A 72,089-nucleotide genomic window follows, 5' to 3' on the forward strand; every position below is an offset into this window, starting at 1 on the left:
GGTGTTGCCTCCTTCAGCGCGGCCTGGAGCCTGACACCAGGCTGTGGATGGTCCTGTCAAATCTGATACAACAAGGAGCTGGTTACAGAACGGTGTCGCCTCCTTCAGCACGGCCTGGAGCCTGACACCAGGCTGTGGATGGTCCTGTCCAATCTGATATAACAAGGTGCTGGTTACAGAACGGTGTCGCCTCCTTCAGCACGGCCTGGTGCCTGACACCAGGCTGTGGATGGTCCTGTCAAATCTGATATAACAAGGAGCTGGTTACAGAACGGTGTCGCCTCCTTCAGCACGGCCTGTAGCCTGACACCAGGCTGTGAATGGTCCTGTCAAATCTGATATAACAAGGAGCTGGTTACAGAACGGTGTCACCTCCGTCAGCACGGCCTGGAGCCTGACACCAGGCTGTGGATGGTCCTGTCAAATCTGACATAACAAGGAGCTGGTTACAGAACGATGTCGCCTCCTTCAGCACGGCCTGGAGCCTGACACGAGGCTGTGGATGGTCCTGTCATATCTGATACAACAAGGTGCTGGTTACAGAACGGTATCACCTCCTTCAGCACGGCCTGGAGCCTGACACCAGGCTGTGGATGGTCCTGACAAATCTGACATAACAAGGAGCTGGTTACAGAACGATGTCGCCTCCTTCAGCACGGCCTGGAGCCTGACACCTGGCTGTGGATGGTCCTGTCAAATCTGATATAACAAGGAGCTGGTTACAGAACGGTGTCGCCTCCTTCAGCACGGCCTGGAGCCTGACACCAGGCTGTGGATGGTCCTGACAAATCTGATACAACAAGGTGCTGGTTACAGAACGGTGTCGCCTCCTTCAGCACGGCCTGGAGCCTGACACCAGGCTGTGGATGGTCCTGTCAAATCTGATATAACAAGGAGCTGGTTACAGAACGGTGTCACCTCCGTCAGCACGGCCTGGAGCCTGACACCAGGCTGTGGATGGTCCTGTCAAATCTGACATAACAAGGAGCTGGTTACAGAACGATGTCGCCTCCTTCAGCACGGCCTGGAGCCTGACACGAGGCTGTGGATGGTCCTGTCATATCTGATACAACAAGGTGCTGGTTACAGAACGGTATCACCTCCTTCAGCACGGCCTGGAGCCTGACACCAGGCTGTGGATGGTCCTGACAAATCTGACATAACAAGGAGCTGGTTACAGAACGATGTCGCCTCCTTCAGCACGGCCTGGAGCCTGACACCTGGCTGTGGATGGTCCTGTCAAATCTGATATAACAAGGAGCTGGTTACAGAACGGTGTCGCCTCCTTCAGCACGGCCTGGAGCCTGACACCAGGCTGTGGATGGTCCTGACAAATCTGATACAACAAGGAGCTGGTTACAGAACGGTGTCGCCTCCTTCAGCACGGCCTGGAGCCTGACACCAGGCTGTGGATGGTCCTGACAAATCTGATACAACAAGGAGCTGGTAACAGAACGGTGTCGCCTCCTTCAGCACGGCCTGGAGCCTGACACCAGGCTGTGGATGGTCCTGTCAAATCTGATATAACAAGGAGCTGGTTACAGAACGGTGTCGCCTCCTTCAGCACGGCCTGGAGCCTGACACCAGGCTGTGGATGGTCCTGTCAAATCTGATACAACAAGGAGCTGGTTGCAGAACGGTGTCGCCTCCTTCAGCACGGCCGGGAGCCTGACACCAGGCTGTGGATGGTCCTGTCAAATCTGATATAACAAGGAGCTGGTTACAGAACGGTGTCGCCTCCTTCAGCACGGCCTTGAGCCTGACACCATGCTGTGGATGGTCCTGTCAAATCTGATATAACAAGGAGCTGGTTACAGAACGGTGTTGCCTCCTTCAGTACGGCCTGGAGCCTGACACCAGGCTGTGGATGGTCCTGTCAAATCTGATATAACAAGGTGCTGGTTACAGAACGGTGTCGCCTCCTTCAGCACGGCCTGGAGCCTGACACCAGGCTGTGGATGGTCCTGACAAATCTGATACAACAAGGAGCTGGTAACAGAACGGTGTCGCCTCCTTCAGCACGGCCTGGAGCCTGACACCAGGCTGTGGATGGTCCTGTCAAATCTGATATAACAAGGAGCTGGTTACAGAACGGTGTCGCCTCCTTCAGCACGGCCTGGAGCCTGACACCAGGCTGTGGATGGTCCTGTCAAATCTGATATAACAAGGACCTGGTTACAGAACGGTGTCGCCTCCTTCAGCACAGCCTGGAGCCTGACACCAGGCTGTGGATGGTCCTGTCAAATCTGATACAACAAGGAGCTGGTTGCAGAACGGTGTCGCCTCCTTCAGCACGGCCGGGAGCCTGACACCAGGCTGTGAATGGTCCTGTCAAATCTGACATAACAAGGAGCTGGTTACAGAACGATGTCACCTCCTTCAGCACGGCCTGGAGCCTGACACCAGGCTGTGGATGGTCCTGTCAATTCTGACATAACAAGGAGCTGGTTACAGAACGATGTCGCCTCCTTCAGCACGGCCTGGAGCCTAACACCTGGCTGTGGATGGTCCTGTCAAATCTGATATAACAAGGAGCTGGTTACAGAACGGTGTCGCCTCCTTCAGCACGGCCTGGAGCCTGACACCAGGCTGTGGATGGTCCTGACAAATCTGATAAAAGGTGCTGGTTACACAACGGTGTCGCCTCCTTCAGCACGGCCTGGAGCCTGACACCAGGCTGTGGATGGTCCTGTCAAATCTGATATAACAAGGTGCTGGTTACAGAACGATGTCACCTCCTTCAGCACGGCCTGGAGCCTGACACCAGGCTGTGGATGGTCCTGTCAAATCTGATATAACAAGGTGCTGGTTACAGAACGGTGTCGCCTCCTTCAGCACGGCCTGGAGCCTGACACCAGGCTGTGGATGGTCCTGTCAAATCTGATATAACAAGGTGCTGGTTACAGAACGGTGTCGCCTCCTTCAGCAAGGCCTGGAGCCTGACACCAGGCTGTGGATGGTCCTGTCAAATCTGATATAACAAGGTGCTGGTTACAGAACGGTGTCACCTCCTTCAGCACGGCCTGGAGCATGACACCAGGCTGTGGATGGTCCTGTCAAATCTGATACAACAAGGAGCTGGTTGCAGAACGGTGTCGCCTCCTTCAGCACGGCCTTGAGCCTGACACCAGGCTGTGGATGGTCCTGTCAAATCTTATATAACACGGTGCTGGTTACAGAACGGTATCGCCTCCTTCAGCACGGCCTGGAGCCTGACACCAGGCTGTGGATGGTCCTGTCAAACCTGCTACAACAAGGAGCTGGTTACACAACGGTGTCGCCGCCTTCAGCACGGCCTGGAGCCTGACACCAGGCTGTGGATGGTCCTGACAAATCTGATACAACAAGGAGCTGGTAACAGAACGGTGTCGCCTCCTTCAGCACGGCCTGGAGCCTGACACCAGGCTGTGGATGGTCCTGTCAAATCTGATATAACAAGGAGCTGGTTACAGAACGGTGTCGCCTCCTTCAGCACGGCCTGGAGCCTGACACCAGGCTGTGGATGGTCCTGTCAAATCTGATACAACAAGGAGCTGGTTGCAGAACGGTGTCGCCTCCTTCAGCACGGCCGGGAGCCTGACACCAGGCTGTGGATGGTCCTGTCAAATCTGATATAACAAGGAGCTGGTTACAGAACGGTGTCGCCTCCTTCATCACGGCCTTGAGCCTGACACCATGCTGTGGATGGTCCTGTCAAATCTGATATAACAAGGAGCTGGTTACAGAACGGTGTTGCCTCCTTCAGTACGGCCTGGAGCCTGACACCAGGCTGTGGATGGTCCTGTCAAATCTGATATAACAAGGTGCTGGTTACAGAACGGTGTCGCCTCCTTCAGCACGGCCTGGAGCCTGACACCAGGCTGTGGATGGTCCTGACAAATCTGATACAACAAGGAGCTGGTAACAGAACGGTGTCGCCTCCTTCAGCACGGCCTGGAGCCTGACACGAGGCTGTGGATGGTCCTGTCAAATCTGATATAACAAGGAGCTGGTTACAGAACGGTGTCGCCTCCTTCAGCACGGCCTGGAGCCTGACACCAGGCTGTGGATGGTCCTTTCAAATCTGATATAACAAGGACCTGGTTACAGAACGGTGTCGCCTCCTTCAGCACAGCCTGGAGCCTGACACCAGGCTGTGGATGGTCCTGTCAAATCTGATACAACAAGGAGCTGGTTGCAGAACGGTGTCGCCTCCTTCAGCACGGCCGGGAGCCTGACACCAGGCTGTGGATGGTCCTGTCAAATCTGATATAACAAGGAGCTGGTTACAGAACGGTGTCGCATCCTTCAGCACGGCCTGGAGCCTGACACCAGGCTGTGGATGGTCCTGTCAAATCTGATATAACAAGGAGCTGGTTACAGAACGGTGTCGCCTCCTTCAGCACGGCCTGGAGCCTGACACCAGGCTGTGGATGGTCCTGTCAAATCTGATATAACAAGGACCTGGTTACAGAACGGTGTCGCCTACTTCAGCACGGCCTGGAGCCTGACACCAGTCTGTGGATGGTCCTGTCAAATCTGATATAACATGGAGCAGGTTACAGAACGGTGTCGCCTCCTTCAGCACGGCCTGGAGCCTGACACCAGGCTGTGGATGGTCCTGTCAAATCTGATATAACACGGTGCTGGTTACAGAACGGTATCGCCTCCTTCAGCACGGCCTGGAGCCTGACACCAGGCTGTGGATGGTCCTGTCAAACCTGCTACAACAAGGAGCTGGTTACACAACGGTGTCGCCGCCTTCAGCACGGCCTGGAGCCTGACACCAGGCTGTGGATGGTCCTGACAAATCTGATACAACAAGGAGCTGGTAACAGAACGGTGTCGCCTCCTTCAGCACGGCCTGGAGCCTGACACCAGGCTGTGGATGGTCCTGTCAAATCTGATATAACAAGGAGCTGGTTACAGAACGGTGTCGCCTCCTTCAGCACGGCCTGGAGCCTGACACCAGGCTGTGGATGGTCCTGTCAAATCTGATACAACAAGGAGCTGGTTGCAGAACGGTGTCGCCTCCTTCAGCACGGCCGGGAGCCTGACACCAGGCTGTGGATGGTCCTGTCAAATCTGATATAACAAGGAGCTGGTTACAGAACGGTGTCGCCTCCTTCATCACGGCCTTGAGCCTGACACCATGCTGTGGATGGTCCTGTCAAATCTGATATAACAAGGAGCTGGTTACAGAACGGTGTTGCCTCCTTCAGTACGGCCTGGAGCCTGACACCAGGCTGTGGATGGTCCTGTCAAATCTGATATAACAAGGTGCTGGTTACAGAACGGTGTCGCCTCCTTCAGCACGGCCTGGAGCCTGACACCAGGCTGTGGATGGTCCTGACAAATCTGATACAACAAGGAGCTGGTAACAGAACGGTGTCGCCTCCTTCAGCACGGCCTGGAGCCTGACACGAGGCTGTGGATGGTCCTGTCAAATCTGATATAACAAGGAGCTGGTTACAGAACGGTGTCGCCTCCTTCAGCACGGCCTGGAGCCTGACACCAGGCTGTGGATGGTCCTTTCAAATCTGATATAACAAGGACCTGGTTACAGAACGGTGTCGCCTCCTTCAGCACAGCCTGGAGCCTGACACCAGGCTGTGGATGGTCCTGTCAAATCTGATACAACAAGGAGCTGGTTGCAGAACGGTGTCGCCTCCTTCAGCACTGCCGGGAGCCTGACACCAGGCTGTGGATGGTCCTGTCAAATCTGATATAACAAGGAGCTGGTTACAGAACGGTGTCGCATCCTTCAGCACGGCCTGGAGCCTGACACCAGGCTGTGGATGGTCCTGTCAAATCTGATATAACAAGGAGCTGGTTACAGAACGGTGTCGCCTCCTTCAGCACGGCCTGGAGCCTGACACCAGGCTGTGGATGGTCCTGTCAAATCTGATATAACAAGGACCTGGTTACAGAACGGTGTCGCCTACTTCAGCACGGCCTGGAGCCTGACACCAGTCTGTGGATGGTCCTGTCAAATCTGATATAACATGGAGCAGGTTACAGAACGGTGTCGCCTCCTTCAGCACGGCCTGGAGCCTGACACCAGGCTGTGGATGGTCCTGTCAAATCTGATATAACAAGGAGCTGGTTACAGAACGGTGTCGCCTCCTTCAGCACGGCCTGGAGCCTGACACCAGGCTGTGGATGGTCCTGTCAAATCTGACATAACAAGGAGCTGGTTACAGAACGATGTCGCCTCCTTCAGCACGGCCTGGAGCCTGACACCAGGCTGTGGATGGTCCTGTCAATTCTGACATAACAAGGAGCTGGTTACAGAACGATGTCGCCTCCTTCAGCACGGCCTGGAGCCTAACACCTGGCTGTGGATGGTCCTGTCAAATCTGAAATAACAAGGAGCTGGTTACAGAACGGTGTCGCCTCCTTCAGCACGGCCTGGAGCCTGACACCAGGCTGTGGATGGTCCTGACAAATCTGATACAACAAGGTGATGGTTACAGAACGGTGTTGCCTCCTTCAGCACGGCCTGGAGCCTGACACCAGGCTGTGGATGGTCCTGACAAATCTGATAAAAGGTGCTGGTTACACAACGGTGTCGCCTCCTTCAGCACGGCCTGGAGCCTGACACCAGGCTGTGGATGGTCCTGTCAAATCTGATATAACAAGGTGCTGGTTACAGAACGGTGTCGCCTCCTTCAGCACGGCCTGGAGCCTGACACCAGGCTGTGGATGGTCCTGTCAAATCTGATATAACAAGGTGCTGGTTACAGAACGGTGTCGCCTCCTTCAGCAAGGCCTGGAGCCTGACACCAGGCTGTGGATGGTCCTGTCAAATCTGATATAACAAGGTGCTGGTTACAGAACGGTGTCACCTCCTTCAGCACGGCCTGGAGCATGACACCAGGCTGTGGATGGTCCTGTCAAATCTGATACAACAAGGAGCTGGTTGCAGAACGGTGTCGCCTCCTTCAGCACGGCCTTGAGCCTGACACCAGGCTGTGGATGGTCCTGTCAAATCTTATATAACACGGTGCTGGTTACAGAACGGTATCGCCTCCTTCAGCACGGCCTGGAGCCTGACACCAGGCTGTGGATGGTCCTGTCAAACCTGCTACAACAAGGAGCTGGTTACACAACGGTGTCGCCGCCTTCAGCACGGCCTGGAGCCTGACACCAGGCTGTGGATGGTCCTGTCAAATCTGGTATAACAAGGAGCTGGTTACAGAACGGTGTCGCCTCCTTCAGCACGGCCTGGAGCCTGACACCTGGCTGTGGATGGTCCTGTCAAATCTGATATAACAAGGAGCAGGTTACAGAACGGTGTCACCTCCTTCAGCACGGCCTGGAGCCTGACACCAGGCTGTGGATAGTCCTGTCAAATCTGATATAACACGGAGCTGGTTACAGAACGGTGTCGCCTCCTTCAGCACGGCCTGGAGCCTGACACCAGGCTGTGGATGGTCCTGTCAAATCTGATATCAGAAGGAGCAGGTTACAGAACGGTGTCGCCTCCTTCAGCACGGCCTGGAGCCTGACACCAGGCTGTGGATGGTCCTGTCAAATCTGATATAACAAGGAGATGTTCAGTCACCTTCTTTGAGAAGTTGACTGAACAGGTAGACGAGGGTAGAGCAGTTGATGTGGTGTATATGGATTTCAGCAAAGCATTTGATAAGGTTCCCCACGGTAGGCTATTGCAAAAAATACGGAGGCTGGGGATTGAGGGTGATTTAGAGATGTGGATCAGAAATTGGCCAGCTGAAAGAAGACAGAGGGTGGTGGTTGATTGGAAATGTTCAGAATGGAGTTCAGTCACAAGTGGAGTACCACAAGGATCTGTTCTTGGGCCGTTGCTGTTTGGCATTTTTATCAATGACCTAGAGGAAGGCGCAGAAGGGTGGGTGAGTAAATTTGCAGACGATACTAAAGTCGGTGGTGTTGTCGATAGTGTGGAAGGATGTAGCAGGTTACAGAGGGATATAGATAAGCTGCAGAGCTGGGCTGAGAGGTGGCAAATGGAGTTTAATGTAGAGAAGTGTGAGGTGATTCACTTTGGAAGGAATAACAGGAATGCGGAATATTTGGCTAATGGTAAAGTTCTTGAAAGTGTGGCTGAGCAGAGGGATCTAGGTGTCCATGTACATAGATCCCTGAAAGTTGCCACCCAGGTTGATAGGGTTGTGAAGAAGGCCTATGGAGTGTTGGCCTTTATTGGTAGAGGGATTGAGTTCCGGAGTCGGGAGGTCATGTTGCAGCTGTACAGAACTCTGGTCCGGCCGCATTTGGAGTATTGCGTACAGTTCTGGTCACCGCATTATAGGAAGGACGTGGAGGCTTTGGAGCGGGTGCAGAGGGGATTTACCAGGATGTTGCCTGGTATGGAGGGAAAATCTTATGAGGAAAGGCTGACGGACTTGAGGTTGTTTTCGTTGGAGAGAAGAAGGTTAAGAGGAGACTTAATAGAGGCATACAAAATGATCAGGGGGTTGGATAGGGTGGACAGTGAGAGCCTTCTCCCGCGGATGGATATGGCTGGCACGAGGGGACATAACTTTAAACTGAGGGGTAATAGATATAGGACAGAGGTCAGAGGTAGGTTCTTTACGCAAAGAGTAGTGAGGCCGTAGAATGCCCTGCCTGCAACAGTAGTGAACTCGCCAACATTGAGGGCATTTAAAAGTTTATTGGATAAACATATGGATGATAATGGCATAGTGTAGGTTAGATGCCTTTTGTTTCGGTGCAACATCGTGGGCCGAAGGGCCTGTACTGCGCTGTATTGTTCTATGTTCTATGTTCTATGGTTACAGAACGGTGTCGCCTCCTTCAGCACGGCCTGGAGCCTGACACCAGGCTGTGGATGGTCCTGTCAAATCTGATATAACAAGGAGCTGGTTACAGAACGGTGTTGCCTCCTTCAGTACGGCCTGGAGCCTGAAACCAGGCTTTAGATGGTCCTGTCAAATCTGCTACAACAAGGAGCTGGTTACAGAACGGTGTCGCCTCCTTCAGCACGGCCTGGAGCCTGACACCAGGCTGTGGATGGTCCTGTCAAATCTGCTACAACAAGGAGCTGGTTACAGAACGGTGTCGCCTCCTTCAGCACGGCCTGGAGCCTCACACCAGGCTGTGGATGGTCCTGTCAAATCTGATACAACAAGGAGCTGGTTGCAGAACGGTGTCGCCTCCTTCAGCACGGCCTGGAGCCTGACACCAGGCTGTGGATGGTCCTGTCCAATCTGATATAACAAGGTGCTGGTTACAGAACGGTGTTACCTCCTTCAGCACGGCCTGGAGCCTGACACCAGGCTGTGGATGGTCCTGTCAAATCTGGTATAACAAGGAGCTGGTTACAGAACGGTGTCGCCTCCTTCAGCACGGCCTGGAGCCTGACACAAGGCTGTGGATGGTCCTGTCAAATCTGATATAACAAGGAGCAGGTTACAGAACGGTGTCACCTCCTTCAGCACGGCCTGGAGCCTGACACCAGGCTGTGGATAGTCCTGTCAAATCTGATATAACACGGAGCTGGTTACAGAACGGTGTCGCCTCCTTCAGCACGGCCTGGAGCCTGACACCAGGCTGTGGATGGTCCTGTCAAATCTGATATCAGAAGGAGCAGGTTACAGAACGGTGTCGCCTCCTTCAGCACGGCCTGGAGCCTGACACCAGGCTGTGGATGGTCCTGTCAAATCTGATATAACAAGGAGATGTTCAGTCACCTTCTTTGAGAAGTTAACTGAACAGGTAGACGAGGGTAGAGCAGTTGATGTGGTGTATATGGATTTCAGCAAAGCATTTGATAAGGTTCCCCACGGTAGGCTATTGCAAAAAATACGGAGGCTGGGGATTGAGGGTGATTTAGAGATGTGGATCAGAAATTGGCTAGCTGAAAGAAGACAGAGGGTGGTGGTTGATTGGAAATGTTCAGAATGGAGTTCAGTCACAAGTGGAGTACCACAAGGATCTGTTCTGGGGCCGTTGCTGTTTGTCATTTTTATCAATGACCTAGAGGAAGGCGCAGAAGGGTGGGTGAGTAAATTTGCAGACGATACTAAAGTCGGTGGTGTTGTCGATAGTGTGGAAGGATGTAGCAGGTTACAGAGGGATATAGATAAGCTGCAGAGCTGGGCTGAGAGGTGGCAAATGGAGTTTAATGTAGAGAAGTGTGAGGTGATTCACTTTGGAAGGAATAACAGGAATGCGGAATATTTGGCTAATGGTAAAGTTCTTGAAAGTGTGGCTGAGCAGAGGGATCTAGGTGTCCATGTACATAGATCCCTGAAAGTTGCCACCCAGGTTGATAGGGTTGTGAAGAAGGCCTATGGAGTGTTGGCCTTTATTGGTAGAGGGATTGAGTTCCGGAGTCGGGAGGTCATGTTGCAGCTGTACAGAACTCTGGTCCGGCCGCATTTGGAGTATTGCGTACAGTTCTGGTCACCGCATTATAGGAAGGACGTGGAGGCTTTGGAGCGGGTGCAGAGGGGATTTACCAGGATGTTGCCTGGTATGGAGGGAAAATCTTATGAGGAAAGGCTGACGGACTTGAGGTTGTTTTCGTTGGAGAGAAGAAGGTTAAGAGGAGACTTAATAGAGGCATACAAAATGATCAGGGGGTTGGATAGGGTGGACAGTGAGAGCCTTCTCCCGCGGATGGATATGGCTGGCACGAGGGGACATAACTTTAAACTGAGGGGTAATAGATATAGGACAGAGGTCAGAGGTAGGTTCTTTACGCAAAGAGTAGTGAGGCCGTAGAATGCCCTGCCTGCAACAGTAGTGAACTCGCCAACATTGAGGGCATTTAAAAGTTTATTGGATAAACATATGGATGATAATGGCATAGTGTAGGTTAGATGCCTTTTGTTTCGGTGCAACATCGTGGGCCGAAGGGCCTGTACTGCGCTGTATTGTTCTATGTTCTATGTTCTATGGTTACAGAACGGTGTCGCCTCCTTCAGCACGGCCTGGAGCCTGACACCAGGCTGTGGATGGTCCTGTCAAATCTGATATAACAAGGAGCTGGTTACAGAACGGTGTCGCCTCCTTCAGCACGGCCTTGAGCCTGACACCAGGCTGTGGATGGTCCGGTCAAATCTGATATAACAAGGAGCTGGTTACAGAACGGTGTTGCCTCCTTCAGTACGGCCTGGAGCCTGAAACCAGGCTTTAGATGGTCCTGTCAAATCTGCTACAACAAGGAGCTGGTTACAGAACGGTGTCGCCTCCTTCAGCACGGCCTGGAGCCTGACACCAGGCTGTGGATGGTCCTGTCAAATCTGCTACAACAAGGAGCTGGTTACAGAACGCTGTCGCCTCCTTCAGCACGGCCTGGAGGCTGACACCAGGCTGTGGATGGTCCTGTCAGATCTGATCCAACAAGGTGCTGGTTACAGAACAGTGTCGCCACCTTCAGCACGGCCTGGAGCCTGACACCAGGCTGTGGATGGTCCTGTCAAATATGAAATAACAAGGAGCAGGTTACAGAACGGTGTCGCCTCCTTCAGCACGGCCTGGAGCCCGACACCAGGCTGTGGATGGTCCTGTCAAATCTGATATAACACGGAGCTGGTTACAGAAAGGTGTCGCCTCCTTCAGCACGGCCTGGAGCCTGACACCAGGCTGTGGATGGTCCTGTCAAATCTGATATAACAAGGAGCAGGTTACAGAACGGTGTCACCTCCTTCAGCACGGCCTGGAGCCTGACACCAGGCTGTGGATAGTCCTGTCAAATCTGATATAACACGGAGCTGGTTACAGAACGGTGTCGCCTCCTTCAGCACGGCCTGGAGCCTGACACCAGGCTGTGGATGGTCCTGTCAAATCTGATATAACAAGGAGCAGGTAACAGAACGGTGTCACCTCCTTCAGCACGGCCTGGAGCCTGACACCAGGCTGTGGATGGTCCTGTCAAATCTGATATAACAAGGAGCTGGTTACAGAACGGTGTTGCCTCCTTCAGCACGGCCTGGAGCCTGACACCAGGCTGTGGATGGTCCTGTCAAATCTGATAAAACAAGGAGCTGGTTACAGAACGGTGTCGCCACCTTCAGCACGTCCTGGAGCCTGACACCAGGCTGTGGATGGTCCTGTCAAATCTGATATAACAAGGAGCTGGTTACAGAACGGTGTTGCCTCCTTCAGTACGGCCTGGAGCCTGAAACCAGGCTGTGGATGGTCCTGTCAAATCTGATATAACAAGGAGCTGGTTACAGAACGGTGTTGCCTCCTTCAGTACGGCCTGGAGCCTGAAACCAGGCTTTAGATGGTCCTGTCAAATCTGCTACAACAAGGAGCTGGTTACAGAACGGTGTCGCCTCCTTCAGCACGGCCTGGAGCCTGACACCAGGCTGTGGATGGTCCTGTCAAATCTGCTACAACAAGGAGCTGGTTACAGAACGGTGTCGCCTCCTTCAGCACGGCCTGGAGCCTGACACCAGGCTGTGGATGGTCCTGTCAGATCTGATACAACAAGGTGCTGGTTACAGAACGGTGTCGCCACCTTCAGCACGGCCTGGAGCCTCACACCAGGCTGTGGATGGTCCTGTCAAATCTGATATAACAAGGTGCTGGTTACAGAACAGTGTCGCCTCCTTCAGCACGGCCTGGAGCCTGACACCAGGCTGTGGATGGTTGTCAAATCTGATATAACAAGGAGCTGGTTACAGAACGGTGTCGCCTCCTTCAGCACGGCCTGGAGCCTGACACCAGGCTGTGGATGGGCCTGTCAAATCTGATATAACAAGGACCTGGTTACAGAACGGTGTCGCCTCCTTCAGCACGGCCTGGAGCCTGACACCAGTCTGTGGATGGTCCTGTCAAATCTGATATAACATGGAGCAGGTAACAGAACGGTGTCGCCTCCTTCAGCACGGCCTGGAGCCTGACACCAGGCTGTGGATGGTCCTGTCAAATCTGATATAACAAGGAGCTGGTTATAGAACGGTGTCGCCTCCTTCAGCACGGCCTGGAGCCTGACATGAGGCCGTGGATGGTCCTGTCATATCTGATACAACAAGGTGCTGGTTACAGAACGGTATCACCTCCTTCAGCACGGCCTGCAGCCTGATACCAGGCTGTGGATGGTCCTGTCAAATCTGACATAACAAGGAGCTGGTTACAGAACGGTGTCGCCTCCTTCAGCACAGCCTGGAGCCTGACACCTGGCTGTGGATGGTCCTGTCAAATCTGATATAACAAGGAGCTGGTTACAAAACGGTGTCGCCTCCTTCAGCACGGCCTGGAGCATGACACCAGGCTGTGGATGGTCCTGACAAATCTGATACAGCAAGGTGCTGGTTACAGAACGGTGTCGCCTCCTTCAGCACGGCCTGGAGCCTGACACCAGGCTGTGGATGGTCCTGACAAATCTGAGACAACAAGTTGTTGGTTACAGAACGGTGTCGCCTCCTTCAGCACGGCCTGGAGCCTGACACCAGGCTGTGGATGGTCCTGTCAAATCTGATATAACAAGGTGCTGGTTACAGAACGGTGTCGCCTCCTTCAGCACGGCCTGGAGCCTGACACCAGGCTGTGGATGGTCCTGACAAATCTGATATAACAAGGTGCTGGTTACAGAACGGTGTCACCTCCTTCAGCACGGCCTGGAGCCTGACACCAGGCTGTGGATGGTCCTGTCAAATGTGATATAACAAGGAGCTGGTTACAGAACGGTGTCGCCTCCTTCAGCACGGCCTGGAGCCTGACACCAGGCTGTGGATGGTCCTGTCAAATCTGATATAACAAGGAGCTGGTTACAGAACGGTGTCGCCTCCTTCAGCACGGCCTGGAGCCTTACACCAGGCTGTGGATGGTCCTGACAAATCTGATACAACAAGGTGCTGGTTACAGAACGGTGTCGCCTCCTACAGCACGGCCTGGAGCCTGATACCAGGCTGTGGATGGTCCTGACAAATCTGATACAACAAGGAGCTGGTAACAGAACGGTGTCGCCTCCTTCAGCACGGCCTGGAGCCTGACACCAGGCTGTGGATGGTCCTGTCAAATCTGATATAACAAGGAGCTGGTTACAGAACGTTGTCGCCTCCTTCAGCACGGCATGGAGCTTGACACCAGGCTGTGGATGGTCCTCTCAAATCTGATATAACAAGGAGCTGGTTACAGAACGGTGTCGCCTCCTTCAGCACGGCCTGGAGCCTGACACCAGGCTTTGGATGGTCCTGTCAAATCTGATATAACAAGGAGCTGGTTACAGAACGGTGTCACCTCCTTCAGCACGGCCTGGAGCCTGACACCAGGCTGTGGATGGTCCTGTCAAATCTGATATAACAAGGAGCTGGTTACAGAACGGTGTCGCCTCCTTCAGCACGGGCTGGAGCCAGATACCAGGCTGTGGATGGTCCTGTCAAATCTGATATAACACGGAGCTGCTTACAGAACGGTGTCGCCTACTTCAGCACGGCCTGGAGCCTGACACCAGGCTGTGGATGGTCCTGTCAAATCTGATATAACAAGGACCTGGTTACAGAACGGTGTCACCTCCTTCAGCTCGGCCTGGAGCCTGACACCAGGCTGTGGATGGTCCTGTCAAATCTGATATAACAAGGACCTGGTTACAGAACGGTGTCATCTCCTTCAGCTCGGCCTGGAGCCTGACACCAGGCTGTGGATGGTCCTGTCAAATCTGATATAACAAGGAGCTGGTTACAGAACGGTGTCACCTCCTTCAGCACGGCCTGGAGCCTGACACCAGGCTGTGGATGGTCCTGTCGTATCTGATATAACAAGGAGCTGGTTACAGAACAGTGTCGCCTCCTTCAGCACGGCCTGGAGCCTGACACCAGGCTGTGGATTGTCCTGTCAAATCTGATATAACAAGTTGCTGGTTCCAGAACGGTGTCGCCTCCTTCAGCACGGCCTGGAGCCTGACACCAGGCTGTGGATGGTCCTGTCAAATCTGATATAACAAGGAGCTGGTTACAGAACGGTATCGCCTCCTTCAGCACGGCATGGAGCCTGACACCAGGCTGTGGATGGTCCTGTCAAATCTGATACAACAGGGTGCTGGTTACAGAACGGTGTCGCCTCCTTCAGCACGGCCTGGAGCCTGACACCAGGCTGTGGATGGTCCTGTCAAATCTGATATAACAAGGAGCTGCTTACAGAACGGTGTCGCCTCCTTCAGCACGGCCTGGATCCTGACACCAGGCTGTGGATGGTCCTGTCAAATCTGATACAACAAAGAGCTGGTTACAGAACGGTGTCGCCTCCTTAAGTACGGCCTGGAGCCTGACACCAGGCTGTGGATGGTCCTCTCAAATCTGATATAACAAGGAGCTTGTTACAGAACGGTGTCGCCTCCTTCTACACGGCCTGGAGCCTGACACCATGCTGTGGATGGTCCTGTCAAATCTTATACAACAAGGAGCTGGTTACAGAACGGTGTCGCCTCCTTCAGCACGGCCTGGATCCTGACACCAGGCTGTGGATGGTCCTGTCAAATCTGATAGAACAAGGAGCTGGTTACAGAACGGTGTCGCCTCCTTCAGCACGGCATGGAGCCTGACACCAGGCTGTGGATGGTCCTGTCAAATCTGATATAACAAGGTGCTGGTTACAGAACGGTGTTGCCTCCTTCAGCACGGCCTGGAGCCTGACACCAGGCTGTGGATGGTCCTGTCTAATCTGATACAACAAGGAGCTGGTTACAGAACGGTGTCGCCTCCTTCAGCACGGCCTGGAGCCTGACACCAGGCTGTGGATGGCCCTGTCAAATCTGATATAACAAGGAGCTGGTTACAGAACGGTGTCGCCTCCTTCAGCACGGCCTGGAGCCTGACACCAGGCTGTGGATGGTCCTGTCTAATCTGATACAACAAGGAGCTGGTTACAGAACGGTGTCGCCTCCTTCAGCACGGCCCGGAGCCTGACACCAGGCTGTGGATGGTCCTGTCTAATCTGATATAACAAGGAGCTGGTTACAGAACGGTGTCGCCTCCTTCAGCACGGCCTGGAGCCTGACACCAGGCTGTGGATGGTCCTGTCTAATCTGATACAACAAGGAGCTGGTTACAGAACGGAGTCGCCTCCTTCAGCACGGCCTGGAGCCTGACACCAGGCTGTGGATGGTCCTGTCAAATCTGATACAACAAGGAGCTGGTTACAGAACGGTGTGGCCTCCTTCAGCACGGCCTGCAACCTGACACCAGGCTGTGGATGGTCCTGTCAAATCTGATATATCAAGGAGCTGGTTACAGAACGGTGTCGCCTCCTTCAGCACGGCCTGGAGCCTGACACCAGGCTGTGGATGGTCCTGTCTAATCTGATACAACAAGGAGCTGGTTACAGAACGGTGTCGCCTCCTTCAGCACGGCCCGGAGCCTGACACCAGGCTGTGGATGGTCCTGTCTAATCTGATATAACAAGGAGCTGGTTACAGAACGGTGTCGCCTCCTTCAGCACGGCCTGGAGCCTGACACCAGGCTGTGGATGGTCCTGTCTAATCTGATACAACAAGGAGCTGGTTACAGAACGGAGTCGCCTCCTTCAGCACGGCCTGGAGCCTGACACCAGGCTGTGGATGGTCCTGTCAAATCTGATACAACAAGGAGCTGGTTACAGAACGGTGTCGCCTCCTTCAGCACGGCCTGGAGCCTGACACCAGGCTGTGGATGGTCCTGTCAAATCTGATATAACAAGGAGCTGGTTACAGAACGGTGTCGCCTCCTTCAGCACGGCCTGGAGCCTGAGACCAGGCTGTGGATGGTCCTGTCAAATCTGATATAACAAGGAGCAGGTTACAGAACGGTGTCGCCTCCTTCAGCACGGCCTGGAGCCTGACACCAGGCTGTGGATGGTCCTGTCAAATCTGATATAACAAGGAGCTGGTTATAGAACGGTGTCGCCTCCTTCAGCACGGCCTGGAGCCTGACACCAGGATGTGGATGGTCCTGTCTAATCTGATACAACAAGGAGCTGGTTACAGAACGGAGTCGCCTCCTTCAGCACGGCCTGGAGCCTGACACCAGGCTGTGGATGGTCCTGTCAAATCTGATATAACAAGGACCCGGTTACAGAACGGTGTCGCCTCCTTCAGCACGGCCTGGAGCCTGACACCAGGCTGTGGATGGTCCTGTCAAATCTGATATAACAAGGAGCTGGTTACAGAATGGTGTCGCCTCCTTCAGCACGGCCTGGAGACTGACACCAGGCTGTGGATGGTCCTGTCAAATCTGATATAACAAGGAGCTGGTTGCAGAACGGTATCAGCTCATTCAGCACGGCCTGGAGCCTGACACCAGGCTGTGGATGGTCCTGTCAAATCTGACATAACAAGGAGCTGGTTACAGAACGATGTCGCCTCCTTCAGCACGGCCTGGAGCCTGACACCAGGCTGTGGATGGTCCTGTCAAATCTGATAAAAAAGGAGCTGGTTACAGAACGGTGTCACCTCCTTCAGCACGGCCTGGAGCCTGACACCAGGCTGTGGATGGTCCTGTCAAATCTGATATAACAAGGTGCTGGTTACAGAACAGTGTCGCCTCCTTCAGCACGGCCTGGACCCTAACACCAGGCTGTGGATGGTCCTGTCAAATCTGATACAACAAGGTGCTGGTTACAGAACGGTGTCACCTCCTTCAGCACGGCCTGGAGCCTGACACCAGGCTGTGGATGGTCCTGTAAAATCTGATATAACAAGGTGCTGGTTACAGAACGGTGTCACCTCCTTCAGCACGGCCTGGAGCCTGACACCAGGCTGTAGATGGTCCTGTCAAGTTTGATATTACGAGGAGCTGGTTACAGAAGGGTGTCGCCTCCTTCAGCACGGCATGGAGCCTGACACCAGGTTGTGGATGGTCCTGTCAAATCTGATATGACAAGAGGCTGGTTACAGAACGGTGTCACCTCCTTCAGCACGGCCTGGAGCCTGACACCAGGCTGTGGATGGTCCTGTCAAATCTGACACAAGGAGCTGGTTACAGAACGGTGTCGCCTCCTTCAGCACGGCCTGGAGCCTGACACCAGGCTGTGGATGGTCCTGTCAAATCTGATATAACAAGGAGCTGGTTAGTGAACGGTGTCGCCTCCTTCAGCACGGCCTGGAGCCTGACACCAGGCTTTGGATGGTCCTGTCATATCTGATATAACAAGGAGCAGGTTACAGAACGGTGTCGCCTCCTTCAGCACGGCCTGGAGCCTGACACCAGGCTGTGGATGGTCCTGTCAAATCTGATATAACAAGGAGCAGGTTACAGAACGGTGTCGCCTCCTTCAGCACGGCCTGGAGCCTGACACCAGGCGGTGGATGGTCCTGTCAAATCTGATATAACAAGGTTCTGGTTACAGAACGGTGTCGCCTCATTCAGCACGGTCTGGAGCCTGACACCAGGCTGTGGATGGTCCTGTCGAATCTGATATAACAAGGAGCTGGTTACAGAACGGTGTCGCCTCCTTCAGCACGGCCTGGAGCCTGACACCAGGCTGTGGATGGTCCTGTCAAATCTGATATAACACGGAGCTGGTTACAGAACGGTGTCACCTCCTTCAGCACGGCCTGGAGCCTGACACCAGGCTGTGGATGGTCCTGTCAAATCTTATACAACAAGGAGCTGGTTACAGAACGGTGTCACCTCCTTCAGCACGGCCTGGAGCCTGACACCAGGCTGTGGATGGTCCTGTCAAATCTGATATAACAAGGTGCTGGTTACAGAACGGTGTCGCCTCCTTCAGCACGGCCTGGAGCCTGACACCAGGCTGTGGATGGTCCTGTCAAATCTGATATAACAAGGTGCTGGTTACAGAACGGTGTCGCCTCCTTCAGCACGGCCTGGAGCCTGACACCAGGCTGTGGATGGTCCTGTCAAATCTGATACAACAAGGAGCTGGATACAGAACGGTGTCGCCTCCTTCAGCACGGCCTGGAGCCTGACACCAGGCTGTGGATGGTCCTGTCAAATCTGATATAACAAGGAGCTGGATACAGAACGGTGTCACCACCTTCAGCACGGCCTGGAGCCTGACACCAGGCTGTGGATGGTCCTGACAAATCTGAGACAACAAGTTGTTGGTTACAGAACGGTGTCGCCTCCTTCAGCACGGCCTGGAGCCTGACACCAGGCTGTGGATGGTCCTGTCAAATCTGATATAACAAGGTGCTGGTTACAGAACGGTGTCGCCTCCTTCAGCACGGCCTGGAGCCTGACACCAGGCTGTGGATGGTCCTGACAAATCTGATATAACAAGGTGCTGGTTACAGAACGGTGTCACCTCCTTCAGCACGGCCTGGAGCCTGACACCAGGCTGTGGATGGTCCTGTCAAATGAGATATAACAAGGAGCTGGTTACAGAACGGTGTCGCCTCCTTCAGCACGGCCTGGAGCCTGACACCAGGCTGTGGATGGTCCTGTCAAATCTGATATAACAAGGAGCTGGTTACAGAACGGTGTCGCCTCCTTCAGCACGGCCTGGAGCCTTACACCAGGCTGTGGATGGTCCTGACAAATCTGATACAACAAGGTGCTGGTTACAGAACGGTGTCGCCTCCTACAGCACGGCCTGGAGCCTGATACCAGGCTGTGGATGGTCCTGACAAATCTGATACAACAAGGAGCTGGTAACAGAACGGTGTCGCCTCCTTCAGCACGGCCTGGAGCCTGACACCAGGCTGTGGATGGTCCTGTCAAATCTGATATAACAAGGAGCTGGTTACAGAACGTTGTCGCCTCCTTCAGCACGGCCTGGAGCTTGACACCAGGCTGTGGATGGTCCTCTCAAATCTGATATAACATTGAGCTGGTTACAGAACGGTGTCGCCTCATTAAGCACGGCCTGGAGCCTGACACCAGGCTTTGGATGGTCCTGTCAAATCTGATATAACAAGGAGCTGGTTACAGAACGGTGTCACCTCCTTCAGCACGGCCTGGAGCCTGACACCAGGCTGTGGATGGTCCTGTCAAATCTGATATAACAAGGAGCTGGTTACAGAACGGTGTCGCCTCCTTCAGCACGGGCTGGAGCCAGATACCAGGCTGTGGATGGTCCTGTCAAATCTGATATAACACGGAGCTGCTTACAGAACGGTGTCGCCTACTTCAGCACGGCCTGGAGCCTGACACCAGGCTGTGGATGGTCCTGTCAAATCTGATATAACAAGGACCTGGTTACAGAACGGTGTCACCTCCTTCAGCTCGGCCTGGAGCCTGACACCAGGCTGTGGATGGTCCTGTCAAATCTGATATAACAAGGACCTGGTTACAGAACGGTGTCACCTCCTTCAGCTCGGCCTGGAGCCTGACACCAGGCTGTGGATGGTCCTGTCAAATCTGATATAACAAGGAGCTGGTTACAGAACGGTGTCACCTCCTTCAGCACGGCCTGGAGCCTGACACCAGGCTGTGGATGGTCCTGTCGTATCTGATATAACAAGGAGCTGGTTACAGAACAGTGTCGCCTCCTTCAGCACGGCCTGGAGCCTGACACCAGGCTGTGGATTGTCCTGTCAAATCTGATATAACAAGTTGCTGGTTCCAGAACGGTGTCGCCTCCTTCAGCACGGCCTGGAGCCTGACACCAGGCTGTGGATGGTCCTGTCAAATCTGATATAACAAGGAGCTGGTTACAGAACGGTATCGCCTCCTTCAGCACGGCATGGAGCCTGACACCAGGCTGTGGATGGTCCTGTCAAATCTGATACAACAGGGTGCTGGTTACAGAACGGTGTCGCCTCCTTCAGCACGGCCTGGAGCCTGACACCAGGCTGTGGATGGTCCTGTCAAATCTGATATAACAAGGAGCTGCTTACAGAACGGTGTCGCCTCCTTCAGCACGGCCTGGATCCTGACACCAGGCTGTGGATGGTCCTGTCAAATCTGATACAACAAAGAGCTGGTTACAGAACGGTGTCGCCTCCTTAAGTACGGCCTGGAGCCTGACACCAGGCTGTGGATGGTCCTCTCAAATCTGATATAACAAGGAGCTTGTTACAGAACGGTGTCGCCTCCTTCTACACGGCCTGGAGCCTGACACCATGCTGTGGATGGTCCTGTCAAATCTTATACAACAAGGAGCTGGTTACAGAACGGTGTCGCCTCCTTCAGCACGGCCTGGATCCTGACACCAGGCTGTGGATGGTCCTGTCAAATCTGATCGAACAAGGAGCTGGTTACAGAACGGTGTCGCCTCCTTCAGCACGGCATGGAGCCTGACACCAGGCTGTGGATGGTCCTGTCAAATCTGATATAACAAGGTGCTGGTTACAGAACGGTGTTGCCTCCTTCAGCACGGCCTGGAGCCTGACACCAGGCTGTGGATGGTCCTGTCTAATCTGATACAACAAGGAGCTGGTTACAGAACGGTGTCGCCTCCTTCAGCACGGCCTGGAGCCTGACACCAGGCTGTGGATGGCCCTGTCAAATCTGATATAACAAGGAGCTGGTTACAGAACGGTGTCGCCTCCTTCAGCACGGCCTGGAGCCTGACACCAGGCTGTGGATGGTCCTGTCTAATCTGATACAACAAGGAGCTGGTTACAGAACGGTGTCGCCTCCTTCAGCACGGCCCGGAGCCTGACACCAGGCTGTGGATGGTCCTGTCTAATCTGATATAACAAGGAGCTGGTTACAGAACGGTGTCGCCTCCTTCAGCACGGCCTGGAGCCTGACACGAGGCTGTGGATGGTCCTGTCTAATCTGATACAACAAGGAGCTGGTTACAGAACGGAGTCGCCTCCTTCAGCACGGCCTGGAGCCTGACACCAGGCTGTGGATGGTCCTGTCAAATCTGATACAACAAGGAGCTGGTTACAGAACGGTGTGGCCTCCTTCAGCACGGCCTGCAACCTGACACCAGGCTGTGGATGGTCCTGTCAAATCTGATATATCAAGGAGCTGCTTACAGAACGGTGTCGCCTCCTTCAGCACGGCCTGAAGCCTGACACCAGGCTGTGGATGGTCCTGTCTAATCTGATACAACAAGGAGCTGGTTACAGAACGGTGTCGCCTCCTTCAGCACGGCCCGGAGCCTGACACCAGGCTGTGGATGGTCCTGTCTAATCTGATATAACAAGGAGCTGGTTACAGAACGGTGTCGCCTCCTTCAGCACGGCCTGGAGCCTGACACCAGGCTGTGGATGGTCCTGTCTAATCTGATACAACAAGGAGCTGGTTACAGAACGGAGTCGCCTCCTTCAGCACGGCCTGGAGCCTGACACCAGGCTGTGGATGGTCCTGTCAAATCTGATACAACAAGGAGCTGGTTACAGAACGGTGTCGCCTCCTTCAGCACGGCCTGGAGCCTGACACCAGGCTGTGGATGGTCCTGTCAAATCTGATATAACAAGGAGCTGGTTACAGAACGGTGTCGCCTCCTTCAGCACGGCCTGGAGCCTGAGACCAGGCTGTGGATGGTCCTGTCAAATCTGATATAACAAGGAGCAGGTTACAGAACGGTGTCGCCTCCTTCAGCACGGCCTGGAGCCTGACACCAGGCTGTGGATGGTCCTGTCAAATCTGATATAACAAGGAGCTGGTTATAGAACGGTGTCGCCTCCTTCAGCACGGCCTGGAGCCTGACACCATGATGTGGATGGTCCTGTCTAATCTGATACAACAAGGAGCTGGTTACAGAACGGAGTCGCCTCCTTCAGCACGGCCTGGAGCCTGACACCAGGCTGTGGATGGTCCTGTCAAATCTGATATAACAAGGACCCGGTTACAGAACGGTGTCGCCTCCTTCAGCACGGCCTGGAGCCTGACACCAGGCTGTGGATGGTCCTGTCAAATCTGATATAACAAGGAGCTGGTTACAGAATGGTGTCGCCTCCTTCAGCACGGCCTGGAGACTGACACCAGGCTGTGGATGGTCCTGTCAAATCTGATATAACAAGGAGCTGGTTGCAGAACGGTATCAGCTCATTCAGCACGGCCTGGAGCCTGACACCAGGCTGTGGATGGTCCTGTCAAATCTGACATAACAAGGAGCTGGTTACAGAACGATGTCGCCTCCTTCAGCACGGCCTGGAGCCTGACACCAGGCTGTGGATGGTCCTCTCAAATCTGATATAACAAGGAGCTGGTTACAGAACGGTGTCGCCTCCTTCAGCACGGCCTGGAGCCTGACACCAGGCTTTGGATGGTCCTGTCAAATCTGATATAACAAGGAGCTGGTTACAGAACGGTGTCACCTCCTTCAGCACGGCCTGGAGCCTGACACCAGGCTGTGGATGGTCCTGTCAAATCTGATATAACAAGGAGCTGGTTACAGAACGGTGTCGCCTCCTTCAGCACGGGCTGGAGCCAGATACCAGGCTGTGGATGGTCCTGTCAAATCTGATATAACACGGAGCTGCTTACAGAACGGTGTCGCCTACTTCAGCACGGCCTGGAGCCTGACACCAGGCTGTGGATGGTCCTGTCAAATCTGATATAACAAGGACCTGGTTACAGAACGGTGTCACCTCCTTCAGCTCGGCCTGGAGCCTGACACCAGGCTGTGGATGGTCCTGTCAAATCTGATATAACAAGGACCTGGTTACAGAACGGTGTCACCTCCTTCAGCTCGGCCTGGAGCCTGACACCAGGCTGTGGATGGTCCTGTCAAATCTGATATAACAAGGAGCTGGTTACAGAACGGTGTCACCTCCTTCAGCACGGCCTGGAGCCTGACACCAGGCTGTGGATGGTCCTGTCGTATCTGATATAACAAGGAGCTGGTTACAGAACAGTGTCGCCTCCTTCAGCACGGCCTGGAGCCTGACACCAGGCTGTGGATTGTCCTGTCAAATCTGATATAACAAGTTGCTGGTTCCAGAACGGTGTCGCCTCCTTCAGCACGGCCTGGAGCCTGACACCAGGCTGTGGATGGTCCTGTCAAATCTGATATAACAAGGAGCTGGTTACAGAACGGTATCGCCTCCTTCAGCACGGCATGGAGCCTGACACCAGGCTGTGGATGGTCCTGTCAAATCTGATACAACAGGGTGCTGGTTACAGAACGGTGTCGCCTCCTTCAGCACGGCCTGGAGCCTGACACCAGGCTGTGGATGGTCCTGTCAAATCTGATATAACAAGGAGCTGCTTACAGAACGGTGTCGCCTCCTTCAGCACGGCCTGGATCCTGACACCAGGCTGTGGATGGTCCTGTCAAATCTGATACAACAAAGAGCTGGTTACAGAACGGTGTCGCCTCCTTAAGTACGGCCTGGAGCCTGACACCAGGCTGTGGATGGTCCTCTCAAATCTGATATAACAAGGAGCTTGTTACAGAACGGTGTCGCCTCCTTCAACACGGCCTGGAGCCTGACACCATGCTGTGGATGGTCCTGTCAAATCTTATACAACAAGGAGCTGGTTACAGAACGGTGTCGCCTCCTTCAGCACGGCCTGGATCCTGACACCAGGCTGTGGATGGTCCTGGCAAATCTGATAGAACAAGGAGCTGGTTACAGAACGGTGTCGCCTCCTTCAGCACGGCATGGAGCCTGACACCAGGCTGTGGATGGTCCTGTCAAATCTGATATAACAAGGTGCTGGTTACAGAACGGTGTTGCCTCCTTCAGCACGGCCTGGAGCCTGACACCAGGCTGTGGATGGTCCTGTCTAATCTGATACAACAAGGAGCTGGTTACAGAACGGTGTCGCCTCCTTCAGCACGGCCTGGAGCCTGACACCAGGCTGTGGATGGCCCTGTCAAATCTGATATAACAAGGAGCTGGTTACAGAACGGTGTCGCCTCCTTCAGCACGGCCTGGAGCCTGACACCAGGCTGTGGATGGTCCTGTCTAATCTGATACAACAAGGAGCTGGTTACAGAACGGTGTCGCCTCCTTCAGCACGGCCCGGAGCCTGACACCAGGCTGTGGATGGTCCTGTCTAATCTGATATAACAAGGAGCTGGTTACAGAACGGTGTCGCCTCCTTCAGCACGGCCTGGAGCCTGTCACCAGGCTGTGGATGGTCCTGTCTAATCTGATACAACAAGGAGCTGGTTACAGAACGGAGTCGCCTCCTTCAGCACGGCCTGGAGCCTGACACCAGGCTGTGGATGGTCCTGTCAAATCTGATACAACAAGGAGCTGGTTACAGAACGGTGTGGCCTCCTTCAGCACGGCCTGCAACCTGACACCAGGCTGTGGATGGTCCTGTCAAATCTGATATATCAAGGAGCAGGTTACAGAACGGTGTCGCCTCCTTCAGCACGGCCTGGAGCCTGACACCAGGCTGTGGATGGTCCTGTCTAATCTGATACAACAAGGAGCTGGTTACAGAACGGTGTCGCCTCCTTCAGCACGGCCCGGAGCCTGACACCAGGCTGTGGATGGTCCTGTCTAATCTGATATAACAAGGAGCTGGTTACAGAACGGTGTCGCCTCCTTCAGCACGGCCTGGAGCCTGACACCAGGCTGTGGATGGTCCTGTCTAATCTGATACAACAAGGAGCTGGTTACAGAACGGAGTCGCCTCCTTCAGCACGGCCTGGAGCCTGACACCAGGCTGTGGATGGTCCTGTCAAATCTGATACAACAAGGAGCTGGTTACAGAACGGTGTCGCCTCCTTCAGCACGGCCTGGAGCCTGACACCAGGCTGTGGATGGTCCTGTCAAATCTGATATAACAAGGAGCTGGTTACAGAACGGTGTCGCCTCCTTCAGCACGGCCTGGAGCCTGAGACCAGGCTGTGGATGGTCCTGTCAAATCTGATATAACAAGGAGCAGGTTACAGAACGGTGTCGCCTCCTTCAGCACGGCCTGGAGCCTGACACCAGGCTGTGGATGGTCCTGTCAAATCTGATATAACAAGGAGCTGGTTATAGAACGGTGTCGCCTCCTTCAGCACGGCCTGGAGCCTGACACCATGATGTGGATGGTCCTGTCTAATCTGATACAACAAGGAGCTGGTTACAGAACGGAGTCGCCTCCTTCAGCACGGCCTGGAGCCTGACACCAGGCTGTGGATGGTCCTGTCAAATCTGATATAACAAGGACCCGGTTACAGAACGGTGTCGCCTCCTTCAGCACGGCCTGGAGCCTGACACCAGGCTGTGGATGGTCCTGTCAAATCTGATATAACAAGGAGCTGGTTACAGAATGGTGTCGCCTCCTTCAGCACGGCCTGGAGACTGACACCAGGCTGTGGATGGTCCTGTCAAATCTGATATAACAAGGAGCTGGTTGCAGAACGGTATCAGCTCATTCAGCACGGCCTGGAGCCTGACACCAGGCTGTGGATGGTCCTGTCAAATCTGACATAACAAGGAGCTGGTTACAGAACGATGTCGCCTCCTTCAGCACGGCCTGGAGCCTGACACCAGGCTGTGGATGGTCCTGTCAAATCTGATAAAAAAGGAGCTGGTTACAGAACGGTGTCACCTCCTTCAGCACGGCCTGGAGCCTGACACCAGGCTGTGGATGGTCCTGTCAAATCTGATATAACAAGGTGCTGGTTACAGAACAGTGTCGCCTCCTTCAGCACGGCCTGGACCCTAACACCAGGCTGTGGATGGTCCTGTCAAATCTGATACAACAAGGTGCTGGTTACAGAACGGTGTCACCTCCTTCAGCACGGCCTGGAGCCTGACACCAGGCTGTGGATGGTCCTGTAAAATCTGATATAACAAGGTGCTGGTTACAGAACGGTGTCACCTCCTTCAGCACGGCCTGGAGCCTGACACCAGGCTGTAGATGGTCCTGTCAAGTTTGATATTACGAGGAGCTGGTTACAGAAGGGTGTCGCCTCCTTCAGCACGGCATGGAGCCTGACACCAGGTTGTGGATGGTCCTGTCAAATCTGATATGACATGAGGCTGGTTACAGAACGGTGTCACCTCCTTCAGCACGGCCTGGAGCCTGACACCAGGCTGTGGATGGTCCTGTCAAATCTGACACAAGGAGCTGGTTACAGAACGGTGTCGCCTTCTTCAGCACGGCCTGGAGCCTGACACCAGGCTGTGGATGGTCCTGTCAAATCTGATATAACAAGGAGCTGGTTAGTGAACGGTGTCGCCTCCTTCAGCACGGCCTGGAGCCTGACACCAGGCTGTGGATGGTCCTGTCATATCTGATATAACACGGAGCTGGTTACAGAACGGTGTCACCTCCTTCAGCACGGCCTGGAGCCTGACACCAGGCTGTGGATGGTCCTGTCAAATCTTATACAACAAGGAGCTGGTTACAGAACGGTGTCACCTCCTTCAGCACGGCCTGGAGCCTGACACCAGGCTGTGGATGGTCCTGTCAAATCTGATATAACAAGGTGCTGGTTACAGAACGGTGTCGCCTCCTTCAGCACGGCCTGGAGCCTGACACCAGGCTGTGGATGGTCCTGTCAAATCTGATATAACAAGGTGCTGGTTACAGAACGGTGTCGCCTCCTTCAGCACGGCCTGGAGCCTGACACCAGGCTGTGGATGGTCCTGTCAAATCTGATACAACAAGGAGCTGGATACAGAACGGTGTCGCCTCCTTCAGCACGGCCTGGAGCCTGACACCAGGCTGTGGATGGTCCTGTCAAATCTGATATAACAAGGAGCTGGATACAGAACGGTGTCACCACCTTCAGCACGGCCTGGGGCCTGACACCAGGCTGTGGATGGTCCTGTCAAATCTGATATAACAAGGAGCTGGATACAGAACGGTATCACCTTCTTCAGCACGGCCTGGAGCCTGACACCAGGCTGTGGATGGTCCTGTCAAATCTGATATAACAAGGAGCTGGATACAGAACGGTGACACCACCTTCAGCACGGCCTGGAGCCTGACACCAGGCGGTGGATGGTCCTGTCAAATCTGATCTAACAAGGTTCTGGTTACAGAACGGTGTCGCCTCCTTCAGCACGGCCTGGAGCCTGACACCAGGCTGTGGATGGTCCTGTCGAATCTGATATAACAAGGAGCTGGTTACAGAACCGTGTCGCCTGCTTCAGCACGGCCTGGAGCCTGACACCAGGCTGTGGATGGTCCTGTCAAATCTGATATAACAAGGAGCTGTTTACAGAACGGTGTCGCCTCCTTCAGCACGGCCTGGAGCCTGACACCAGGCTGTGGGTGGTCCTGTCAAATCTGATATAACAAGGAGCTGGTTACAGAACGGTGTCACCTCCTTCAGCACGGCCTGGAGCCTGACACCAGGCTGTGGATGGTCCTGTCAAATCTGACATAACAAGGAGCTGGTTACAGAACGGTGTCGCCTCCTTCAGCACGGCCTGGAGCCTGACACCAGGCTGTGGATGGTCCTGTCAAATCTGATATAACAAGGTGCTGGTTACAGAACGGTGTCGCCTCCTTCAGCACGGCCTGGAGCCTGACACCAGGCTATGGATGGTCCTGTGAAATCTGATATAACAAAGAGCTGGTTACAGAACGGTGTCGCCTCCTTCAGCACGGCCTGGAGCCTGACACCAGGCTGTGGATGGTCCTGTCAAATCTGACATAACAAGGAGCTGGTTACAGAATGGTGTCGCCTCCTTCAGCACGGCCTGGAGCCTGACACCAGGCTGAGGGTGGTCCTGCCAAATCTGATATAACAAGGAGCTGGTTACAGAACGGTGTCGCCTCCTTCAGCACGGCCTGGAGCCTGACACCAGGCTGTGGGTGGTCCCGTCAAATCTGATATAACACGGAGCTTGTTACAGAACGATGTCGCCTCCTTCAGCACGGCCTGGAGCCTGACACCAGGCTGTGGATGGTCCTGTCAAATCTGATATAACACGGTGCTTGTTACAGAACGGTGTCGCCTCCTTCAGCACGGCCTGGAGCCTGACACCAGGATGTGGATGGTCCTGTCAAATCTGATATAACAAGGAGCTGGTTACAGAACGGTGTCGCCTCCTTCAGCACGGCCTGGAGCCTGACAACAGGCTGTGCATGGTCCTGTCAAATCTGATATAACAAGGAGCTGGTTACAGAACGGTGTCGCCTCCTTCAGCTCGGCCTGGAGCCTGACACCAGGCTGTGGATGGTTCTGTCATATCTGATATAACAAGGAGCTGGTTCCAGAACGGTGCCGCCTCCTTCACCACATCCTGGAGCCTGACACCAGGCTGTTGATGGTCCTGTCAAATCTGATATAACAAGGAGCTGGTTACAGAACGGTGTCGCCTCCTTCAGCACGGCCTGGAGCCATACACCAGGCTGTGGATGGTCCTGTCAAATCTGATACAAGGAGCTGGTTACAGAACGGTGTCGCCTCCTTCAGCACGGCCTGGAGCCTGACACCAGGCTGTGGATGGTCCTGTCAAATCTGCTACAACAAGGAGCTGGTTACAGAACGGTGTCGCCTCCTTCAGCGCGGCCTGGAGCCTGACACCAGGCTGTGGATGGTCCTGTCAAATCTGATATAACAAGGAGCTGGTTACAGAACGCTGTCACCTCCTTCAGCACGGCCTGGAGCCTAACACCAGGCTGTGGATGGTCCTGTCAAATCTGATATAACAAGGAGATGGTTACAGAACGGTGACACCTCCTTCAGTTCGGTCAGGAGCCTGACACCAGGCTGTGGATGGTCCTGTCAAATCTGATACAACAAGGAGCTGGTTACAGAACGGTGTCGCCTCCTTCAGCACGGCCTGGAGCCTGACACCAGGCTGTGGATGGTCCTGTCAAATCTGATATAACAAGGAGCTGGTTACAGAACGGTGTGGCCTCCTTCAGCACGGCCTGCAACCTGACACCAGGCTGTGGATGGTCCTGTCAAATCTGATATAACAAGGAGCTGGTTACAGAACGGTGTCGCCTCCTTCAGCACGGCCTGGAGCCTGACACCAGGCTGTGGATGGTCCTGTCAAATCTGATATAACAAGGAGCTGGTTACAGAACGGTGTCACCTCCTTCAGCACGGCCTGGAGCCTGACACCAGGCTGTGGATGGTCCTGTCAAATCTGATATAACAAGGAGCTGGTTACAGAACGGTGTCGCCTCCTTCAGCACGGCCTGGAGCCTGACACCAGGCTGTGGATGGTCCTGTCAAATCTGATATAACAAGGAGCTGGTTACAGAACGGTGTCGCCTCCTTCAGCACGGCCTTGAGCCTGACACCAGGCTGTGGATGGTCCTGTCAAATCTGATATAACAAGGAGCTAGTTACAGAACGGTGTCACCTCCTTCAGCACGGCCTGAAGCCTGACACCAGGCTGTGGATGGTCCTGTCGAATCTGATATAAAAATGTGCTGGTTACAGAACTTCGTCACCTCCTTCAGCATGGCCTGGAGTCTGACACCAGGCTGTGGATGGTCCTGTCAAATCTGATATAACAAGGAGCTGGTTACAGAACGGTGTCGCCTCCTTCAGCACGGCCTGGAGCCTGACACCAGACTGTGGATGGTGCTGTCAAATCTGATATAACAAGCAGCTGGTTACAGAACGGTTTCGCCTCCTTCAGCGCGGCCTGGAGCCTGACACCAGGCTGTGGATGGTCCTGTCAAATCTGACATAAAGGAGCTGGTTACAGAACGATGTCGCCTCCTTCAGCACGGCCTGGAGCCTGACACCAGGCTGTGGATGGTCCTGTCAAATCTGATATAACAAGGAGCTGGTTACAGAATGGTGTCGCCTCCTTCAGCACGGCCTGGAGCCTGACACCAGGCTGTGGATGATCCTGTCAAATCTGATATAACAAGGAGCTGGTTACAGAACGGTGTCACCTCCTTCAGCACGGCCTGGAGCCTGACACCAGGCTGTGGATGGTCCTGTCAAATCTGATACAACAAGGAGCTGGTTACAGAATGGTGTCGCCTCCTTCAGCACGGCCTGGAGCCTGACACCAGGCTGTGGATGGTCCTGTCAAATCTGATATAACTAGGTGCTTGTTACAGAACGGTGTCACCTCCTTCAGCACGGCCTGGAGCCTGACACCAGGCTGTGGATGGTCCTGTCAAATCTGATATAACAAGGTGCTGGTTACAGAACGGTGTCACCTCCTTCAGCACGGCCTGGAGCCTGACACCAGGTTGTGGATGGTCCTGTCAAATCTAAAATAACAAGGAGCTGGTTACAGAACGGTGTCGCCTCCTTCAGCACGGCCTGGAGCCTGACACCAGGCTGTGGATGGTCCTGTCAAATCTGATATAACAAGGAGCTGGTTACAGAACGGTGTCCCCTCCTTCAGCACGGCCTGGAGCCTGACACCAGGCTGTGGATGGTCCTGTCAAATCTGATATAACAAGGTGCTGGTTACAGAACGGTGTCGCCTCCTTCAGCACGGCCTGGAGCCTGACACCAGGCTGTGGATGGTCCTGTCAAATCTGATATAACAAGGAGCTGGGTACAGAACGGTGTCGCCTCCTTCAGCACGGCCTGGAGCCTGACACCAGGCTGTGGATGGTCCTGTCAAATCTGCTACAACAAGGAGCTGGTTACAGAACGGTGTCGCCTCCTTCAGCGCGGCCTGGAGCCTGACACCAGGCTGTGGATGGTCCTGTCAAATCTGATATAACAAGGAGCTGGTTACAGAACGCTGTCACCTCCTTCAGCACGGCCTGGAGCCTAACACCAGGCTGTTGATGGTCCTGTCAAATCTGATACAACAAGGAGATGGTTACAGAACGGTGACACCTCCTTCAGTTCGGTCAGGAGCCTGACACCAGGCTGTGGATGGTCCTGTCAAATCTGATAGAACAAGGAGCTGGTTACAGAACGGTGTCGCCTCCTTCAGCACGGCCTGGAGCCTGACACCAGGCTGTGGATGGTCCTGTCAAATCTGATATAACAAGGAGCTGGTTACAGAACGGTGTGGCCTCCTTCAGCACGGCCTGCAACCTGACACCAGGCTGTGGATGGTCCTGTCAAATCTGATATAACAAGGAGCTGGTTACAGAACGGTGTCGCCTCCTTCAGCACGGCCTGGAGCCTGAAACCAGGCTGTGGATGGTCCTGTCAAATCTGATATAACAAGGAGCTGGTTACAGAACGGTGTCGCCTCCTTCAGCACGGCCTGGAGCCTGACACCAGGCTGTGGATGGTCCTGTCAAATCTGATATAACACGGAGCTGGTTACAGAACGGTGTCGCCTCCTTCAGGACGGCCTGGAGCCTGACACCAGGCTGTGGATGGTCCTGTCAAATCTGATACAACAAGGAGCTGGTTACAGAATGGTGTCGCCTCCTTCAGCACGGCCTGGGGCCTGACACCAGGCTGTGGATGGTCCTGTCAAATCTGATATAACAAGGAGCAGGTAACAGAACGGTGTCGCCTCCTTCAGCACGGCCTGGAGTCTGACACCAGGCTGTGGATGGTCCTGTCAAATCTGATATAACAAGGAGCTGGTTACAGAACGGTGTCGCCTCCTTCAGCACGGCCTGGAGCCTGACACCAGTCTGTGGATGGTCCTGTCAAATCTGATATAACAAGGAGCTGGTTACAGAACGGTGTCGCCTCCTTCAGCACGGCCTGGAGCCTGACACCAGGCTGTGGATGGTCCTGTCAAATCTGATATAACAAGGAGCTAGTTACAGAACGGTGTCACCTCCTTCAGCACGGCCTGGAGCCTGACACCAGGCTGTGGATGGTTTTGTCGAATCTGATATAAAAATGTGCTGGTTACAGAACTTCGTCACCTCCTTCAGCATGGCCTGGAGTCTGACACCAGGTTGTGGATGGTCCTGTCAAATCTGATATAACAAGGAGCTGGTTACAGAACGGTGTCGCCTCCTTCAGCACGGCCTGGAGCCTGACACCAGACTGTGGATGGTGCTGTCAAATCTGATATAACAAGCAGCTGGTTACAGAACGGTGTCGCCTCCTTCAGCGCGGCCTGGAGCCTGACGCCATGCTGTGGATGGTCCTGTCAAATCTGACATAAAGGAGCTGGTTACAGAACGATGTCGCCTCCTTCAGCACGGCCTGGAGCCTGACACCAGGCTGTGGATGGTCCTGTCAAATCTGCTATAACAAGGAGCTGGTTACAGAACGTTGTCACCTCCTTCAGCACGGCCTGGAGCCTGACACCAGGCTGTGGATGGTCCTGTCAAATCTGATATAACAAGGAGCTGGTTACAGAATGGTGTCGCCTCCTTCAGCACGGCCTGGAGCCTGACACCAGGCTGTGGGTGGTCCTGTCAAATCTGATATAACAAGGAGCTGGTTACAGAACGTTGTCACCTCCTTCAGCACGGCCTGGAGCCTGACACCAGGCTGTGGATGGTCCTGTCAAATCTGATACAACAAGGAGCTGGTTACAGAATGGTGTCGCCTACTTCAGCACGGCCTGGAGCCTGACACCAGGCTGTGGATGGTCCTGTCAAATCTGATATAACTAGGTGCTTGTTACAGAACGGTGTCACCTCCTTCAGCACGGCCTGGAGCCTGACACCAGGCTGTGGATGGCCCTGTCAAATCTGATATAACAAGATGCTGGTTACAGAACGGTGTCACCTCCTTCAGCACGGCCTGGAGCCTGACACCAGGTTGTGGATGGTCCTGTCAAATCTAAAATAACAAGGAGCTGGTTACAGAACGGTGTCGCCTCCTTCAGCACGGCCTGGAGCCTGACACCAGGCTGTGGATGGTCCTGTCGAATCTGATATAACAAGGAGCTGGTTACAGAACGGTGTCGCCTCCACCAGCACGGCCTGGAGCCTGACACCAGGCTGTGGATGGTCCTGTCAAATCTGATACAACCAGGAGCTGGTTACAGAACGGTGTCGCCTCCTTCAGCACGGCCTGGAGCCTGACACCAGGCTGTGGATGGTCCTGTCAAATCTGATATAACAAGGAGCTGGTTACAGAACGGTGTCGCCTCCTTCAGCACGGCCTGGAGCCTGACACCAGGCTGTGGATGGTCCTGTCAAATCTGATATAACAAGGAGCTGGTTACAGAAAGGTGTCGCCTCCTTCAGCACGGCCTGGAGCCTGACACCAGGCTGTGGATGGTCCTGTCAAATCTGATATAACAAGGAGCTGTTTACAGAACGGTGTCGCCTCCTTCAGCACAGCCTGGAGCCTGACACCAGGCTGTGGATGGTCCTGTCAAATCTGATATAACAAGGAGCTGGTTACAGAACGGTGTCACCTCCTTCAGCACGGCCTGGAGCCTGACACCAGTCTGTGGATGGTCCTGTCAAATCTGACATAACAAGGAGCTGGTTACAGAACGGTGTCGCCTCCTTCAGCACGGCCTGGAGCCTGACACCAGGCTGTGGATGGTCCTGTCAAATCTGATATAACAAGGTACTGGTTACAGAACGGTGTCGCCTCCTTCAGCACGGCCTGGAGCCTGACACCAGGCTATGGATGGTCCTGTCAAATCTGATATAACAAAGAGCTGGTTACAGAACGGTGTCGCCTCCTTCAGCACGGCCTGGAGCCTGACACCAGGCTGTGGATGGTCCTGTCAAATCTGATATAACAAGGTACTGGTTACAGAACGGTGTCGCCTCCTTCAGCACGGCCTGGAGCCTGACACCAGGCTATGGATGGTCCTGTCAAATCTGATATAACAAAGAGCTGTTTACAGAACGGTGTCGCCTCCTTCAGCACAGCCTGGAGCCTGACACCAGGCTGTGGATGGTCCTGTCAAATCTGATATAACAAGGAGCTGGTTACAGAACGGTGTCACCTCCTTCAGCACGGCCTGGAGCCTGACACCAGTCTGTGGATGGTCCTGTCAAATCTGACATAACAAGGAGCTGGTTACAGAACGGTGTCGCCTCCTTCAGCACGGCCTGGAGCCTGGCACCAGGCTGTGGATGGTCCTGTCAAATCTGATATAACAAGGTACTGGTTACAGAACGGTGTCGCCTCCTTCAGCACGGCCTGGAGCCTGACACCAGGCTATGGATGGTCCTGTCAAATCTGATATAACAAAGAGCTGGTTACAGAACGGTGTCGCCTCCTTCAGCACGGCCTGGAGCCTGACACCAGGGTGTGGATGGTCCTGTCAAATCTTTTACAACAAGGAGCTTGTTACAGAACGGTGTCACCTCCTTCAGCATGGCCTGGAGACTGACACCAGGCTGTGGATGGGCCTGTCAAATCTGATATAACAAGGTGCTGGTTACAGAACGGTGTCGCCTCCTTCAGCACGGCCTGGAGACTGACACCAGCCTGTGGATGGGCCTGTCAAATCTGATATAACAAGGAGCTGGTTTCAGAACGGTGTCGCCTCCTTCAGCACGGCCTGGAGCCTGACACCAGGCTGTGGGTGGTCCTGTCAAATCTGATATAACAAGTAGCTGGTTACAGAACGGTGTCGCCTCCTTCAGCACGGCCTGGAGCCTGACACCAGGCTGTGGGTGGTCCCGTCAAATCTGATATACCACGGAGCTGGTTACAGAACGGTGTCGCCTCCTTCAGCACGGCCTGGAGCCTGACACCAGGCTGTGGATGGTCCTGTCAAATCTGATACAACAAGGAGCTGGTGACAGAACGGTGTTGCCTCCTTCAGTACGGCCTGGAGCCTGACACCAGGCTGTTGATGGTCCTGACAAATCTGATATAACATGGAGCTGGTTACAGAACGGTGCCGCCTCCTTCAGCACGGCCTGGAGCCTGACACCAGGCTGTGGATGGTCCTGTCAAATCTGATACAACAAGGAGCTGGTTACAGAATGGTGTCGCCTCCTTCAGCACGGCCTGGGGCCTGACACCAGGCTGTGGATGGTCCTGTCAAATCTGATATAACAAGGAGCAGGTAACAGAACGGTGTCGCCTCCTTCAGCACGGCCTGGAGTCTGACACCAGGCTGTGGATGGTCCTGTCAAATCTGATATAACAAGGAGCTGGTTACAGAACGGTGTCGCCTCCTTCAGCACGGCCTGGAGCCTGACACCAGTCTGTGGATGGTCCTGTCAAATCTGATATAACAAGGAGCTGGTTACAGAACGGTGTCGCCTCCTTCAGCACGGCCTGGAGCCTGACACCAGGCTGTGTATGGTCCTGTCAAATCTGATATAACAAGGAGCTAGTTACAGAACGGTGTCACCTCCTTCAGCACGGCCTGGAGCCTGACACCAGGCTGTGGATGGTTTTGTCGAATCTGATATAAAAATGTGCTGGTTACAGAACTTCGTCACCTCCTTCAGCATGGCCTGGAGTCTGACACCAGGCTGTGGATGGTCCTGTCAAATCTGATATAACAAGGAGCTGGTTACAGAACGGTGTCGCCTCCTTCAGCACGGCCTGGAGCCTGACACCAGACTGTGGATGGTGCTGTCAAATCTGATATAACAAGCAGCTGGTTACAGAACGGTGTCGCCTCCTTCAGCGCGGCCTGGAGCCTGACGCCATGCTGTGGATGGTCCTGTCAAATCTGACATAAAGGAGCTGGTTACAGAACGATGTCGCCTCCTTCAGCACGGCCTGGAGCCTGACACCAGGCTGTGGATGGTCCTGTCAAATCTGATATAACAAGGAGCTGGTTACAGAATGGTGTCGCCTCCTTCAGCACGGCCTGGAGCCTGACACCAGGCTGTGGATGGTCCTGTCAAATCTGATATAACAAGGAGCTGGTTACAGAACGTTGTCACCTCCTTCAGCACGGCCTGGAGCCTGACACCAGGCTGTGGATGGTCCTGTCAAATCTGATACAACAAGGAGCTGGTTACAGAATGGTGTCGCCTACTTCAGCACGGCCTGGAGCCTGACACCAGGCTGTGGATGGTCCTGTCAAATCTGATATAACTAGGTGCTTGTTACAGAACGGTGTCACCTCCTTCAGCACGGCCTGGAGCCTGACACCAGTCTGTGGATGGTCCTGTCAAATCTGATATAACAAGATGCTGGTTACAGAACGGTGTCACCTCCTTCAGCACGGCCTGGAGCCTGACACCAGGTTGTGGATGGTCCTGTCAAATCTAAAATAACAAGGAGCTGGTTACAGAACGGTGTCGCCTCCTTCAGCACGGCCTGGAGCCTGACACCAGGCTGTGGATGGTCCTGTCTAATCTGATATAACAAGGAGCTGGTTACAGAACGGTGTCGCCTCCACCAGCACGGCCTGGAGCCTGACACCAGGCTGTGGATGGTCCTGTCAAATCTGATACAACCAGGAGCTGGTTACAGAACGGTGTCGCCTCCTTCAGCACGGCCTGGAGCCTGACACCAGGCTGTGGATGGTCCTGTCAAATCTGATATAACAAGGAGCTGGTTACAGAACGGTGTCGCCTCCTTCAGCACGGCCTGGAGCCTGACACCAGGCTGTGGATGGTCCTGTCAAATCTGATATAACAAGGAGCTGGTTACAGAAAGGTGTCGCCTCCTTCAGCACGGCCTGGAGCCTGACACCAGGCTGTGGATGGTCCTGTCAAATCTGATATAACAAGGAGCTGTTTACAGAACGGTGTCGCCTCCTTCAGCACAGCCTGGAGCCTGACACCAGGCTGTGGATGGTCCTGTCAAATCTGATATAACAAGGAGCTGGTTACAGAATGGTGTCACCTCCTTCAGCACGGCCTGGAGCCTGACACCAGTCTGTGGATGGTCCTGTCAAATCTGACATAACAAGGAGCTGGTTACAGAACGGTGTCGCCTCCTTCAGCACGGCCTGGAGCCTGACACCAGGCTGTGGATGGTCCTGTCAAATCTGATATAACAAGGTACTGGTTACAGAACGGTGTCGCCTCCTTCAGCACGGCCTGGAGCCTGACACCAGGCTATGGATGGTCCTGTCAAATCTGATATAACAAAGAGCTGGTTACAGAACGGTGTCGCCTCCTTCAGCACGGCCTGGAGCCTGACACCAGGGTGTGGATGGTCCTGTCAAATCTTTTACAACAAGGAGCTTGTTACAGAACGGTGTCACCTCCTTCAGCATGGCCTGGAGACTGACACCAGGCTGTGGATGGGCCTGTCAAATCTGATATAACAAGGTGCTGGTTACAGAACGGTGTCGCCTCCTTCAGCACGGCCTGGAGACTGACACCAGCCTGTGGATGGGCCTGTCAAATCTGATATAACAAGGAGCTGGTTTCAGAACGGTGTCGCCTCCTTCAGCACGGCCTGGAGCCTGACACCAGGCTGTGGGTGGTCCTGTCAAATCTGATATAACAAGTAGCTGGTTACAGAACGGTGTCGCCTCCTTCAGCACGGCCTGGAGCCTGACACCAGGCTGTGGGTGGTCCCGTCAAATCTGATATACCACGGAGCTGGTTACAGAACGGTGTCGCCTCCTTCAGCACGGCCTGGAGCCTGACACCAGGCTGTGGATGGTCCTGTCAAATCTGATACAACAAGGAGCTGGTGACAGAACGGTGTTGCCTCCTTCAGTACGGCCTGGAGCCTGACACCAGGCTGTTGATGGTCCTGTCAAATCTGATATAACAAGGAGCTGGTTACAGAACGGTGTCGCCTCCTTCAGCACGGCCTGGAGCCTGACACCAGGCTGTGGATGCTCCAGTCAAATCTGATATTACGAGGAGCTGGTTACAGAACGGTGTCACCTCCTTCAGCACGGCCTGGAGCCTGACACCAGGCTGCGGATGGTCCTGTCAAATCTGATATAACAAGGAGCTGGTTACAGAACGGTGTCACCTCCTTCAGCACGGCCTGGAGCCTGACACCAGGCTGTGGATGGTCCTGTCAAATCTGAAATAACAAGGAGCTGGTTACAGAACGGTGTCGCCTCCTTCAGCACGGCCTGGAGCCTGACACCAGGGTGTGGATGGTCCTGTCAAATCAGATACAACAAGGAGCTGGTTACAGAACGGTTTCGCCTCCTTCAGCACGGCCTGGAGCCTGACACCAGCCTGTGGATGGGCCTGTCAAATCTGATATAACAAGGAGCTGGTTTCAGAACGGTGTCGCCTCCTTCAGCACGGCCTGGAGCCTGACAGCAGGCTGTGGATGGTCCTGTCAAATCTGATGTAACAAGGAGCTGGTTTCAGAACGGTGTCGCCTCCTTCAGCACGGCGTGGAGCCTGACACCAGGCTGTGGGTGGTCCTGTCAAATCTGATATAACAAGGAGCTGGTTACAGAACGGTGTCGCCTCCTTCAGCACGGCCTGGAGCCTGACACCAGGCTGTGGATGGTCCTGTCAAATCTGGAATAACAAGGTGCTGGTTACAGAACGGTGTCGCCTCCTTCAGCACGGCCTGGAGCCTGACACCAGGTTGTGGATGGTCCTGTCAAATCTAAAATAACAAGGAGCTGGTTACAGAACGGTGTCGCCTCCTTCAGCACGGCCTGGAGCCTGACACCAGGCTGTGGATGGTCCTGTTAAATCTGATATAACAAGGAGCTGGTTACAGAACGGTGTCGCCTCCTTCAGCACGGCCTGGAGCCTGACACCAGGCTGTGGATGGTCCTGTCAAATCTGGTATAACAAGGTGCTGGTTACAGAACGGTGTCGCCTCCTTCAGCACGGCCTGGACCCTGACACCAGGCTGTGGATGGTCCTGTCAAATCTGATATAACAAGGAGCTGGTTACAGAACGGTGTCGCCTCCTTCAGCACGGCCTGGAGCCTGACACCAGGCTGTGGATGGTGCTGTCAAATCTGATATAACAAGGAGCTGGTTACAGAACGGGGTCGTCTCTTTCAGCACGGCCTGGAGCCTGACACCAGGCTGTGGATGGGCCTGTCAAATCTGATATAACAAGGAGCTGGTTACAGAACGGTGTCACCTCCTTCAGCACGGCCTGGAGCCTGACACCAGGCTGTGGATGGTCCTGTCAAATCTGATATAACAAGGTGCTGGTTACAGAACGGTGTCGCCTCCTTCAGCACGGCCTGGAGCCTGACACCAGGCTGTGGATGGTCCTGTAAAATCTGATACAACAAGGAGCTGGTTACAGAACGGTGTCGCCTCCTTCAGCACGGCCTGGAGCCTGATACCAGGCTGTGGATGGTCCTGTCAAATCTGATATAACAAGGTGCTGGTTACAGAACGGTGTCGCCTCCTTCAGCACGGCCTGGAGCCTGACACCAGGCTGTCGATGGTCCTGTCAAAGCTGATATAACAAGGAGCAGGTTACAGAACGGTGTCGCCTCCTTCAGCACGGCCTGGAGCCTGACACCACGCTGTGGATGGTCCTGTCAAATCTGATATAACAAGGAGCTAGTTACAGAACGGTGTCACCTCCTTCAGCACGGCCTGGAGCCTGACACCAGGCTGTGGATGGTTTTGTCGAATCTGATATAAAAATGTGCTGGATACAGAACTTCGTCACCTCCTTCAGCATGGCCTGGAGTCTGACACCAGGCTGTGGATGGTCCTGTGAAATCTGATATAACAAGGAGCTGGTTACAGAACGGTGTCGCCTCCTTCAGCACGGCCTGGAGCCTGACACCAGACTGTGGATGGTGCTGTCAAATCTGATATAACAAGCAGCTGGTTACAGAACGGTGTCGCCTCCTTCAGCGCGGCCTGGAGCCTGACGCCAGGCTGTGGATGGTCCTGTCAAATCTGACATAAAGGAGCTGGTTACAGAACGATGTCGCCTCCTTCAGCACGGCCTGGAGCCTGACACCAGGCTGTGGATGGTCCTGTCAAATCTGATATAACAAGGAGCTGGTTACAGAATGGTGTCGCCTCCTTCAGCACGGCCTGGAGCCTGACACCAGGCTGTGGATGGTCCTGTCAAATCTGATATAACAAGGAGCTGGTTACAGAACGTTGTCACCTCCTTCAGCACGGCCTGGAGCCTGACACCAGGCTGTGGATGGTCCTGTCAAATCTGACACAACAAGGAGCTGGTTACAGAATGGTGTCGCCTGTATCAGCACGGCCTGGAGCCTGACACCAGGCTGTGGATGGTCCTGTCAAATCTGATATAACTAGGTGCTTGTTACAGAACGGTGTCACCTCCTTCAGCACGGCCTGGAGCCTGACACCAGGCTGTGGATGGTCCTGTCAAATCTGATATAACAAGATGCTGGTTACAGAACGGTGTCACCTCCTTCAGCACGGCCTGGAGCCTGACACCAGGTTGTGGATGGTCCTGTCAAATCTAAAATAACAAGGAGCTGGTTACAGAGCGGTGTCACCTCCTTCAGCACGGCCTGGAGCCTGACACCAGGCTGTGGATGGTCCTGTCGAATCTGATATAACAAGGAGCTGGTTACAGAATGGTGTCGCCTCCTTCAGCACGGCCTGGAGCCTGACACCAGGCTGTGGATGGTCCTGTCAAATCTGATACAACCAGGAGCTGGTTACAGAACGGTGTCGCCTCCTTCAGCACGGCCTGGAGCCTGACACCAGGCTGTGGATGTTCCTGTCAAATCTGATATAACAAGGAGCTGGTTACAGAACGGTGTCGCCTCCTTCAGCACGGCCTGGAGCCTGACACCAGGCTGTGGATGGTCCTGTCAAATCTGATATAACAAGGAGCTGTTTACAGAACGGTGTCGCCTCTTTCAGCACAGCCTGGAGCCTGACACCAGGCTGTGGATGGTCCTGTCAAATCTGATATAACAAGGAGCTGGTTACAGAACGGTGTCACCTCCTTCAGCACGGCCTGGAGCCTGACACCAGGCTGTGGATGGTCCTGTCAAATCTGACATAACAAGGAGCTGGTTACAGAACGGTGTCGCCTCCTTCAGCACGGCCTGGAGCCTGACACCAGGCTGTGGATGGTCCTGTCAAATCTGATATAACAAGGTGCTGGTTACAGAACGGTGTCGCCTCCTTCAGCACGGCCTGGAGCCTGACACCAGGCTATGGATGGTCCTGTCAAATCTGATATAACAAAGAGCTGGTTACAGAACGGTGTCGCCTCCTTCAGCACGGCCTGGAGCCTGACACCAGGGTGTGGATGGTCCTGTCAAATCTTTTACAACAAGGAGCTCGTTACAGAACGGTGTCACCTCCTTCAGCATGGCCTGGAGACTGACACCAGCCTGTGGATGGGCCTGTCAAATCTGATATAACAAGGAGCTGGTTTCAGAACGGTGTCGCCTCCTTCAGCACGGCCTGGAGCCTGACACCAGGCTGTGGGTGGTCCTGTCAAATCTGATATAACAAGTAGCTGGTTACAGAACGGTGTCGCCTCCTTCAGCACGGCCTGGAGCCTGACACCAGGCTGTGGGTGGTCCCGTCAAATCTGATATAACACGGAGCTGGTTACAGAACGGTGTCGCCTCCTTCAGCACGGCCTGGAGCCTGACACCAGGCTGTGGATGGTCCTGTCAAATCTGATACAACAAGGAGCTGGTGACAGAACGGTGTTGCCTCCTTCAGTACGGCCTGGAGCCTGACACCAGGCTGTGGATGGTCCTGTCAAATCTGATATAACAAGGAGCTGGTTACAGAACGGTGTCGCCTCCTTCAGCACGGCCTGGAGCCTGACACCAGGCTGTGGATGCTCCAGTCAAATCTGATATTACTAGGAGATGGTTACAGAACGGTGTCACCTCCTTCAGCACGGCCTGGAGCCTGACACCAGGCTGTCGATGGTCCTGTCAAATCTGATATAACAAGGAGCTGGTTACAGAACGGTGTCGCCTCCTTCAGCACGGCCTGGAGCCTGACACCAGGGTGTGGATGGTCCTGTCAAATCAGATACAACAAGGAGCTGGTTACAGAACGGTTTCGCCTCCTTCAGCACGGCCTGGAGCCTGACACCAGCCTGTGGATGTGCCTGTCAAATCTGATATAACAAGGAGCTGGTTACAGAACGGTGTCGCCTCCTTCAGCACGGCCTGGAGCCTGACACCAGGCTGTGGATGGTCCTGTCAAATCTGATATAACAAGGAGCTGGTTACAGAACGGTGTCGCCTCCTTCAGCACGGCCTGGAGCCTGACACCAGGCTGTGGGTGGTCCTGTCAAATCTGATATAACAAGGAGCTGGTTACAGAACGGTGTCGCCTCCTTCAGCACGGCCTGGAGCCTGACACCAGGCTGTGGATGGTCCTGTCAAATCTGGTATAACAAGGTGCTGTTTACAGAACGGTGTCGCCTCCTTCAGCACGTCCTGGAGCCTGACACCAGGCTGTGGATGGTCCTGTCAAATCTGATATAACAAGGTGCTGGTTACAGAACGGTGTCGCCTCCTTCAGCACGGCCTGGAGCCTGACACCAGGTTGTGGATGGTCCTGTCAAATCTAAAATAACAAGGAGCTGGTTACAGAACGGTGTCGCCTCCTTCAGCACGGCCTGGAGCCTGACACCAGGCTGTGGATGGTCCTGTCATATCTGATATAACAAGGAGCTGGTTACAGAACGGTGTCGCCTCCTTCAGCACGGCCTGGAGCCTGACACCAGGCTGTGGATGGTCCTGTTAAATCTGATATAACAAGGAGCTGGTTACAGAACGGTGTCGCCTCCTTCAGCACGGCCTGGAGCCTGACACCAGGCTGTGGATGGTCCTGTCAAATCTGGTATAACAAGGTGCTGGTTACAGAACGGTGTCGCCTCCTTCAGCACGGCCTGGACTCTGACACCAGGCTGTGGATGGTCCTGTCAAATCTGATATAACAAGGAGCTGGTTACAGAACGGTGTCGCCTCCTTCAGCACGGCCTGGAGCCTGACACCAGGCTGTGGATGGTCCTGTCAAATCTGATATAACAAGGAGCTGGTTACAGAACGGGGTCGTCTCTTTCAGCACGGCCTGGAGCCTGACACCAGGCTGTGGATGGTCCTGTCAAATCTGATATAACAAGGAGCTGGTTAGTGAACGGTGTCGCCTCCTTCAGCACGGCCTGGAGCCTGACACCAGGCTGTGGATGGTCCTGTCAAATCTGATATAACAAGGTGCTGGTTACAGAACGGTGTCGCCTCCTTCAGCACGGCCTGGAGCCTGACACCAGGCTGTGGATGGTCCTGTCAAAGCTGATATAACAAGGAGCTGGTTACAGAACGGTGTCACCACCTTCAGCACGGCCTGGAGCCTGACACCAGGCTGTGGATGGTCCTGTCAAATCTGATATAACAAGGAGCTGGTTACAGAACGGTGTCGCCTCCTTCAGCACGGCTTGGAGCCTGACACCAGGCTGTGGATGGTCCTGTCAAATCTGATATAACAAGGTGCTGGCTACAGAACGGTGTCGCCTCCTTCAGCACGGCCTGGAGCCTGACACCAGGCTGTGGGTGGTCCTGTCAAATCTGATATAACAAGGAGCTGGTTACAGAACGGGGTCGTCTCTTTCAGCACGGCCTGGAGCCTGGCACCAGGCTGTGGATGGTGCTGTCAAATCTGAAATAACAAGGAGCTGGTTACAGAACGGTGTCGCCTCCTCCAGCACGGCCTGGAGCCTGACACCAGGCTGTGTGTGGACCTGTCAAATCTGATATAACAAGGTGCTGGTTACAGAACGGTGTCGCCTCCTTCAGCACGGCCTGGAGCCTGACACCAGGCTGTGTATGGTCCTGTCAAACTGATACAACAAGGAGCAGGTTACAGAACGGTGTCGCCTCCTTAAGCATGGCCTGGAGCCTGACACCAGTCTGTGGATGGTCCTGTAAGGGGATGTTAACGTCACAGTTCTATTGTCCGTTTCTGCATCCGGAATTTAAAAACCCGTCTCAGTAATGGTGACCGTTACACTGCGGGGGTTTGAGGCAACACTGCAGGGGCTCCTTGTATCACACGAAAGGGTATTATTGAGAAAAAGTAAATGGTTAACTATATACAGCATAGAGGTCTCTGAAACAGCTTTTTAATTGGGGGCTCCCGGAGCCACACTGCCTGTCCCCTGCTCCCAGGGATTATTGAGCAGTAAATGGTTAACTATATATAGGCACAGAGCTCTCTGAAACAGCTTTTTAATTGGGGGCTCCCGGAGCCACACTGCCTGTCCCCTGCTCCCAGGGATTATTGAGCAGTAAACGGTTAACTATATATAGGCACAGAGGTCTCTGAAACAGCTTTTTAATTGGGGGCTCCCGGACCACACTGCCTGTCCCCTGCTCCCAGGGATTATTGAGCAGTAAATGGTTACCTGTATACAGTCACAGAGTGCAGCACAATCAATCACTCACGAGAAGAGAGGAGATGAGGAGTCGAACGATGGCTTTATTATGCTGCCTTGTTCCACCCGCAGCACAGTTCCAGAATGCGGCTGCTGGGAGAATCAGGGCTCTTATACTCCACATTACTGGGTGGAGCCAGCAGGCGGCTGATCCAATCGGGATCCAGTGTCTATCCACCAATAGCCTTTCGGCCTCACAGGGTACCTTAATACCCCTAATACATACCACCACATTCACCCCTTGTTGAAAAAGAACCCGGCGGGGTCGTGGGCCGTATGGTGGTCGGTGTTTACAGAGTCGGTACCTAGGATGCCGCTAACACGGCGGTTATGCTCCGATTTCTTGCTTTACTGATTCGATGAGTCGAATGGGTTCCCTGGTCATCCTAACCGATCGGCTTAGCCCCGGTGGCGATGCAGACGCTAGTTCGGGCCCCGTCGTCTCTGGGAACGTCGCAATGCCTCTCCCCGCTCCAATATCCCTATTCGGACCGGGGGAAGGACCGATCTACCCGGGAAGGGGGCGGCTGTGGGGTGCACCGGTGGGAGGGAGGGTTGATTGGTGTTGGGGGGGGGATGGAGCTCCAGAGGGGGTGACTGGTGTTGGGGGGGGTGTGCAGCTCCGGAGGGGTCGGCTGTGGGGTGCGCCGGTGCGAGGGAGGGTGTGTGTGGAGCTCCGGCTGGTGCCGGTCCCGCAGGGAGACCGTGTCCTGTCGGCCGTCGGGGTACGCCACGCAGGCGTATTGAGGGCTCGCGTGGAGGAGATGAAGCCTCTCGACCAACGGGTCCGATTTGTGCGTCCGCACATGTTTTCGGAGCAGGATGGGTCCCGGGGCTGCCAGCCAGGTCGGAAGTGACGTTCCGGAGGAGGACTTCCTAGGGAAGACAAGGAGGAATCCCTGAGGTGTTTGATTCGTTGTTGTACACAGCAGCGACCGGATGGAGTGGAGGGCGTCCGGGATGACTTCCTGCAGCGGGAGACTGGGAGATTCCTGGACCGTAGGGCCAGCAGGACGGTCTTCCAGACCGTTCCGTTCTCCCTCTCTACCTGACCGTTCCCCCGGGGTTGTAACTGGTCGGCCTGCTCGAGGCGATGCCCTTGCTGAGCAGGAATTGACGCAGTTCGTCGCTCATGAAGGAGGGCCCCTATCGCTCTGCATGTCCGCGGGGAAACCGAATAGTGTGAAGATGGTGGTGAGGGCTCTAATGACCGTGGCCGCGGTAATGTCGGGACAGGGAATAGCTAATGGTAACAGGGAGTACTTGTCAATCACGTTCAGGAAGTACATGTTGCGGTCGGTGGAGGGGAGGGGGCCTTTGAAGTCCAGACTGAGGCGCTCAAAGGGATGGGAAGCCTTTATCACATGTGCTTTCTCTGGCCTGGAGAAGTGTGTTTTGCGCTCTGCGCAGAATTGGCAGTTCCTGGTGGCTGTCCCGACCTCCTCGATGGAGTAGGGTAGGTAGCGGGTCTTTACGAAGTGATAGAACCGGGTGACCCCCGGGTGGCAGAGGTCCTCGTGGAGGGTTCAGAGACGGTCCACTTGTGCGTTGGCACATGTGCCGTGGGATAGGGCTCCAGACGGCTCGTTCAGCTGTCCGGGACGATACAAGATCTTGGAGTTATGGGTGGAGAGTTCGATCCTCCACCGCAGGATCTTGTTGTGCTTTATCTTGCCCCGTTGTCATTATCGAACATGAAGGCAACCGACTGTTGGTCAGTGAGGAGAGTGAATCTTCTCCCGGCCAGGTAATGTCTCCAATGCCGCACAGCTTCCACTATGGCCTGGGCCTCCTTTTCCACTGAGGAGTGGCGGATTTCTGAAGCGTGGAGGGTGCGTGAAAAGAAGGCCAGGGGTCTGCCTTCTTGTTGAGTGTTGACTCCAGAGCTACGTCGGATGCATCGCTCTCGACCTGGAAGGGGAGGGACTTGTCGATGGCGTGCATCGTGGCCTTTGCGATATCCGCTTTGATGCGGCTTAAGGCCTGGCGAGCCTCTGTCGACAGGGGAAAGACCGTGGACTAAATTAGCGGACGGGCCTTGTCCGCGTAGTTGGGGACCCACTGGGCGTAACAAGAGAAAAAGCCCAGGCAGTGGTTCAGGGCCTTGGAGCAGTGGGGGAGGGGGAACTCCATGAGGGGGCGCATGCGTTCGGGGTCTGGGCCTATCACTCCATTTCGCACTACGTAGCCGAGGATGGCTAGACGGTCGGGGCTAAACACGCATTTAGAACATAGAACATAGAACGATACAGCGCAGTACAGGCCTTCGGCCCACGATGGTGCACTGACATGGGAAATCAAAAAACAAAAGCCATCTAACCTACACTATGCCAGTATCATCCATATGTTTATCCAATAAACTTTTAAATGCCCTCAATGTTGGCGAGTTCACTACTGTAGCAGGTAGGGCATTCCACGGCCTCACCACTCTTTGCGTAAAGAACCTACCTCTGACCTCTGTCCTATATTTATTACCCCTCAGTTTAAGGCTATGTCCCCTCGTGCTAGCCATTTCCATCCCCCGGAGAAGGCTCTCACTGTCCACCCTATCTAACACCCTGATCATTTTGTATGCCTCTATTAAGTCTCCTCTTAACCTTCTTCTCTCCAACGAAAACAACCTCAAGTCCATCAGCCTTTCCTCATAAGATTTTCCCTCCATACCAGGCAACATCCTGGTAAATCTCCTCTGCACCCGCTCCAAAGCCTCCACGTCCTTCCTATAATGCGGTGAACTGTACGCAATACTCCAAATGCGGCCGCACCAGAGTTTTGTACAGCTGCAACATGACCTCATGACTCCGGAACTCAATCCCTCTACCAATAAAGGCCAACACTCCATAGGCCTTCTTCACAACCCTCTCAACCAGGGTGGCAACTTTCAGGGATCTATGTACATGGACACCGAGATCCCTCTGCTCATCCACATTTCCAAGAATTTTACCATTAGCCAAATATTCCGTATTCCTGTTATTCCTTCCAAAGTGAATCACCTCACACTTCTCTACATTAATCTCCATTTGCCACCTCTCAGCCCAGCTCTGCAGCTTATCTATGTCCCTCTGTAACCTGCAACATCCTTCCGCACTGTCGACAACACCACCGACTTTAGTGTCATCTGTAAATTTACTCACCCACCCTTCTGCGCCTTCCTCTAGGTCATTGATAAAAATGACAAACAGCAACGGCCCCAGAACAGATCATTGTGATACGCCACTTGTAACTGAACTCCATTCTGAACATTTACCATCAACCACCACCCTCTGTCTTCTTTCAGCTAGCCAATTTCTGATCCACATCTCCAACTCACCCTCAATCCCCAGCCTCCGTATTTTATGCAATAGCCTACCGTGGGGAACCTTATCAAACGCTTTACTGAAATCCATTTTCACCACATCACCTGCTCTACCCTCGTCTACCTGTTCAGTCACCTTCTCAAAGAACTCGATAAGGTTTGTTAGGCATGACCTACCCTTCACAAAGCCATGCTGACTATCCCTAATCATATTATTCCTATCTAGATGATTATAAATCTTGTCTCTTATAATCCCCTCCAAGACTTTACCCACTACAGACGTGAGGCTCACCGGTCTATAGTTGCCGGGGTTGTCTCTGCTCCCCTTTTTGAACAAAGGGACCACATTTGCTATCTTCCAGTTCTCTCAGGAATCTCTTCCCTGGCCTCCCAGAGAATCCTAGGATAAATCCCATCAGGCCCCGGGGACTTATCTATTTTCAGCCTGTCCAGAATTGCCAACACCTCTTCCCTACGTAACTCAATGCCATCTATTCTAACAGCCTGGGTCTCAGCATTCTCCTCCACAACATTCTCTTTTTCCTGAGTGAATACTGACGAAAAATCTTCATTTAGTATCTCGCCTATCTCTTCAGACTCCACACACAACTTCCCATCCCTGTCCTTGACTGGTCCTACTCTGTCCCTAGTCATTCTTTTATTCCTGACATACCTATAGAAAGCTTTAGGGTTTTCCTTGATCTTACCTGCCAAATACTTCTCATGTCCCCTCCTTGCTTGTCTTAGCTCTCTCTTTAGATCCTTCCTCGCTACCTTGTAACTATCCATCGCCCCAACTGAAACTTCACACCTCATCTTCACATAGGCCTCCTTCTTCCTCTTAACAAGAGATCCCACTTCTTTGGTAAACCACGGTTCCCTCGCTCGGCGCCTTCCTCCCTGCCTGGTCGGTACGTACTTATCAAGAACACGCAGTAGCTGTTCCTTGAACAAGCTCCACATATCCAGTGTGCCCAACACTTGCAGCCCACTTCTCCAACCTACCCCTCCCAAGTCATGTCTAATGGCATCATAATTGCCCTTCCCCCAGCTATAACTCTTGCCCTGCGGGGTATACTTATCCATTTCCATCACTAACGTAAACGTCACCGAATTGTGGTCACTGTCCCCAAAGTGCTCAACTACCTCCAAATCTAACACCTGGTGTTTCTCCCTGTTGTATGTGAGATTCAGGGCGTTTGCAGTCTGGAGGAATTTGCGGAGGTTGGCGTCGTGGTCCTGCTCGTCGTGGCCGCAGATGGTGACGTTGTCGAGGTACGGGAACGTGGCCCGCAAACCGTCCCGGTCAACCATTCGGTCCATCTCCCGTTGGAAGACCGAGACCCTGTTAATAACTCCAAATAGAGCCCTTAAAAAGTGATAGAGCCGCCCATCTGCTTCAAAAGCAGTGTATTTGCGGTCGCTCGAGCGGATGGGGAGCTGGTGGTAGGCGGACTTAAGGTCTACTGTGGAAAAGACCTTGTGCTGTGCAATCCGATTGACCATGTCGGATATGCGGGGGAGAGGGTACGCATCTAGCTGTGTGTATCTATTGATGGTTTGACTATAGTCTACAACCATCCTCTGCTTCTTCCTGATCTTTACAACTACCACCTGGGCTCTCCAGGGACTATTGCTGGCCTGGGTTATGCCTTCCCTCAGCAGCCGCTGGATTCTGACCGGATAAAGGTTCGGTCCTGGGCGCTGTACCGTCTGCTCCTAGTGGTGACTGGTTTGCAATCCGGGGTGAGGTTTGCGAACAGGGACGGTGGATTGACCTTGAGGGTCGCGAGGCTGCAGATAGTGAGTGGGGGTATAGGGCCGCCGAATTGGAACGTTAAACTCTGGAGGTTACACTGAAAATCCAACCCCAGGAGTGAGGCAGCGCAGAGGTGGGGGAGGACGTAAAGCCGGTAGTTCTTGAACTCCCACCCCTGCACCGTGAGGTTTGCGATGCAGAACCCTTTGATCTGTATGGAATGGGACCCTGCTGCCAGAACATTTTTTTAATTACTTGGGTGGATCGGAACAGCGTCTTACCGTATCGGGAGGTATAAAACTCTCCGTGCTCCCAGAGTCGATCAGGCAGGGCGTCCGTAACCGTTTATAAATACTGTTGTTGTTGCTGTTTGGAGCCTTCGGGGCCGCGACTGGTCCAGGGTCACCGAAGCCAGTCGTAGTTGCTGCATTGGGGCGTTTTCTTCAGGCCCTGTGGGGACGTCCATCCCGGGGTCCTTAGCCGTCAGCCAAGATGGCGGCGTCCACGGGTTGCACACGGTCGGGGTGGACAAGGTGGCGGCGTCCACGGGTCGCACGTTGCCGGAGGAGCACACAATGGCGATGCCCATCCCTCCCACATGGAGTCCGGGACCCAAGATAGCGGCGCCTGTTGGCCGCACATGGATCGCTGGGGGGGGGGGGTGGGTTGAGATTGGGGTTCTCCCCCGGAGATAGCGGCTACCTCCCGGGCCTGGCACACTGCTAAAAAGTGCCCCTATTTGCCGCACCCTTTACAGAGGGCCGAGCGGGCCGGGCAGCACAGTCGGGGGTGTTTCCCTTGCCCACAAAAGTAGCAGCGGGGCCCCCCCTGGGTGACCTGCTGCTCTGGCAGCGCAGGCCTGCGGGGGGCGGGGGGGCGGGGGGTGCCCAAGGGGTTGACCCTCGGTCGGCGGCGTAGGCACGGGAGTTCTGCGATGCCACATCAAACGAGGCCACGAGGGCCTGTACCTCTTCGAGGCCTAGTGCGTCTTTTTCCAGCAAGCGCTGGCGAATTTGGGACGAAAGCATACCTGTCACGAACGCATCTCAGACCAGCAGCTCTGTGTGTTCGTTAGCCGAAACCGATGGGCAGTTGCAGTTTCCCCCCAGTATTAAGAGCGCACTGTAGAATTCGCCCAGCGATTCCCCGGGGATTTGCCGTCTCGCCGCGAGCTGGTGGCGTGCGTAGACCTGGTTGACGGGGCTGACGTAGATTCCTCTCAGCATGGCGATCGCCGTCGGGAAATCGTCCGCGTCCTCTATGAGAGTGTAGATTTCCGGGCTCACACTGGCAGGACCTGCAGTTTCTGGTTCTGTAACTATGCCAGGGGCCGTTCGGAGGTTTCCTTCGAACCACGCTAGCCAGTGTTTAAAAGTGCCCGCTGAGTCTGCCGCGTGGGGGCTGATTCGCAGAAACTCCGGAGTGAGTCAGAGCTCCATGTCCTTTAAGTCTGCGGAATAAATTGCAGCACAATCAATCACTCACGAGACGAGACGAGAAGGAGTCGATCGATGGCTTTATTATGCAGACTTGTTCCCCAGCAGCACAGTTACAGAATGCGGCTGCTGGGAGACCCCGGGCTCTTATATTCCGCCTTACTGGATGGAGCCAGTAGGCGGCTGATCCACTCGGGACACAGCGTCTATCCACCAATTGCCTCTCGGAATCACAGGGTACCTTAATATCCCTAATACATACCACCACACAGAGGTGTCTGAAAAAGCTTTTTAATTGGGGGCTCCCGAGGCCACACTGCCTGACCCTGCTCACAGGGATTATTGAGCAGTAAATGGTTAACTATACACAGCACAGAGGTCTCTGAAACAGCTTTTTAATTGGGGGCTCCCGAGGCCACACTGCCAGTCCCCTGCTCCCAGGGATTATTGAGCAGTAAATAGTTAACTGTATACAGGCACAGAGACCTCTGAAACAGCTTTTGAACTGGGGGCTCCCGAGGCCACACTGCCAGTGCTCTGCTCCCAGGGATTATTTAGTAGTAAATGGTTAACTATATACAGCACAGAGGTCTCTGAAACAGCCTTTTAATTGGGGGCTCCCGAGGCCACACTGCCTGACTCCTGCTCCCCGGGATTATTGAGCAGTAAATAGTTAACTATAAACAGGCAAAGAGGTCTCTGACACAGCTTTTTAATTGGGTGCTCCCAAGGCCACACTGCCTGTACCCTGCTCCCAGGGATTATTGAGCAGTAAATGGCTAACTGTATACAGGCACAGAGGTCTCTGAAACAGCTTTTTAATTGGGGGCTCCCGAGGACACACTGCCTGTCCCCTGTTCCCAGGGTTATTGAGCAGTAAATGGTTAATTAAATACAGCACAGAGGTCTCTGAAACAGCTTTTAAATTGGGGGCTCCCGGAGCCACATTGCCTGTCCCCTGCTCCCCAGGATTATTGAGCAGTAAATGGTTAACTGTATACAGGCACAGAGGTCTCTGAAACAGCTTTTTAATTGGGGTCTCCCGGACCACACAGCCTGTCCCCTGCTCCCAGGGATTATTGAGCAGTAAATGGTTAACTACATACAGCACAGAGTATCTGAAACAGCTTTTTAACTGGGGGCTCCCGAGGCCACACTGCCTGTCCCCAGCTCCCAGGGATTATTGAGCAGTAAATGGTTAACTATATATAGCACAGAGGCCTCTGAAGCAGCTTTTTAATTGGGGGCTCCCAAGGCCACACTGCCTGTCCCCTGCTCACAGGGATTATTGAGCAGTAAATGGTTAACTATATACAGCACAGAGGTCTCTGAAACAGCTTTTTAATTGGGAGCTCTCGACCACACTGCCTTTCCCCTGCTCCCAGGGATTATTGAGCAGCAAATGGTTAACTATATACAGCACAGAGGTCTCTGAAACAGCTTTTTAATTAGGGGCTCCCGAGGCCACACGGCCTGTCCCCTGCTCCCAGGGATTATTGAGCAGTAAATGATTAACGAGATACAGGCGCAGAGCTCTCTGAAACAGATATTTAATTAGGGCTCTCGGACCACACTGCCTGTCCCCTGTTCCCTGGGATTACTGAGCAGTAAATGGTTAACTGTATACAGGCACAGAGGTCTCTGAAACAGATATTTAATTGGGGGCTCCCGGACCACACTGCCTGTCCCCTGCTCCCAGGGATTATTGAGCAGTAAATGGTTAACTGTATACAGCGTAGAGGTCTCTGAAACCGCTCTTTGTTCGGGCTCCTGGAGCCACACAGCCTGTCCCGTGCTCCCAGGGATTATTGAGCAGATAAATGGTTAACTACATACAGCACAGAGGTCTCTGAAACAGCTTTTTAATTGGGAGCTCCGAGGCCACACTGCCTGTCCCCTGCTCCCAGAGATTATTGAGCAGTAAATGGTTAAATATATACAGGCGCAGAGGTCTCTGGAACAGCTTTTTAATTGGGGGCTCCTGGACCCCACTGCCTGTCCCCTGCTCCCAGGGATTATTGAGCAGTAAATGGTTAACTGTAAACAGCACAGAGTATCTGAAACAGCTTTTTAACTGGGGGCTCCCAAGACCACACTGCCGGTCCCTGCTCCCAGGGATTATTGAGCAGTAAATGGTTAACTATATACAGGCGCAGAGGTCTCTGAAACAGCTTTTTAATTGGGGGCTCCCGGAGCCACACTGCCTGTCCCTTGCTCCCAGGGAGTATTGAGCAGTAAATGGTTAACTATATACAGCACAGAGTATCTGAAACAGCTTTTTAACTGGGTGCTCCCGAGGCCACACTGCCTGTCCCCTGCTCCCAGGGATTATTGAGCAGTAGATGGTTAACTATATACAGGACAGAGGCCTCTGAAGCAGTTTTTAATTGGGGGCTCCCAAGGCCACACTGCCTGTCCCCTGGTCCCAGGGATTATTGAGAAGTGAATAGTTAACTATATACAGCACAGAGTATCTGAAACAGCTTTTTAACTGGGGGCTCCCGAGGCCACACTGCCTGTCCCCTGCTCCCAGGGATTATTGAGCAGTAAATGGTTAACTATATACAGCACAGAGGCCTGTGAAGCAGCTTTTTCATTGGGGGTTCCCAAGGCCACACTGCCTGTCCCCTGCTCCCAGGGATTATTGAGCAGTAAATGGTTAACTATATACAGCACAGAAGCCTCTGAAGCAGCTTTTTAATTGGGGGCTCCCGAGGCCACACTGCCTGTCCCCTGCTCCCAGGGATTATTGAGCAGTATATGGTTAACTGTATACTGCACAGAGGCCACTGAAACAGCTTTTTAAATAGGGACTCCCAGAGCCACACTGCCTGTCCCCTGCTCCCAGCGAATATTGAGAAGTAAATGGTTAACTATATACAGCACAGAGGTCTCTGAAACAGCTTTTTATTTGTGGGCTCCCGAGGCCACACTGCCTGTCCCCTGCTCCCAGGGATTTTTGAGCAGTAAATGGTTAACTGCATACAGCACAGAGGTCTCCCAAACAGCTTTTTCATTGGGTGCTGCGAAGCCACACTGCCTGTCCCCTGCTCCCAGGGATTATTGAGCAGTAAATTGTTAACGATATACAGGCGCAGTGGTCTCTGAAACTGCTTTTTAATTGTGGACTCCGAAGGCCACAGTGCCTGCTCCCTGCTCCCAGGGAATATTGAGAAGTAAATGGTTAACTATATACAGCACAGAGGTCTCTGAAACAGCTTTTTATTAGTGGACTCCCGAGGCCACACTGCCTGACCCCTGTTCCCAGGGATTATTGAGCAGTAAATGGTTAACTCTATACAGCACATAGATCTCCCAAACAGCTTTTTCATTGGGTGCTGCGAGGCCACACTGCCTTTCCCCTGCTCCCAGGGATTATTGGGAAGTAAATGGTTAACTATATACAGCGCAGTGGTCTCTGACACAGCATTTTAATTGGGGGCTCCCGAGGCCACACTGCCTGTCCCCTGCTCCCAGGGATTATTGAGCAGTAAATGGTTAACTATAAACAGCACAGAGTTCTCTGAAACAGATTTTTAATTGGGGGCTCCCGAGGCCACACTGCCTGTCCCCTGCTCCCAGGGATTATTGAGAAGTAAATGGTTAACTATATACAGCACAGAGGTCTCTGACACAGCATTTTAATTGGGGGCTCCCGAGGCCACACTGCCAGTCCCCTGCTCCCAGGGATTATTGAGCAGTAAATGGTTAACTATATACAGCACAGAGTTCTCTGAAACATCTTTTTAATTGGGGGCTCCCGAGGCCACACTGCCTGTCCCCTGATCCCAGGGATTATTGAGAAGTAAATGGTTAACTATATACAGCACAGAGGTCTCTGAAACATCTTTTTAATTAGGGGCTCCCAGAGCCACACTGCCTGACCCCTGCTCCCAGGGATTATTGAGAAGTAAATGGTTAACTATGTACAGCACATCGGTCTCTGAAACATCTTTTTAATTAGGGGCTCCCAGAGCCACACTGCCTGACCCCTGCTCCCAGGGATTATTGAGATGCAAATGGTTAACTATATACAGCACCGATGTCACTGAAACTGCTTTTTAATTGGGGGCCCCCGAGGCCACACTGCCTGTCCCCTGCTCACAGGGATTATTGAGCAGTAAATGGTTAACTATATACAGCAGAGAGGTCTCTGAAACAGCTTTTTAATTGGGGGCTCCCAGAGCCACACTGCCTGTCCGCTGCTCCCAGGGATTATTGAACAGTAAATGGTTCACTATATAGAGCACAGTGGTCACTGAAATAGCATTTTAACTGGGGGCTCCCGAGGCCACACTGCCTGTCCCCTGCTCACAGGGATTATTGAGCAGTAAATGGTTAGCTATATACTGGCACAGAGGTCAATGAGAAAGCTTTTTTAATTGAGGGCTCTCGAGGCCACACTGCCTGTCCCCTGCTCCCAGGGATTATTGAGGAGTGAACAGTTAACTACATACAGCACAGAGGTCTCTGAAACAGCTTTTTAATTGGGAGCTCCCGAGGCCACACTGCCTGTCCCCTGCTCGCAGGGATTATTGAGCAGTAAATGGTTAAATATATACAGGCGCAGAGGTCTCCGAAACAGCTTTTTAATTGGGGGCTCCCGGACCACACTGCCTGTCCCCTGCTCCCAGTGATTATTGAGCAGTAAATAGTAACTATATACAGGCGCAGAGTTCTCTGAAACAGCTTTGTAATTGGGGGCTCCCGGAGCCACACTGCCTGTCCCCTGCTCCCAGGGATTATTGACCAGTAAATGGTTAACTATATACAGCACAGGGGCCTCTGAAGCAGCTTTTTAATTGGGTGCTCCCAAGGCCACACTGCCTGTCGCCAGCTCCCAGGGATTATTGACCAGTAAATGGTTAACTGCAGACAGCACAGAGGTCTCCCAAACAGCTTTTTCATTGGGTGCTGCGAGGCCACACTGCCTGTCCCCTGCTCGCAGGGATTATTGAGCAGTAAATTGTTAACTATAGACATCACAGATGTCTCTGAAATAGCTTTTTAATTGGGGGCACCCGAGGCCACACTGCCAGTTCCCTGCTCCCAGGGATTATTGAGCAGTAAATGGTTAACTATATACAGCACAGACGTCTCTGAAACAGCTTTTTAATTGCGGGCTCCCGGACCACACTGCCTGTCCCCTGCACCCAGGGATTATTGAGCAGTAAATGGTTAACTATATACAGGCACAGAGGTCTCTGAAACAGCTTTTTAATTGGGAGCTCCCGAGGCTACACTGCCTGTACCCTGCTCCCAGGGATTATTGAGCAGTAAATGGTTAACTATGTACAGCACAGAGGTCACTGAAACAGCTTTTTAGTTGGGGGCTCCCGGACCACACTGCCTGTCCCCTGCACCCAGGGATTATTGAGCAGTAAATGGTTAACTACATACAGCACAGAGGTCACTGAAACTGCTTTTTAATTGGGAACCCCCGAGGCCACACTGCCTGTCCCCTGCTCCCAGGGATTATTGAGCAGTAAATGGTTAATTATATACAGCACAGAGGTCTCTGAAACAGCTTTTTAATTGGGGGCTCCCAAGGACACACTGCCTGACCCCTGCTCCCAGGGATTATTGAGCAGTAAATGATTAACTATATACAGCGCAGTGGTCTCTTACACAGCATTTTAATTGGGGGCTCCCGAGGCCACACTGCCTGTCCCTTGCTCCCAGGGATTATTGAGCAGTAAATGGTTAACCAGGTACAGGCACAAATGTAACTGAAACAGCTTTTTAATTAGGGCATCCCAGAGCCACACTGCCTGTCCCCTGCTACCAAGGATTATTGAGCAGATAAATGGTTAACTATATACAGGCACAGAGGTCTCTGAAACAGCTTTTTAATTGGGGGCTCCGGGACCACACTGCCTGACCCCTGCTCCCAGGGATTATTGAGAAGTAAATTGTTAACTATGTACAGCACATAGGTCTATGAAACATCTTTTTAATTAGGGGCTCCCAGAGCCACACTGCCTGACCCCTGCTCTCAGGGATTATTGAGATGTAAATGGTTAACTATATACAGCACCGATGTCACTGAAACTGCTTTTTAATTGGGGGCCCCCGAGGCCACACTGCCTGTCCCCTGCTCACAGGGATTATTGAGCAGTAAATGGTTAACTATATACAGCAGAGAGGTCTCTGAAACAGCTTTTTAATTGGGGGCTCCCAGAGCAACACTGCCTGTCCGCTGCTCCCAGGGATTATTGAACAGTAAATGGTTCACTATATAGAGCACAGTGGTCACTGAAATAGCATTTTAACTGGGGGCTCCCGAGGCCACACTGCCTGTCCCCTGCTCACAGGGATTATTGAGCAGTAAATGGTTAGCTATATACTGGCACAGAGGTCAATGAGAAAGCTTTTTAATTGAGGGCTCTCGAGGCCACACTGCCTGTCCCCTGCTCCCAGGGATTATTGAGGAGTGAACAGTTAACTACATACAGCACAGAGGTCTCTGAAACAGCTTTTTAATTGGGAGCTCCCGAGGCCACACTGCCTGTCCCCTGCTCGCAGGGATTATTGAGCAGTAAATGGTTAAATATATACAGGCGCAGAGGTCTCCGAAACAGCTTTTTAATTGGGGGCTCCCGGACCACACTGCCTGTCCCCTGCTCCCAGTGATTATTGAGCAGTAAATAGTAACTATATACAGGCGCAGAGTTCTCTGAAACAGCTTTTTAATTGGGGGCTCCCGGAGCCACACAGCCTGTCCCCTGCTCCCAGGGATTATTGACCAGTAAATGGTTAACTATATACAGCACAGGGGCCTCTGAAGCAGCTTTTTAATTGGGTGCTCCCAAGGCCACACTGCCTGTCGCCAGCTCCCAGGGATTATTGACCAGTAAATGGTTAACTGCAGACAGCACAGAGGTCTCCCAAACAGCTTTTTCATTGGGTGCTGCGAGGCCACACTGCCTGTCCCCTGCTCGCAGGGATTATTGAGCAGTAAATTGTTAACTATAGACATCACAGATGTCTCTGAAACAGCTTTTTAATTGGGGGCACCCGAGGCCACACTGCCAGTTCCCTGCTCCCAGGGATTATTGAGCAGTAAATGGTTAACTATATACAGCACAGTGGTCTCTGAAACAGCTATTTAATTGGGGGCTCCCGGACCACACTGCCTGCCCCCTGCTCAGAGGAATTATTGAGCAGTAAATGGTTAACTATATACAGCACAGACGTCTCTGAAACAGCTTTTTAATTGCGGGCTCCCGGACCACACTGCCTGTCCCCTGCACCCAGGGATTATTGAGCAGTAAATGGTTAACTATATACAGGCACAGAGGTCTCTGAAACAGCTTTTTAATTGGGAGCTCCCGAGGCTACACTGCCTGTACCCTGCTCCCAGGGATTATTGAGCAGTAAATGGTTAACTATGTACAGCACAGAGGTCACTGAAACAGCTTTTTAGTTGGGGGCTCCCGGACCACACTGCCTGTCCCCTGCACCCAGGGATTATTGAGCAGTAAATGGTTAACTACATACAGCACAGAGGTCACTGAAACTGCTTTTTAATTGGGAACCCCCGAGGCCACACTGCCTGTCCCCTGCTCCCAGGGATTATTGAGCAGTAAATGGTTAATTATATACAGCACAGAGGTCTCTGAAACAGCTTTTTAATTGGGGGCTCCCAAGGACACACTGCCTGACCCCTGCTCCCAGGGATTATTGAGCAGTAAATGATTAACTATATACAGCGCAGTGGTCTCTTACACAGCATTTTAATTGGGGGCTCCCGAGGCCACACTGCCTGTCCCTTGCTCCCAGGGATTATTGAGCAGTAAATGGTTAACCAGGTACAGGCACAAATGTAACTGAAACAGCTTTTTAATTAGGGCATCCCAGAGCCACACTGCCTGTCCCCTGCTACCAAGGATTATTGAGCAGATAAATGGTTAACTATATACAGGCACAGAGGTCTCTGAAACAGCTTTTTAATTGGGGGCTCCGGGACCACACTGCCTGACCCCTGCTCCCAGGGATTATTGAGAAGTAAATTGTTAACTATGTACAGCACATAGGTCTATGAAACAGCTTTTTAATTTGGGGCTCCTCAGGCCACACTGCCTGTTCCCTGCTCCCAGGGATTATTGAGAAGTAAATGGTTAACTATATACAGGCACAGAGGTCTCTCAAACAGCTTTTTAATTGGGGGCTCCCGGACCACACTGCCTGTCCCCTGCTCTCAGGGATTATTGAGCAGTAAATGGTTAATTATAAACAGCACAGAGGTCACTGAAACAGCTTTTTAATTGGTGGCTCCCGGAGCCACACTGCCTGTCCCCTGCTCCCAGGGATTATTGAGAAGTAAATGGTTAACTGTATACAGCACAGAGGCCTCTGAAACAGCTTTTTAATTGGGGATGCCCGGACCACACTGCCTGTCCCCTGCTCCCAGTGATTGTTGAGCAGTAAATGGTTAACTATATACAGGCACAGAGGTCTCTGAAACAGCTTTTTAATTGGGGGCTCCCGGACCGCACTGCCTGTCCCCTGCTCCCAGGGATTATTGAGAAGTAAATGGTGAAATGTATACAGCACAGAGGCCTCTAAAACAGCTTTTTAATTGGGGATGCCCGGACCACACTGCCTGTCCCCTGCTCCCAGTGATTGTTGAGCAGTAAATGGTTAACTATATACAGCACAGAGGCCTTTGAAACAGCTTTTTAATTGGGGGCTCCCAAGGCCACACTGCCTGTCCCCTGCTCCCAGGGAATATTGAGCAGTAAATGGTTAACTATATACAGCACAGACGTCACTGAAACAGCTTTTTAATGGGTGGTCCCAGACCACAGTGCCTGTCTCCTCCTCCCAGGGATTATTGAGCAGTAAATGGTTAACTAAGAACAGCACAGAGGTCTCTGAAACAGCTTTTAATTGTGGTCTCCCGAGGCCACACTGCCTGTCCCCTGCTCTCAGGGATTATTGAGCAGTAAAGGTTTAACTATATACAGGCACAGAGGTCTCTGAAACAGCTTTTTAATTGGGAGCTCCCGGACCACACTGCCTGACCCCTGCTCCCAGGGATTATTGAGAGGAAGTAAATGGTTAAATATATACAGGCACAGAGGTCTCTGAAACAGCTATTTAATTGGGGGCTCCCGAGGCCACACTGCCTGTCCCCTGCTCCCAGGGATTATTGAGAAGTAAATGGTTAACTATATACAGCACAGAGGTATGTGAAACAGCTTTTTAATTGGGGGCTCGCGGACCCCACTGCCTGACCCCTGCTCCCCGGGATTATTGAGAAGTAAATGGTTAACTATATACAGCACAGAGTTCTCTGAAACAGCTTTTGAATTCGGTGCTCCTGAGGCCACACTGCCTGTCCCCTGCTCCCCGGGATTATTGAGAAGTAAATGGTTAACTATATACAGCACAGAGTTCTCTGAAACAGCTTTTGAATTCGGTGCTCCTGAGGCCACACTGCCTGTCCCCTGCTCCCAGGGATTATTGAGCAGTAAATGGTTAACTGTATACAGCCACAGACGTCACTGAAACAGCTTTTTAATTGGGGGCTCTCGAGGCCACACTGCCTGTCCCCTGCTCCCAAGAATTATTGAGAAGTAAATGGTTAACTATATACAGCACAGAGGTCCCTGAAACAGCTTTTTAACTGTTGGCTCCCGAGACCACACTGCCTGTCCCCTGCTCCAAGGGATTATTGAGCAGTAAATGGTTAACTATATACAGGCACAGAGGTCACTGAAACAGCTTTTTAATTGGAGGCACCCGAGGCCACACTGCCAGTCCCCTGCTCCCAGGGATTATTGAGCAGTAAATGGTTAACTTTTCTCCAGCACAGAGGTCTCTGAAACAGCTTTTTAATTGGGGGCCCCCGAGGCCACACTGCCAGTCCCCTGCTCCCAGGGATTATTGAGCAGTAAATGGTTAACTATATACAGCACAGAGGTCTCTAAAACAGATATTTAATTGGGGGCTCCCGGACCACACTGCCTGTCCCCTGTTCCCAGGGATTACTGAGCAGTAAATGGTTAACTATATGCAGCACAGAGGTCTCTGCCACAGCATTTTAATTGGGGGCCCACGAGGCCACACTGCCTGTCCCCTGCTCCCAGGGATTATTGAGCAGTAAATGGTTAACTATATACAGCACAGAGGCCTCTGAAACAGCTCTTTAATTGGGGGCTCCCGGAGCCACATAGCCTGTCCCCTGGTCCCAGGGATTATTGAGACATAAATGGTTAACTATATACAGCGCAGAGGTCTCTGACACAGCTTTTTAATTGGAGAATCCAGATGCCACAATGCCTGTCCCCTGCTCCCAGGGATAATTGAGCAGTAAATGGTTAACTGTATACAGCGTAGTGGTCTCTGAAACCGCTCTTTGTTCGGGCTCCTGGAGCCACACAGTTTGTTCCCTGTTCCCAGGGATTATTGAGCAGTAAATGGTTAAATATATACAGACGCAGAGGCCTCTGAAACAGCTTTTTAATTGGGGGCTCCTGGACCGCACTGCCTGTACCCTGCTCCCAGGGATTATTGAGCAGTAAATGGTTAACTGTAAACAGCACAGAGTATCTGAAACAGCTTTTTAACTGTGGGCTCCCGAGACCACACTGCCAATCCCTGCTCCCAGGAATTATTGAGCAGTAAATGGTTAACTATATACAGGTGCAGAGGTCTCTGAAACAGCTTTTTAATTGGGGGCTCCCGGAGCCACACTGCCTGTCCCTTGCTCCCACGGATATTGAGCAGTAATTGGTTAACTATATACAGCACAGAGTATCTGAAACAGCTTTTTAATTGGGGGCTCCCAAGGCCACACTGCCTGTCCCCTGCTCCCAGGGATTATTGAGCAGTAAATGGTTAACTTTTCTCCAGCACAGAGGTCTCTGAAACAGCTTTTTAATTGGGAGCTCCCAGAGCCACACTGCCTGTCCCCTGCTCCCAGGGATTATTGAGCAGTAAATGGTTCACTATATAGAGCACAGTGGTCACTGAAACAGCTTTTAAACTGGGGGCTCCCGAGGCCACACTGCCTGTCCCCTGCTCACAGGGATTATTGAGCAGTAAATGGTTAGCTATATACTGGCATAGAGGTCACTGAGACAGCTTTTTAATTGAGGGCTCTCGAGGCCACACTTCCTGTCCCCTGCTCGCAGGGATTATTGAGAAGTGAATAGTTAACTACATACAGCACAGAGGTCTCTGAAATAGCTTTTTAATTGGGGGCTCCCGGACCACACTGCCTGTCCCCTGCTCCCAGTGATTATTGGGCAGTAAATGGTTAACTATATACAGCACAGAGTATCTGAAACAGATTTTTAATTGGGTGCTCCCAAGGCCACACTGCCTGTACCCTGCTCCCAGGGATTATTGAGCAGTAAATGGTTAACTATATACGGGCACAGAGGTCTCTGAAACAGCTTTTTATTTGGGTGCTTCCAAGACCACACTGCCTGTCCCCAGCTCCCAGGGATTATTGAGCAGTAAATGGTTAACTGTATACAGCACAGAGGTCTCTGAAGTAGCTTTTTAATTGGGTGCTTCCGAGGCCACACTGCCTGACCCCCGCTCCCAGGGATTATTGAGCAGTAAATGGTTAACTATATACAGGCACAGTGGTCTCTGAAACAGCTTTTTCATTGGGTGCTGCGAGGCCACACTGCCTGTCCCCTGCTCCCAGGGATTATTGAGCAGTAAATGGTTAACTATATACAGGCACAGAGGTCTCTGAAACAGCTTTTTAATTGGGGGCTCCCGAGGCCACACTGCCTGACCCCCGCTCCCAGGGATTATTGAGCAGTAAATGGTTAACTATATACAGCACAGAGGTCTCTGAAACAGCTTTTTAATTGGGAGCTCCAAAGGCCACACTGCCTGTCCCCTGCTCCCAGGCATTATTGAGCAGAAAATGGTTAAATATATACAGGCGCAGAGGTCCCTGAAACAGCTTTATAATTTAGGGCTCCGGAACCACGCTGCCTGTCCCCTGCTCCCAGTGATTATTGAGCAGTAAATGGTTAACTATATACAGCACAGAGGTCTCTGACACAGCTTTTTCATTGGGTGCTGCGAGGCCACACTGCCTGTCCCCTGCTCCCAGGGATTATTGATAAGTAAATGGTTAACTATATACAGGCATAGTGTTCTCTGAAACAGCTTTTCAATTGGGTGCTCCCGGACAACACTGCCTGTCCCCTGCTCCCAGGGATTATTGAGCAGTAAATGGTTAACTTTTCTCCAGCACAGAGGTCTCTGAAACAGCTTTTTAATTGGGAGATCCCAGAGCCACACTGCCTGTCCCCTGCTCCCAGGGATTATTGAGCAGTAAATGGTTCACTATATAGAGCACAGTGGTCACTGAAACAGCTTTTAAACTGGGGGCTCCCGAGGCCACACTGCCTGTCCGCTGCTCCCAGGGATTATTGAGCAGTAAATGGTTAGCTATATACTGGCATAGAGGTCACTGAGACAGCTTTTTAATTGAGGGCTCTCGAGGCCACACTTCCTGTCCCCTGCTCGCAGGGATTATTGAGAAGTGAATAGTTAACTACATACAGCACAGAGGTCTCTGAAACAGCTTTTTAATTGGGGGCTCCCGGACCACACTGCCTGTCCCCTGCTCCCAGTGATTATTGGGCAGTAAATGGTTAACTATATACAGCACAGAGTATCTGAAACAGCTTTTTAATTGGGTGCTCCCAAGGCCACACTGCCTGTACCCTGCTCCCAGGGATTATTGAGCAGTAAATGGTTAACTATATACGGGCACAGAGGTCTCTGAAACAGCTTTTTATTTGGGTGCTTCCAAGACCACACTGCCTGTCCCCAGCTCCCAGGGATTATTGAGCAGTAAATGGTTAACTGTATACAGCACAGAGGTCTCTGAAGTAGCTTTTTAATTGGGTGCTGCGAGGCCACACTGCCTGTCCCCTGCTCCCAGGGATTATTGAGCAGTAAATGGTTAACTATATACAGGCACAGAGGTCTCTGAAACAGCTTTTTAATTGGGGGCTCCCGAGGCCACACTGCCTGACCCCTGCTACCAGGGATTATTGAGCAGTAAATGGTTAACTATATACAGCACAGAGGTCTCTGAAACAGCTTTTTAATTGGGAGCTCCAAAGGCCACACTGCCTGTCCCCTGCTCCCAGGCATTATTGAGCAGAAAATGGTTAAATATATACAGGCGCAGAGGTCCCTGAAACAGCTTTATAATTGGGGGCTCCCGGACCACGCTGCCTGTCCCCTGCTCCCAGTGATTATTGAGCAGTAAATGGTTAACTATATACAGCACAGAGGTCTCTGACACAGCTTTTTCATTGGGTGCTGCGAGGCCACACTGCCTGTCCCCTGCTCCCAGGGATTATTGAGCAGTAAATGGTTAACTATATACAGGCGCAGTGGTCTCTGACACAGCATTTTAATTGGGGGATCCCGGAGCCACACTGACTGTCTCTTGCTCCCAGGGATTATTGAGCAGTAAATGGTTAACTATATACAGCACAGAGGTCTCTGAAACAGCTTTTTAATTGGGGGCTCGCGAGGCCACACTGCCTGTCCCCTGCTCCCAGGGATTATTGAGCAGTAAATGGTTAACTATATACAGGCACAGAGTTCTCTGAAACAGCATTTTAACTGGTGGCTCCCTAGGCCACACTGCCTGTCCCCTGCTCCCAGGGAGTATTGAGCAGTAAATGGTTCACTATGTACAGGCACAGAGGTCGCTGAAACAGCGTTTTAATTGGGGGCTTCCGGACCACACTGCCTGTCCCCTGCTCCCAGGGTTATTGAGAAGTAAATGGTTCACAAAATACAGCACAGAGGTCTCTGAAACAGCATTTTAACTGGTGGCTCCCTAGGCCACACTGCCTGTCCCCTGCTCCCAGGGATTATTGAGCAGTAAATGGTTAACTATATACAGCACAGAGGTCTCTGAAACAGCTTTTTAATTGGGGGCTCTCGAGGCCACACTGCCTGTCCCCTGCTCCCAGGGATTATTGAGCAGTAAATGGTTAACCATATACGGAAAAGACGTCTCAGAAACAGCTTTTTAATTGTGGCTCACCGACCACACTGCCTGTTCACTGCTCCCAGGGATTATTGAGAAGTAAATGGTTAACTATGTACAGCACAGAGGTCTCTGAAACATCTTTTTAATTAGGGGCTCCCAGAGCCACACTGCCTGACCCCTGCTCCCAGGGATTATTGAGCAGTAAATGCTTAACTATATACAGGCACAGAGGTCTCTGACACAGCTTTTTAATTGGGGGCTCCCAAGGCCACACTGCCTGTCCCCTGCTCCCAGGGATTATTGAGCAGTAAATGCTTAACTATATACAGGCACAGAGGTCTCTGACACAGCTTTTTAATTGGGGGCTCCCGAGGCCACAATGCCTGTTCCCTGCTCCCAGGGATTATTGAGAAGTAACTGATTAACGGGATACAGGCGCAGAGCTCTCTGAAACAGATATTTAATTGGGGGCTCCTGGACCACACTGCCTGTCCCCTGTTCCCTGGGATTACTGAGCAGTAAATGGTTAACTATATACAGGCGCCGAGGTCTCTGAAACAGCTTTTTAATTGAGGGCTCCCGAGGCCACACTGCCTGTCCCCTGCTCCCAGGGATTATTGAGCAGTAAATGGTTAGCTATATACTGGCACAGAGGTCACTGAGACAGCTTTTTAATTGAGGGCTCTCAAGGCCACACTTCCTGTCCCCTGCTCGCAGGGATTATTGAGAAGTGAATAGTTAACGACATACAGCACAGAGGTCTCTGAAACAGCTTTTTAATTGGGGGCTCCCGGACCACACTGCCTGTCCCCTGCTCCCAGTGATTATTGAGCAGTAAATGGTTAACTATATACAGCACAGAGTATCTGAAACAGCTTTTTAATTGGGTGCTCCCAAGGCCATACTGCCTGTACCCTGCTCCCAGGGATTATTGAGCAGTAAATGGTTAACTCTATACGGGCACAGAGGTCTCTGAAACAGCTTTTTATTTGGGGGATCCCAGAGCCACACAGCCTGTCCCCTGCTCCCAGGGATTATTGAGCAGTAAATGGTTAACTATATACAGCGCAGAGGTCTCTGAAACAGCTTTTTAATTGGGAGCTCCCGAGGCCACACTGCCTGTCCCCTGCTCCCAGGCATTATTGAGCAGAAAATGGTTAAATATATACAGGCGCAGAGGTCCCTGAAACAGCTTTATAATTGGGGGCTCCCGGACCACGCTGCCTGTCCCCTGCTCCCAGTTATTATTGAGCAGTAAATGGTTAACTATATACAGCACAGAGGTCTCTGATACAGCTTTTTAATTGGAGGCTCCCGGACAACACTGCCTGTCCCCTGCTCCCAGGGATTATTTAGCGGTAAATAGTTAACTATACCCAGCACAGAGGTCACTGAAACAGCTTTTTAATTGTGGGCTCCCGAGGCCACCCTGCCTGTCCCCTGCTCCCAGGGATTATTGAGCAGTAAATGGTTAACTATATGCAGCACAGAGGTCTCTGAAACAGCTTTTTAATTGGGGGCTCCGGACCACACTGCCTGTCCCCTGTTCCTAGGGATTATTGAGCAGTAAATGGTTAACTATATAACAGGCGCCGAGGTCTCTGAAACAGCTTTTTGATTCGGTCTCCCGGAGCCACATTTCCTGTCCCCTGCTCCCAGGGATTATTGAGCAGCAAATCGTTAACTCTATACAGGCACAGATGTCTCTGAAACAGCTTTTTAATTGGGGTCTCCCGGACCACACTGCCTGTCCCCTGCTCCCAGGGATTATTGAGCAGTAAATGGTTAATCAAATACAGCACAGAGGTCACTGAAACAGTTTATTAATTGGGGGCGCCCGGACCACACTGCCTGTCCCCTGCTCCCAGGGATTATTGAGCAGTATATGATGAACTATATACAGGCACAGAGTTCTCTGAAACAGCATTTTAACTGGTGGCTCCCTAGGCCACACTGCCTGTCCCCTGCTCTCAGGGAGTATTAAGCAGTAAATGGTTTACTATGTACAGGCACAGAGGTCGCTTAAACAGCGTTTTAATTGGGGGCTCCCGGACCACACTGCCTGCCCCCTGCTCCCAGGGATTATTGAGCAGTAAATGGTTAACTATATACAAGCACAGAGGTCTCTGAAACAGCTTTTTAATTGGGGGCTCTCGAGGCCAAACTGCCTGTCCCCTGCTCCCAGGGATTATTGAGCAGCAAATGGTTAACTATATACAGCACAGAGGTCACTGAAACAGCTTTTTAACTGGGCGCTCCCGAGACCACACTGCCTGTCCCCTGCTCCCAGGGATTATTGAGCAGTAAATGGTTAACCATATACGGCAAAGACGTCTCAGAAACAGCTTTTTAATTGTGGCTCACCGACCACACTGCCTGTTCACTGCTCCCAGGGATTATTGAGAAGTAAATGGTTAACTATGTACAGCACAGAGGTCTCTGAAACATCTTTTTAATTAGGGGCTCCCAGAGCCACACTGCCTGACCCCTGCTCCCAGGGATTATTGAGCAGTAAATGCTTAACTATATACAGGCACAGAAGTCTCTGACACAGCTTTTTAATTGGGGGCTCCCAAGGCCACACTGCCTGTCCCCTGCTCCCAGGGATTATTGAGCAGTAAATGGTTAACTATATACAGCACAGAGGCCTCTGAAACAGCTTTTTAATTGGGGGCTCCCTAGGCCACACTGCCTGTCCCCTGCTCCCAGGGATTATTGAGCAGTAAATGGTTAACTATATACAGGCGCAGTGTTCTCTGACACAGCATTTTAATTGTGGGATCCCGGAGCCACACTGCCTGCTCCCCTGCTCCCAGGGATTATTGAGCAGTAAATGGTTAATTATATACAGCACAGAGGTCACTGAAACAGCATTTTAATTGGGGGCGCCCGGACCACATTGCTGACTCCTGCTCCCAGGGATTATTGAGCAGTAAATGGTTAACCATATACAGCACAGAGGTCACTGAAACAGCTTTTTAATTGGGGGCTCACAGACCACACTGCATGTCCCCTGCTCCCAGGGATTATTGAGCAGTAAATGGTTAACTATATACAGCACAGAGGTCTCTGAAACAGCTTTTTAATTGGGGGCTCCCGGACACACTGCCTGTCCCCTGCTCCCTGGGATTATTGAGAAGTAAATGGTTCACAAAATACAGCACAGAGGTCTCTGAAACAGCATTTTAATTGTGGCTCACCGACCACACTGCCTGTTCACTGCTCCCAGGGATTATTGAGAAGTAAATGGTTAACTATATACAGACACAGAGGTCACTGAAACAGCTTTTTAATTGGGGGCTCCCGGACCACACTGCCTGTCCCCTGCTCCCTGGGATTATTGAGAAGTAAATGGTTCACAAAATACAGCACAGAGGTCTCTGAAACAGCATTTTAACTGGTGGCTCCCTAGGCCACACTGCCTGCCCCTGCTCCCAGGGAGTATTGAGCAGTAAATGATTAACTATATACAGGCACAGAGGTCTCTGAAACAGCGTTTTAATTGGGGGCTCCCGGACCACACTGCCTGTCTCCTGCTCCCAGGGATTATTGAGAAGTAAATGGTTCACTATATACAGCACAGAGGTCTCTGAAACAGCTTTTTAATTGGGGGATCCCGGAGCCACACTGCCTGTCCTCTGCTCCCAGGGATTATTGGGAAGTAGATGGTAACTGAAAAGAGCACAGAAGTCTCCCCAACAGCTTTTTCATTGGGTGCTGCGAGGCCACACTGCCTGTCCCCTGCTCCCAGGGATTTTTGAGCAGTAAATGGTTAACCAGATACAGGCACAACTGTCACTGAAACAGCTTTTTAATTGGGGGCTCCCGGACAACACTGCCTGACCGCTGCTCCCAGGGATTATTGAGCAGTAAATGGTTAACTACGTACAGCACAGAGGTCACTGAAACAGCTTTTTAATTGGGGGATCCCGAGGCCACACTGCCTGTCCCCTGCTCCCAGGGATTATTGAGAAGTAAATGGTTAACCATTTCAGGCACAGAGGTCTCTCAAACAGCTTTTTAATTGGGGGCTCCCGGACTACACTGCCTGTCCCCTGCTCCCAGGGATTATTGAGCAGTAAATGGTTAACTATATACAGGCGCAGTGGTCTCTGACACAGCGTTTTAATTGGGGGCTCCCGAAACCACACTGCCTGTCCCCTGCTCCCAGGCATTATTGGGCAGTAAATGGTTAATTATATACAGGACAGAGGTCACTGAAACAGCTTTTTAATTGCGGGCGCCCGGACCACACTGCCTGTCCCCTGCTCCCAGGGATTATTGAGAAGTAAATGGTTAACCGTCTTCAGGCACAGAGGTCCCTCAAACAGCTTTTTAATTGGGGGCGCCCGGACCACACTGCCTGTTCCCTGCTCCCAGGGATTATTGAGAAGTAAATGGTTAACCATATACAGCACAGAGGTCACTGAAACAGCTTTTTAATTGGGGGCTCCCGGACCACACTGCCTGTCCCCTGCTCTCAGGGTTTATTGAGCAGTAAATGGTTAACTCTCGACAGGCGCAGAGGTCTCTGAAACAGCTTTTTAATTGGGGGCTCCCGGACCACACTGCCTGTCCCCTGCTCCCAGGGATTATTGAGAAGTAAATAGTTAACTGTATACAGTCACAGAGGTCTCTGAAACAGCGTTTTAATTGGGGGCTCCCGGACCACACTGCCTGTCCCCTGCTCCCAGGGAGTATTGAGCACTAAATGGTTAACTATATACAGGCACAGAGGTTCTGAAACAGCGTTTTAATTGAGGGCTCCTGGACCACACTGCCTGTCCCCCGCTGCCAGGGATTATTGAGAAGTAAATGGTTAACCAAATACAGCACAGAGGTCTCTGAAACAGCATTTTAACTGGTGGCTCCGTAGGCCACACTGCCTGTCCCCTGCTCCCAGGGAGTATTGAGCAGTAAATGGTTAACTATATACAGGCACAGAGGTCACTGAAACAGCGTTTTAATTGTGGGATCCCGGAGCCACACTGCCTGTCCTCTGCTCCCAGGGTTTATTGAGCAGTTAATGGTTCACTATATACAGCACAGAGGTCTCTGAAACAGCATTTTAACTGGTGGCTCCCTCGGCCACACTGCCTGTCCCCTGCTCCCAGGGAGTATTGAGCAATAAATTGTTAACTATATACAGGCACAGAGGTCACTGAAACAGCGTTTTAATTGGGTGATCCCGGACCCACACTGCCTGTCCTCTGCTCCCTGGGTTTATTCAGCAGTAAATGGTTAACTATATACAGCACAGAGGTCTCTCAAACAGCTTTTTAATTGGGGGTCCTGGTCCACACTGCCTGTACCCTGCTCCCAGGATCATTGAGCAGTAAGTGGTTAACTATATTCAGCACAGAGGACTCTGAAACAGCTTTTTAAGTGGGGGCTCCCGGACCACACTGCCTGTCCCCTGCTCCCAGGGATTATGAGTATAAATGGTTAACTGTATACAGCACAGAGGTCTCTGAAACAGCTTTTTAATTGTGGTCTCCCGGAGCACACTGCCTGACCCCTGCTCCCAGGGATCATTGAGCCGTAAATGGTTAACTATATTCAGCACAGAGGTCACTGAAACAGCTTTTTAATTGGGGGCTCCCAAGGCCACACTGCCTGTACCCTGCTCTCAGGGATTATGAGCAGTAAATGGTTAACTATATACAGGCACAGAGGTCTCTGAAACAGCTTTTTAATTGGGGGCTCCCGGACCAAATTGCCTGTCCCTTACTCCCAGATATTATTCAGAGGTAAATGGTTAACTATATACAGGCACAGAGGTCTCTGAAACAGCTTTTTGATTGGGTCTCCCGGAGCCACATTTCCTGTCCCCTGCTCCCAAGGATTATTGAGCAGTAAATCGTTAACTCTATACAGGCACAGATGTCTCTGAAACAGCTTTTTAATTGGGGTCTCCCGGACCACACTGCCTGTCCCCTGCTCCCAGGGATTTTTGAGCAGTAAATGGTTAACCAGATACAGGCACAGCTGTCACTGAAACAGCTTTTTAATTGGGGGCTCCCGGACAACACTGCCTGACCGCTGCTCCCAGGGATTATTGAGCAGTAAATGGTTAACTACGTACAGCACAGAGGTCACTGAAACAGCTTTTTAATTGGGGGATCCCGAGGCCACACTGCCTGTCCCCTGCTCCCAGGGATTATTGAGAAGTAAATGGTTAACCATTTCAGGCACAGAGGTCTCTCAAACAGCTTTTTAATTGGGGGCTCCCGGACTACACTGCCTGTCCCCTGCTCCCAGGGATTATTGAGCAGTAAATGGTTAACTATATACAGGCGCAGTGGTCTCTGACACAGCGTTTTAATTGGGAGCTCCCGAAGCCACACTGCCTGTCCCCTGCTCCCAGGCATTATTGGGCAGTAAATGGTTAATTATATACAGGACAGAGGTCACTGAAACAGCTTTTTAATTGCGGGCGCCCGGACCACACTGCCTGTCCCCTGCTCCCAGGGATTATTGAGAAGTAAATGGTTAACCGTCTTCAGGCACAGAGGTCCCTCAAACAGCTTTTTAATTGGAGGCGCCCGGACCACACTGCCTGTTCCCTGCTCCCAGGGATTATTGAGAAGTAAATGGTTAACCATATACAGCACAGAGGTCACTGAAACAGCTTTTTAATTGGGGGCTCCCGGACCACACTGCCTGTCCCCTGCTCTCAGGGTTTATTGAGCAGTAAATGGTTAACTCTCGACAGGCGCAGAGGTCTCTGAAAAAGCTTTTTAACTGGAGGCTCCCGAGGCCACACTGCCTGTCCCCTGCTCCCAGGGATTATTGAGCAGTAAATGTTTAACTATATACAGGCACAGAGGTCTCTGAAACAGCTTTTTAATTGGG

The sequence above is a fragment of the Scyliorhinus torazame genome, chromosome 5 (assembly GCF_047496885.1).
Source record: "Scyliorhinus torazame isolate Kashiwa2021f chromosome 5, sScyTor2.1, whole genome shotgun sequence".
Classification (NCBI taxonomy): Eukaryota; Metazoa; Chordata; class Chondrichthyes; order Carcharhiniformes; family Scyliorhinidae; genus Scyliorhinus; species Scyliorhinus torazame.